This window comes from Stylophora pistillata, chromosome 10, assembly GCF_964205215.1.
Source record: "Stylophora pistillata chromosome 10, jaStyPist1.2, whole genome shotgun sequence".
Classification (NCBI taxonomy): domain Eukaryota; kingdom Metazoa; phylum Cnidaria; class Anthozoa; order Scleractinia; family Pocilloporidae; genus Stylophora; species Stylophora pistillata.
The window spans coordinates 23271519-23342411 of record NC_142528.1 but is presented as its reverse complement, the minus strand read 5'-3'; the positions used below and the strand labels follow the sequence as shown (position 1 = coordinate 23342411).

The 70893-nt window shown below is 39.8% G+C and overlaps 4 protein-coding genes and 1 long non-coding RNA gene across 8 annotated transcripts; 3 read left to right on the top strand and 2 right to left on the bottom strand.

Moving 5' to 3' along the window:
• Positions 1–15104: 15104 nt before the first annotated feature.
• Positions 15105–29592, top strand: LOC148722319 (sodium-coupled monocarboxylate transporter 1-like). 2 transcript variants are annotated; one of them, XM_088736357.1, is made up of 15 exons: positions 15416–15973; positions 18786–18851; positions 18929–18980; positions 20071–20138; positions 20271–20425; positions 21006–21146; positions 21328–21457; positions 22177–22265; positions 22392–22504; positions 24168–24238; positions 24687–24773; positions 25714–25973; positions 28051–28154; positions 28354–28496; positions 29107–29592. In XM_088736357.1, exons 1-15 carry the CDS (start codon positions 15632–15634, stop codon positions 29245–29247), a joined length of 1962 nt encoding a protein of 653 aa, XP_088592483.1. In that variant the 5' UTR covers positions 15416–15631; the 3' UTR covers positions 29248–29592. The 2 variants fall into 2 exon arrangements, with proteins under 2 accessions (XP_088592484.1, XP_088592483.1); XM_088736358.1 differs by lacking the exons at positions 28354–28496; positions 29107–29592 and adding an exon at positions 26836–26869 and having other exon boundaries at positions 15105–15973.
• A 1062-nt stretch (positions 29593–30654) lies between these two features.
• On the top strand, positions 30655–40445 carry LOC148722318 (sodium-coupled monocarboxylate transporter 1-like). 2 transcript variants are annotated; one of them, XM_088736360.1, is made up of 15 exons: positions 30655–31067; positions 32346–32411; positions 32748–32799; positions 33196–33263; positions 33389–33543; positions 33960–34100; positions 34991–35120; positions 35578–35666; positions 36862–36971; positions 37998–38068; positions 38517–38603; positions 38999–39204; positions 39408–39508; positions 39631–39782; positions 40076–40445. In XM_088736360.1, the coding sequence occupies exons 1-15, from the start codon at positions 30723–30725 to the stop codon at positions 40118–40120; spliced, it is 1818 nt and encodes a 605-aa protein (XP_088592486.1). In that variant the 5' UTR covers positions 30655–30722; the 3' UTR covers positions 40121–40445. The 2 variants fall into 2 exon arrangements, with proteins under 2 accessions (XP_088592486.1, XP_088592487.1); XM_088736361.1 differs by lacking the exon at positions 33960–34100.
• Positions 40177–56799, bottom strand: LOC111330294 (ankyrin repeat and BTB/POZ domain-containing protein 2). 2 transcript variants are annotated; one of them, XM_088736355.1, is made up of 20 exons: positions 56456–56799; positions 54637–55202; positions 52374–52529; positions 51949–52213; positions 51450–51602; positions 50722–50887; positions 50142–50231; positions 49234–49335; positions 48705–48798; positions 47385–47600; positions 46957–47018; positions 45930–45993; positions 45075–45253; positions 44613–44721; positions 43507–43616; positions 43076–43162; positions 42466–42531; positions 42270–42383; positions 41563–41679; positions 40177–41060 (listed from the first exon to the last, which is right to left on the bottom strand). In XM_088736355.1, the coding sequence occupies exons 2-20, from the start codon at positions 55115–55117 to the stop codon at positions 40971–40973; spliced, it is 2721 nt and encodes a 906-aa protein (XP_088592481.1). In that variant the 5' UTR covers positions 55118–55202; positions 56456–56799; the 3' UTR covers positions 40177–40970. The 2 variants fall into 2 exon arrangements, with proteins under 2 accessions (XP_088592481.1, XP_088592480.1); XM_088736354.1 differs by lacking the exon at positions 56456–56799 and having other exon boundaries at positions 54637–55307.
• Positions 56800–57580: 781 nt separating this feature from the next.
• LOC111330248 (sodium-coupled monocarboxylate transporter 1) lies at positions 57581–69102 on the top strand. Its single transcript, XM_022935075.2, has 15 exons — positions 57581–58199; positions 59285–59350; positions 60023–60074; positions 60736–60803; positions 61349–61503; positions 62267–62407; positions 64350–64479; positions 64799–64887; positions 65158–65270; positions 65644–65714; positions 65912–65998; positions 66391–66626; positions 66915–67015; positions 68082–68233; positions 68819–69102. The coding sequence occupies exons 1-15, from the start codon at positions 57852–57854 to the stop codon at positions 68930–68932; spliced, it is 1923 nt and encodes a 640-aa protein (XP_022790810.1). The 5' UTR covers positions 57581–57851; the 3' UTR covers positions 68933–69102.
• On the bottom strand, positions 61940–63664 carry LOC148722317 (uncharacterized). Its single transcript, XR_015992567.1, has 2 exons — positions 63537–63664; positions 61940–62462 (listed from the first exon to the last, which is right to left on the bottom strand). It is a non-coding gene; the product is annotated as an uncharacterized LOC148722317 (long non-coding RNA).
• Positions 69103–70893: the final 1791 nt, after the last annotated feature.

Below are 70893 nucleotides of genomic sequence, written 5' to 3'. Positions count from 1 at the left end.
GAAAGCGGAAGTCATATGTCACAAAACTGCGAGGCTAACCTTGGTCCCGGTGTATAAGATTACGTCTGCAAAACACAGAACTTTTGAAAAGGGAATTTCTATCAGATAAGATTACTCTGCAGATTCGCATGCTTAAATCAGGAAAATATCTTAAGCATTTCACAGTGGACAGGATTTAAACAATGTACCGTGAACAACATTTCAATGGAGTGGAGAAGTAATGTATTTAAACCGGAAATCACGGACCAGACAGGAAGGACATTCCTGTAAATGCATTTCGTAGAAATGTGTAGCCTAGTCTAACCCCTGAGTAACATCCGGCTTGAAGGACAGAAAAAAAAAAAAAAAAAAAAAAGAACTTTCAAGAAAGTTGAAACACGTTCATTTATATTTCAGAAACAGTTTAACTATTATACGTTATACTTTTTTCTTAGGAGCTAACTTATTCTTACTAGTAAATAACAATGAGGTTATTTTGTTATTTTTTATTTTTTGAAATTTTTATTCATCCTAAGCTTTTTTTCGTACAAACTATATCCACACTCTTTTCACCAGTGCAACAAAAGAATAACAAAACATTGAACCTTCAATAGCGAAATGTTCATTCACTGGTACACTGAAATGTCACAAAAATGCAAAACTAATCTTGGTCTCAGTATATCACGTTACGTCTGACGTCTGTAGAAGACAAAACTTTTGAAGCGAGAATTACCTCAAAAAACTACTTTTAAAGATTCATATCTATAGCTTCTCACAGTGTATGATGGGATTTGTCATTGTGAGGTTGTGAGGAGATAGAATTATATATTATTTGTTATGTACTGGAACATAAGTGAAATACACATGTACCCGGCGGCATCTAGACAATACAAACCGTTAACAAAAAACACCTTAAGCGCAGAAGTTTGTGATTAGCTATTTAATTTATGCACTTTTCACGTTCGCTTTACTCATTCTATATTTGGAAAGTCGAATATAAACGTACAAATGTCACTCCATTTCAGACATACACGGATGTAAAGTATTTACTAAAATCTTCGTTTATTAAGATTCGAAATGGCAGCAAGTTATTTCTTTCATGTAAAAGTAGCGTTTGCGTGGAAAAGTTCTCAGCATAGCATTAAAAAACGTTTAAGGTATTTTAAGGTAGCACGATTAACAAGGGCCCCCTGCCCGCAAATATTTAGACTTCAATGTTGATATCGTTTGAGCAGGGCAAAGGTGCTATGAAGTAAACAAACCTTTGGGTGTTACAGCAAAAGCGGCAAGCAACACGTGAACGAATTACGGATATTAAACTATTCCTCCCTCACGTTCTGTGTCGTGAGTCCAAAATATCTCTGCAACTAGCACTTCCTTGAAAGAGAGTGAAACATTTCAAGGGAGAACTTGCGAATGTTTTTGCTTAAAATATCATTCAGCAATACCTTAAAATGTAATCTCAGCAACGGTGCCAAGCAAAATGATGTTTTGGTGGGCAAAGCTGACCATGTCATGAAAAGTTTGTGCACAAAGTGTGCGGTGAAGTAATTGTATACCATGATTTCCTCCAATGCTGAACTCGTACGCATTACGTGATCTTTCAGCTACTGCAGTTCTATTTAACCGAGAGCCTCAAAGGATCTAAGCATATGAAAAGTTCAACTCTTGGTGAAAAGAACTGAACAGCCCGATCATAATTCACATTCAATAGCCTGAGAAGCCTGCTGATCCAAGGAAACAGCACAGCTGAATACAAAGTTTTCTCCGCCACTTTTGTCAGTAACAATCGTGAACCAGCCTTTCACTAAATCCGAAACTATTATGGTTAAATTAATTCAGGTATGTATGAAATGTGTCAGAAGTATGTGATGCACCCAATTTTTGAAGGACTTATATATAAAGAGTTCATGATTTAATTATCTTGTCATTGTGTTTCGAAGCTAAGACATCGATAGAAGAAATTTTAAATTTATCCCGAAAGACTCCTACATTCTCAATCCCAAACTTATTACTTCTTTTAAGCAATCCCAGCTGAGTACGACAAAAATAAAGATAGTGATTTATTGTGCTTAAGACCAAATCAGAACTATTTAAAATACAATTATTGTTATGTTCTTATCAAAAGCCTGGGGCGATAGAGCTTGAGCTCCAGGAAAAGGCCTGGTAGCGATTAGAAAAAGAAATTTGGAAAACCCTAGAAAATAGGAACACTGAAATTGAAATTTATGGCTACATTGCCGTTACACTTACTTCAAAAGAGACTAAGTCGAGGGGATTATTCGACAATATTCACCGAACCTGAGGCGAATAATTGTTTTAGTATAATTTCAGAGCTGAACAACAGAGAAATTTCTAAAATCATAACATTTTAGTAACATTTATTAACATTTTATTTTAACATTTTATATAAACCGCGTGGAGTGGTTTATATAGCGTCATATAAGGAACCGCTCGACCAATCAGATTGCTGGAAACTCTTTGCTCAGCACTGAAATTATACTAAATATATATATATATATATGTCTTTTTACTTAACTTCTGCAATAAAATACCACCATTCTGCTCGCAAACAAATCAACATTACTGGTTTTGTTTTTTTGTTTTAACCAGAACCCTGATAATTTGTAGGTACCGGTAGGTTAGTTTCGATAATCCCTTCATCAAACCCTTTTTGGAAGGAATCTGTCCATACCTTTATTATAGCGCTAAGTACCTCTATACAAATAAACTAAAAGATTATTTTTTGTACGTACCAGTGGTGGAAAAAAAGTCAAACATCGAGGGTCAGCCTGTCACGCTAAAAAGAGGGCTACATGGAGATGTACTTCGTCAAAACAATAAAGATACATATCATAGAAAATTCAAGAATAATTCACGTGTCCTCTCATACTTATCGTTTTTATATAAATTATTTATAGATGTTATTCGCCACTTTTATTATCAATCATTTGGGATTGACGTTTGTTCTTGGAAGATCTCTCCTTGCCGAGAACTCTAAAAAGACAGGACCACTGCGTGACCAGAACACGCGCAGGACTTCAAGCAACCATGAAAGGATGTCACGCGATGTAGTAGCTACCATATTAGACCAGGGAAAGCTCCCAAGGCATCTGCAAAGATTTAAAAGAAACGATCATCCGTGCGTCCAATCCAAGAGGGTAGCCACTTATGGTAAAAGAAGATACGCAGTCGCTACGTGTTATGCCAGTATTAACACTGGGTGTTTCGCTGCTGCACTGAAATATTCCACCCCTTTGTGTATGGAGATAAGAACGTACCTCGGCGATGTCGGGAAGGCAATTACGACTGGATGTACCTGTAAGATTTAGACTGAAATATTCTCAGTAGTAAATTTCTGTCCTCGAATTAGCATGGAACCATGATGTCAAAAAAATTGTACATAGCAGGAAAGTGGTTTCCCTTTTTTAACTAGCCTCGGTCGAAATATCCATAGACAAGCGATCGACGGTCGCCAGAATGAGATCGATAGTTAGCCGATTGTCGACTCACAGTCGGCTAGTGCTCGAACCTGACTCTCGGCCGATAGTCTACACCTGAACTAGGAGATTGATCTGAAATGTTGGTTGATTGTGAGTCCACCATCGGCCGACTAATGCTCGACTGTCACCTGACTACGTTCTGTGTATTGTGTTAGTGAAGTTCGTACGATATTTAATGTAAGCAATGTGAACACAGCTGAACACAGTTTGCACCGGCTTACACAAAGATGAAAGTTTATTTAATTACTTAGTGTTAGTAGAACAGTGAGCAAATTGTACAAAACATGAAAGATATATTACGGAAGTATAATCGCGAGATTGCAAAATTAATTCTGAGGAATAATAGTTACAACACCAACATAATCTTTGAATTTAAAATTTATGCGCCGGTTTAGGTCACTGTACATATGAATTGAGTAAGTAGTGAGAATGGTAGGTAGGTAAGTAGGTAACTTTATTTCAACACGGGTTTTTGAGGCTGATTAGGCCCCTAGCAATACATGCTAATATGCCGAGCAAAGTATAAAAAAAAATAATAAAAAAAATACAGGACATTACATAATCAATTAATAACTAACATTCTAAAAATCTTAAGATTATTAAATTACAAATATAACTGTCTTAGAGCATTTTTAAATTCCTTGAGGGTTGCCATTGAACGTAATTCATCCGGTAAAGAGTTCCACACTTTGGCACCAATAAAAGTTGTAGATTTGAAGCCGAAGTTTGTAGTTTTCTTATGTGGGACAACAAGCTTGTTGGTGCCTCTCAAGCACTTCACATTATTACGTACAACGAACAAGTCACTTGTATCCAGGTAACATATCGTTTACAGCTTTAAAAATTAATGTGGCAATGTGTCTTTGTATCGATGTTTCCAATGATTGTAACTAAGATGTTGTAAATATCGTTCACAGTTTGTATACTTGTACAAAGAGGGATCTTAAAGTTAAAATTTTTAAAGTGTAAGTAAATGAATTAGCTAATTGTTAGAGAGTAAAATTAAACAATTGATGACGCTAAGGCTGTCTTTTACCTTTAATCTCTTGGGAGTCCCATAAAGTTTCAAAATACAATTAGCTTCGTGATGCATGCTAGTGAGTGAATCGTTTCATGCCTTCTAACTTATTTTTCACAATTAATTTGGGAACATGTTGCCTCAATTTTGGACTTAGATCCGTAATTTTTCCCAAAAACCTTACTCCGGTTATCCAATGCGAAGCAATCCAGATAGTTGCTCCTTTGCCTTTGGCCACATGGGCATGAAGGGGAATTGCATCAAGCGATCATAAGTGGGATTCATTATATCTTAAGAGAAATTCTATTAATTTTACAACTTTTCACTTCATCAGGGTCTCAATGGGGTATTGGCTTGTACGGCTAACGGGTAAAATTTCGGCTATTAACGGCTAACAGTGATTATTAAAAACTGGATCATTGGATAATGCAATTCAAGACTTTTTATTGGCTTAGCCATTATGGTATATGAGCCAATATACCATAATCTACAAATATGGTGAGCGTGCTCGTCGGGTTAAAATTAAAAAGGAGCTAAAAAATTTAAGATTTGGTAAGATTTGTCTGATATCTTGGGGGCGTTTTAAATAAAACAATTATTCCACTCGCGCTTGTTGGTTATGAGATGATTATAGCCAGCGAGGCGCGTAGCGCCTCGTTGGCTATCCATCATCTCATATCCAACGCGCGCTCGTGGAATAATTGTTAAATATCTTTACATTGTTGTTACCAGAAATTTTTTTTCAAGATTAACTTTTTGTTTACGACCAACAATTTTTATACCTAACGGCTAATTTTTTTGGCCATTTCACAGCTGTCAGATAGACCAATCTTTCATAAAAAAAGCTACAACACGTCCAGAATGACGCGGCGCGCCTCGTCACACTTACAAAAAAGCATGATCACATTACGCCTGTTCTTTTCAATCTTCATTGGCTTCCCGTCAATCAACGTATTATTTTTAATATTTTACTTATAACCTACAAGGCACTTAACAACTTGGCACCGTCGTACATTTGTGATTTGCTTACATCTTACACCCCATCGCGTCCACTACGCTCATCATCCAAGCACCTTCTGGTTTCTCCTTCCTATAACCTGAAAACATATGGCGCAAGATCCTTCTCTGTAGCAACACCATCATTATGGAAGGCTCTGCCAAGTGAAATTAGAAATTCTCAGTCTGTGTCTGTTTTTAAAAGTAGATTAAAAACTTTTCTTTTTAGAAAAGCCTTTTATAATTAATATTAGCTGTCTTAAGTGTTAATGTTAAAGTTTTCTGTAGGCGCCTTTGAACAGTAGGATACTGGCGCGGTCTAAATCTTTTATTATTATTTTTATTATTATTATTATTATTATTATTATTATTATTATTATTATTATTATAGGTGGACTCACGGGGGAAGTCCTGGGTAGGAAACTGATATTCTTTATCTTGTTCTAGCAGCACTGTGTGTACCTGTGTGTGTCTGTGTGTTTGTGTGTGTGTGTGTGTGTGTGTGTGTGTGTGTGTGTGTGTGTTATCGGGCAGACGGTTTATGAGAATTTTTTTAAATATATACGGAAATTCAAAGCAAGGGGATACCCAAAAGTCTGTAACACCTGTTTTCAGCGAGAGAGTATACCTTCATAAGTCATTAAGAGATACCCTAATAGGAGCTAAACTTTCAGGACAGAAGATTTAAAAGCGCTATCGAATGGCAGGAGTCCCTCAGGCCTATCAACACCTTTTAACGGCCGAGTGCCTTTTGCTTTCCGGTTTACCGGTGTGTCGCCGCACGAAAGGTAGAGTTAGGCGCCATTTATATGGTCTTGGGAACCCTAACCCGAAATAACCATCCCCCGAGTTATCCTTCTTATCCTGGGAGAGCTGACTTTTCAATTATTTCTTTAAAAAATTAGCAGACCGTTTACGTGAGGTTGTGAACTTGTCTCGAGCTCCATAAAAACGCGAAAAAGAACGAAGTTAATCAGTCCGGCCATTTTGAACGAACAAGCTTGGTAAATACAGAAGGATATCATATATAGCAAAAAGATTTCGCTTTACTACGAATCAAAAATAATTTGTGACGTTTTTTGTGACTCCATCGCCGACATTCTTGCGTGGAACCTAAGCGGGCAATCCCGAAAAGGCAAGATGGGCCCATCCTGAATACCAGTATTCATATTGGAACCATGCCGGTCAGTTAAAGTAATGAAGTCAAGATGCACGTCATGTAATTGCTTGCCATGTTTGTTCATTGTCGCACATTTCATCCAGGGAGCTGCATTGTGCTTTTTCTCCTAACATCTGTTGCACCAATAAGGCAAATTTTGTCAGCCAAAAACCATTGAAACTAAACTACTGGACATAACCTAAGAATGTACGTGTTCCCTCAACGGATTAATTATTAACGGACAATAGGCAAACTTTGATTGACAATTAGGAACAATTTACACTTTGAATGGTTTTAGTTTCATGTCTAGTCATAGCACGTTCAGGAAAAATGTGAATCAGCCGTTTACCAGATACAGGAGTTTAAGTTCGCCGAGTTCGGTAATTCAAGCCGCAGTTTCAGTTCAGTAGTTCATAGTTTATGGAAATCCGCCACAGAAGTAGGTTTGGTTTGAGTTTTCTACGGTAATTCTTTATTTATTTGTTAGGGATCTCAAAGTAGGTGAATACCACAAATAACTGTTGTGAAATTTGTTGATTTCAGATCGAATAGTTATATCAATAAACCGTTGATTATCCGATATATGATCGTTTCCGTAAACTTTTAAAGTTGTCGACTCGTCAGTGGTCCAGTACGATTTAAAAGATTTTCATCGCCGTCCTATGCAAAACAAAAACGGTAACTCGCCTATGATATCGCTGAGTCCGAGAAGGGGATTCCGGATTTTCGACGGCTAATTGGTCACGTTTCTTAATTCGACCTTCCTATGTTATACTAAAGGAGAGATCTAGCACTGTTTGAAACAGCTTAATGAAAATTAACTTTCCTTATAGCTTAAATCGCGCAGAAATCTCACATTACGTTTAAAAAGAAGCCCAAAACATTCTTAAAGAACGCGGCGCGCCGTACAAAAATTGAACTCGGCGATACGACCTTTTTCCCTGTATGGTTTTCGCACAGCGCTCTCTCCCTTAAAAAGTCACATGGGCCACCCCATGCTTAACAATGTACGTGATTACCGATTCTTCCGCATTTAAATAATGTACAATAACATTTCAATAAAGAACGGGACCGGAAATGGAGCGGGCAGGAAGGAAATTCCCGTGGATACGTTTCGCAGAAACTTATAGCCTCGTTTAACCCCGAGGTAACTTCCAGTTCTAAGTACAGAGAGACAAAACTTTCTCAAAAGATGAAACACGTTCATTTCTGAGTCAGGAAATAATGTGATTATTATTCACAGATCTACCCTTGCACGTCTGTCTTAGAATTGACTTCTATCTTTCCTGTAACGGGATCATTTCACTATATTTGTTATTTAATTTTGTTTTCATCCTTTTTTCGGGTGGATAAGGGAATTTAAAATCTCCATTCCTCTCTAGCTTTTCTTTGACCAACCCAACTTCAAAGGAAGAGAAAATGAATACACAACCCTCAATAGTGTAATATCCATTCGCTGGTAAAGTGAAAGCGGAAGTCATATGTCACAAAACTGCAAAGCTAACCTTGGTCCCGGTGTATAAGATTACGTCTGCAAAGCACAGAACTTTTGAAGCGGGAATTTCTCCGAGATAAAATTACTCTACAGATGCATGTTTAAATCAGGCAAATATCCTAAGCTTTTTACCGTGGACAGGAGGATGTGTGAGGTTGAGAAGAAAATATGAAATTTTACTTAGACTTAAAGGCTGATATCAATTCACCGAAAGCAAGGGTTTTCTTACGGTCCCTCCCCACCCTTGGAATTCCCCTAGTCCTCCCCGCTAAAAAATCCAAGTAGTCCACCCCTTCCCTGGTTGAGAATATACGTGATCTCCAATTCTTCTGTGTTTGTCAATTGAGCCACGATTTAACCAATATACAGTAACATTTCAACGGAGTAGGGCAGCAGAATATTTCATCCGGAAATGGAACATGCAGGAAGGACATTCCTGTAAATACGTTTCGTAGAAACTTGCATCCTAAAGCTCTAACCCCTGGGTAACTCCTAGCTCTAAGGACAGGAAAAAAAAAAAAAAAAAAGAAAGAATATTAAAAAAAGATGAAACACGTTTATCTATGATTCAGGAAACAATTTAAATATTATGTATATAGATCAACTGTTGCATCTCTTTCCTAGAATCTAATTTGATTTTCCTTGTAAATTGTAATGAGGTTGTTTCACTATTTGTTATTTTGTTTGGTTGTTTTTACTATAAAGGAAATTGGAAAGTTTTATTCCTCTCAAGCTTTTCTGTACAAACTAGATCCACACTCCTTTGACTGGTGCAACGAGGGAATAATAAAACATGAAACCTTCAATAGTAAAATTATCATTCAGTGGTAAAGTGAAAGCAGAGGTCAAATGTCACAAAACTGTGAAACTAATCTTCGTCCAGCTGCAGGTATATTACATTACGTCTGCAGAAGAAAAAACTTTTGAACAGAGAATTACCTACGACAAAAACTACTTTTAAAGACCTGTATCAAAGCTTCTCACAGTAAATAATGGGATACGTCATTGTGAGGTTGTTGTAATATTATAGGAAGAAGCAGGACGAGACAAATATAAATGTCAACTGAACCACGCGACAGGTCTTTTTTTAATCAAGATGGCGGATCTCTCTCCATGTGCTAGTCACGTGACATAGTACACATAATACACAGGGATACCATACTACAGTTGTAAGGAGATAGATTTATTTGTTATTTACTGGAACATACGTGAAATGCACAAATGTACCGGCATCTTGACAATACAAACCGTTACAATAACAAATCAAACGCGGAAGCATGATATTAGCTGTTTTATCTATGCACTTTTCACGTTCGCTTAGCTCTTGGAAAGTCGATTGTAAACATTCGAATGTCACTTCCTTTCAGACATACACAGGAGCAAGGTTTTCACTAGAATTTACGCTTCTCAAGATACGAAAGTTATTTCTTTCATGTAAAAGCAGCGTTTGCGTGGAGAAGTTCTCACCATAGCATGAAAAAACGTAGAAGGTATCTTAAGACAGCACGATCAACAAGCTCCCCTGCCCGCAAATATTTAGGGGGCAAAGGTGTTATGAATTAAACAAGCCTTAGGGTGTTACAGCAAAAACGGCAAGCAACACGTGAATGAATCAAGGAATTTAAACTATTCCTCCCTCAGTTCGGTGCCATGAGTCCAAAATATCTTTGCAACATTTCCTTGAAAGAGATTGAAACATTTGATGGTAGAATGAACTCGCGAATGTCAGCAGTCTGCTTAACATGCTAATCAGAAATACCTTAAAATGTAAACTCAGCAACAGTGCCGAGCAAAATAATGTTTTGGTGCATGTGCAAAAGCTGAGTATGTAATGAAACGTTTGTACACAAAGTGTGCAGTGAAGTCATTGTTTATTATATTATGATTTCCTCTAATGCTGAACTCGTAGGCATTACGTCATCTTTGAGCTACTGCTTGCAGTTCTATTTAACCGATCGAGGGCCTCAGAAGATCTAAACATATGAAAAGCCGGCAACTCCTGGTGAAAAGAACTGAACGGTTTGTCAGCCGACCATAATTTAGATTCAATACTGAGAGAAGCCTTCTGATCCAAGAACACTGGAATACCAGGATCACTGGAACACTGGAACACTGGAACACTGGAACACTGGAACACTGGAACACTGGAACACTGGAACACTGGAACACTAGAACACTGGAATACTAGAACACTGGAACACTGGAACACTGGAACACTGGAACACTGGAACACTGGAACACTACTGGAACACTGGAACACTGGAACACTGGAACACTGGAACACTAGAACACTGGAACATCATGGAACACCGGAACACCGGAACACCAGAACACCCCGGAACACAACGGAACACCGGAACACCCCCGGAACAACGAAGTTGACGGTGTAAAAAAATAAAATGTGGATGTAATTTGTTTACCTACGTAACACGAAAGAGCTTAGAAGCTAGAAGCAGATGCTAAATATATAGTTTCTTAATGTTTCCGATCTTATTTCTTTGTGGTATAAATAAATGTTGTTGTTGTTCCGGTGTTCCGGGGTGTTCCGGTGTTCCTGGTTTTAGTACATGCCGCCGAATACAGAGTCGGCAACAACAGTGAGCCTGCCTTTGACTAAATCCGAAACTATTATTGTTGAATTAATTCAGGTATGTTATGTACAGAATGTATAGAAAGTTTGCCGTGCGGTTAATTTTTGACGGACCTAAAGAGCTCATGATTTAATTATCTTGTTATATTTGCGTTTCGAAGACCTCCCGCAGCAGAAGAAATGTTTGACTTTATTCCAAATCTACAACTCTTTCACTCTCATTGTTAAAATGATTACTTCCTTCTAAAAAAAAGTCAGCTGACTTCAACAAAAATAAAGATAATGATTTATTGTGTTTAAGACCAAATCGGAACTATTTGAAGTTCAGGAGTAGCATTATGTTCAAGTCAAAACCCTCGAGCGACAGAGCTTGAGCTCAAGGAAGAGGCTTGCGTGGTAACGATTAAAAAGAGAAATAAGAGAACCCCCCAGAAAACCGGGAAATTAAAATTGAAATTTACGAAAGGTTGTTATGACTACCGTCATAATTACTTCAAAAAAATACTCTAGGAAGATACAAACGAGATGGAGTACTCAGGTCTGTAAGTATGAGTGGATGTGCTACCGCCCGAATCCCGAAAGTAGTCAAAGTAGGCCCTCGAGCTCGTTAACAATAATTTGTACTTTAAAGGATACCCCTCCAGTAAATTGCTTTATAGTCCGTTATGAAAGTTCGGACAATTTCAAAGCCAGTTTTTCGCTAAAAAAAAAATCTATATAAATATCACCATTCTACTCGTACACAAATCAACAACTTTACTCTTTGTGTTTTTAACCAGAACCGCTGATAATTCGTGGATAGGTTAGTTCCGCGCCGATCATGATTACGGAATCCCACAATCAAAGCCTTTTTGAATGGAATGTACCCATATTCAGTCATTTTGGCACCAAATACCCCTTTAAAATAAACCAAAACTTTATATTTTTGTAACAGTGTAGAAAAAAAAAAGTCCTACATCGAGGGGCTACATGTATTTGTGCTTCATCAGAACAATACGAATACACATCACACAAAATTTAGGATAATTCTTGTGTCCTCACAGACTTATTGTTCTTATGTAAATTATTTTTAGGTATTATTCGCCATTTTTATTGTCAATCATTTGAGATTGACTTTTGTTCTTGGAAGATATCTCCTTGCCGAGAACTCTGACAAGACCGGGCCACTTCGTGACCAGAAAGACACGCACCAGACTACGAACAACCATGCAAGGATGTCACGCGATGTAGTCCCTACCATATTAAGCCAGGGAAAGCTCTCAATGCGTCCGCAAAGGTTTAAAGAAACGATCACCTGTGTGTTAAATCCAAGAAAGTACGGCTACTTATGGAGGAAGAAGATACGCAGTCGTTTTGTGTTATGAGTATTAACACTGGCTGTTTTGCTACTGCAATGAAATATACCACCCCATTGTGTATCTGGTTAGAAACGTATCTCAGCGATGTCGGTAGGCCGTGACATTACGCTTGGTTGCGCCTGTAGGCCTTAGAATGAAAGACTCACAATAGTGATTTCCTGTCCTCCAATTAGCATGGAACCATGTCATCAACAGCAAATGTACATAGCGAAAAAAATTGGATCATTTGTGTTTTAACTAGCCTTCGTCGAAATACCTGTAGACAAGCGATCAACAGTCGCCAGAACTGATGAGATCGATGGTGAACCGGTTGCCTGACAGTCTGCATGACAGTCTGCCTGACAGTGTGCCTGACAGTCTGCCTGACAGCCTGCCTGACAGTCTGCCTGACAGTCTGCCTGACAGTCTGCATGACAGTCTACCTGACTGTCTGCCTGACAGTCTGCCTGACAGTCTGCCTGACAGTCTGCCTGACAGTCTGCCTGACAGTCTGCCTGACTGTCTGCCTGACAGTCTGCCTGACAGCCTCCCTGACAGTCTGCCTGACAGTCTGCCTGACAGTCTGCCTGACAGTCTGCCTGACAGTCTGCCTGACAGTCTGCCTGACTGTCTGCCTGACAGTCTGCCTGACAGTCTGCCTGACAGCCTGCCTGACAGTCTGCCTGACAGTCTGCCTGACAGTCTGCCTGACAGTCTGCCTGACAGTCTGCCTGACAGTCTGCCTGACAGTCTGCCTGACAGTCTGCCTGACAGTCTGCCTGACAGCCTGCCAATGGTCGAACGACACTCGACCGATAGTCAGTCTACACCTCAACCAAGAGATTGACTTAAGATGCTGGTTGGTTGGGAGTCGACCATCGGCCGACTATCGCTCGACTATGGTTGGCCAAATGTTGCAAACTTCAACAACTTGCATATTTTTATTCAACAACTAATATTTATGCTCAACAAAATATATTTTTATTCGACAGTTTACAGTTATATTCAACATTTTATATTTATGTTCAACGACACGCATTTTCTTTTCATATTTAACCAAAATTAGTTTCATTCAACAACAATATTTATTCAACTTCAACAGCTATATTTATTTTACTCAACAAAATTAATTGTTCAACTTCAGTCCAAACGTTTTACTCAACAAAAACAATTATTCAACTTCTACCATGCATAGTTATTTAATGACATACCTTCTATTATGACTAAGTGTTCGAAAGTTCCCGGACATTCAAAATATCGTCATTCAACAAAATCCCCGTCCAGTCCCCAGTTAGATACGCTGTATTGCGGACCCAGTGCCCCGACCATTAACGCGCATGAATAGAGATGACGTCGGAAGACGGATCAGGGCGTGATGTTAGGGAAGAACTGACACAGATTGTGAGAGAGTGTGTTCGAAATGAGATCGCTCTTCAACGATCGGGAAGTAATACCTCGTTGTTAATGAGAACGCGCGACCTTATAGCAAGTTCAGCAAGATCTGCGAGCCGAGAGATGACAAATTCTATCGCCCCGGGCATCGTTCCATCTTTTCCTGCCACAGCCACCCCGGTTCCTTCTTCTTCGTCTTTTTTTTACAAGGAAAAAAAGAGGCCCGCAGTTGCAACAAATCATCCATGGCGCCTCAAAGGTAAACAGGAGAAACAAATGAACCATAATCTTCGTATTGGAAGGAATGGGTTTCATGTTTGGGGGTAGTTCGGGGGTAGGGACGGGGAATTTTGTTGAATGACGATATTTTGAATACAATGAATATCGGAAGTTCATATATTTTGAACTGCGGTTGTAGATACGTATGATGCACGATCCTCGCAGTAGAGAGCGCTATTTATGCAATAGCGAAAATCAGACCTAAAAAATATCAGATATTTTGAATGTCTGGGAACTTACGTAACTTAGTCATAATAGAAGGTATGTCATTAAATAACTATGCATGGTAGAAGTTGAATAATTGTTTTTGTTGAGTAAAAAGTTTGGACTGAAGTTGAACAATTAATTTTGTTAGGAAAATAAATATAGCTATTGAAGTTGAATAAATATTGTTGTTGAATGAAAATAATTTTGGTTGAATATGAAAAGAAAATGCGTGTCGTTGAACATAAATATAAAATGTTGAATATAACTGTAAACTGTTGAATAAAAATATATTTTGTTGAGCATAAATATTAGTTGTTGAATAAAAATATGCAAGTTGTTGAAGTTTGCAACATTTGGCTAACCATGCTCGACTGCTCTCGACTGTCTCGTGACTACGTTCTGTATTTTGGGTTAGTGATGTAAAGTAAGCAATATGAATACCGCTGAACATAGTTTGCACCGGCTTACAATTACACAAAGATGAAAGTTTCAATAGTGAAAAGTCATACAAATATCGAAGATGTTGTACGGAAGTATAATTGCGAGATTGTAAATTAAACCTGAGGAGTTATAATTACAACACCAACGTTATCTATGAATTCAAACTGTAAGCGCTTTCAAGTCACTGTACAGATGAACTGAGTACGTAAGTAGTAAGCATGGCGTATTTGTATCAACGTTTCCAAATAACTGTAACTAAGATGTTGTAAGTATTGTGACATCGTGTACAGTTTGCATACTTGTGTAAATAGGAAAGTTAAAGCTAAACTGTTGTAAAAGTGTAAGTAAAGCAGTAAATTAATGATACAAAAATTAAAAATGCATGTTTGAGAAAGTGTAGGCAAATTTTTAGACTGAGTAAAATTAAACAATTCATGACGTCAATGCTGTCTTTTATATCTAATCGTTGTGCGTCCCAAAAAGTTCCAAATATAATAAGCTTCGTGGACTCAAAGTCCTGGGCAGGAAATTGATAGTCTTCCTCTTGGGCCAGCAGCAGTATATGTATCTGTGTGTGCGTGTGTGTGCGTGCGTGCGTGCGAGTGTGTGGCTCGACTGGAACATGATCTTTAATCGGGCAGACGGTTTATAGAGAAATTAATGTGCTAATAATCTGGCACGGTTTGCGCATTTGAACGAGGATTTTAAAAATGGGGATACCCAGAAGACTGACTGTCACACCGTTAAATTTTTTTAATTCCTTATATGTTTATTTCCAATCCTCCAAGAACTTTTGCGCGGGAAGGCCGTGGAACGGCCTAACTTACGGATACAGAAAAGGGGGAGGGAGGAGTGGTGATTGAGAAGAAGCAGTCCCTGGTTCAATTTTTTAACTCCTCCCCGCTGGCTTATTCTTTTTGCGCTTACCAATGCTGTAAATAGTAGGTGACCTGACCCAGGCCTGGAACTTGACCTAAGCAAATATGACAGCATTGTTGAAAGTGTGACATATTAGAAGGCGGTGCAAAATCTCTGCAACATATCAGGGTCACTTTGTACGTTTGTGGAGGATATAGGCATTTGAGATAAATACATCGCAAATTGTAGGGCAAAAAAAAGAGAGCAACTGATTGCAGCTGCATGAATCGGACTTCGTGTATCTCTTAGAAATCTAAAGCTAAACCAGACAGTTCCACGTTTGTATAAGTAGAAGCTCAATTCAAACATCAGCAACAATGGCGGACGAACGGTTTGGCGTTGTTGACTACGTAGTTTTCTCTGTCATGATGCTGATCTCCGCCTTGATCGGGATTTGGTATGGCTGTGGCCCAGGCGGAAAGCAGAAAACAACGGCTGAGTACCTTTTAGGGGACCGCCAAATGAAGAACTGGCCGGTGGCGATATCTCTCCTTGTGTCCTACCTGTCGGCGATCACCCTGCTCGGGGTACCTTCCGAGATTTACACGTACGGAGCACAGTACTATGTCCTGATCATCTCTTACTTCATCATCTGCTTCACAGTGGCAGTCATTTTTGTGCCCATGTTTAGGAGGGTGAACATCACTTGTGCAAATGAGGTTGGTGTAAATTATAACCTGTTAAAAATACAATTACGCTTGTTTATAATTAGATTTTTCCAACCGATTTGGTAACTGAGCATCGGTGCAAATTTTTGAGTGTGCGTTTGTAATTTTTTTTTCAAATCAGTATTATAAGCGAATAATAGGACGGCGATTTACCACGATATGTTGTCTTTAGAGCGATTTTACATGCGCGTAGTTTTTGGCCCGGCGTTATTTGCACTGACCATAGACTTAATGTACTTTTGCTGCAGCCGAAGAAATTATAAACAGTTAACAAGCGCGTAATAAGCGCGTAGCTTTAGCAAAACATTGCAAAAAATGTAATTCCTTTATTATTTTGTAATTTTTGATATAAGTGGATGTTCTGAAGATTGAAAAATCTATCAACCCGTTGAAAAGCAAACTACAAATTTTTTTCTTTGTCAATGTTTATTCTCCGGTGGCACCAATCATCGCGTTGACAGCTGAGTGTAAAAATTCCTCTCTCGCCGATACATTGCCTGGGAACGTTTATCTTAGGAAAGAGAAAAGTAATATTTAAGGACAGGTTTTATTCAAATTAATAGATATTTATGAAGTTCTTCTTTTAAATCGGGACTACTTTTCGATCTAGGGAAGGTGAACAATTGTCTTAACTTGTGCTGCGATTGTTCCGATATCGTTGTAGAAGTGCACAATAGGTATGGTGTGATCTTAAAATATTTTGGGAAAGAAAAAGGTCAAAGGTCATAGAAAATGTTGTGGTTGTTACACTAAAAGATTGTTTGGGAACAAAATTTTTCGCTAAATAACTTGCGTTAAATACACTACAGTTGAGAAATTTTATCCAAGGTTGTCACGTAACCTTTGTTGCTGGTACAAATTATTACTTTCTACGTTTAAGTGATACCTCTTCTCTTTCACATTGTTGAAGAAAGGCGAGGAACATTTCTTCTTCTTTCTTTTTTATTTTTATGGTCATCTACATCCACTATTTAGAAACAGACATGATATTACGCCGTGGTAATATTTACGCGATGGCGAAGCGAGTCCTTTCGAATTTCAAATTTACCGCCGCAAACGAAGACGGTTTCCGCTGGAGAACGGAAATACAAACATCGCCAAATTGTTCCATTGTGATGAAAACGTAAAAACTTTTTAAGGAATCCGCCCGCTGTTCACTGCTTTGGATCGGCTGCAGCTCAAGCTGATTTGACTATAGAGTTCTGTATGGTGCGGTTGATTGACAAATGATCCAGAGGTACCTAAAGCACCTCTCCTTTTATTGCGCGCCCTCGTGTTTAACTCCCAGAGATGACTGACATGTAACTTCTCCCTGTTACATCCATACATTTTCCCTCAAAATAGGTGACGAGAATACTCAAACCTATCAGGTAGAAGTAGTTTCTTTGATCTGACACCAAATTCTCCTAACAAGTTTACAAGGAAATGAGTGGCTGCTAGAGGAGAGAAATAAAAATCAGATCTTGGAGGTTCATCCCTTGACACGCTGAGGCGGCCATTACCAAGTCAGTTCCATCGCACTAACTGTAAATAAACGTCAGCTCCTTTCCTAACCCAAAGAGTGACTAGCATCTAATTTCTTATAAGAATATCACTGCTGCACCAAATATAAGGGTCATGAAAACAATGGAAATGATCGCCAAATAAAGAATCTCCTACTTTTCGAGCGCCTCACTCATAGAGTTCCCGCGGCGCATTGACGTCACTCCAAATGCTCCCCGCGCGCGGCGCGCTAAAATCGATTTTAACTCACGCAACGGACCTCGCCGAAAAGGAGAAACTGCTCGTAATCTAAGCGTCTCTTGACTGTTAAAAAAAAAACAACAACAACAATTCCCTGTCAGTACCATGTAAACAAATAACATTATTTGGGAATATATTCACTGATGTTAAGATGTAGAGGGTATTAGCACCTCAGTCGATAGTACCGTTGGTGCTGAACACCATCGACTTACCAACGACAACATTGACTGGGACTCTGCGCAATGCCTAACCTACAGCACTGACTATTTTCAACGACTGACTCTGGAAAGCTGGTTTACTAACTTAGAACAGACTCCCCTAAACAGATGTCAACAACTACCCGCTCCATACAAACAACTCATTCACGACATAAACATCACAAACGACCGAAAAAGAACGACCTAACTTTACCAACAGATCGAAACAGACCAATCACGACCGACTTACGTCACTTGAGTCTTACACCAATAACATCACGGCAAAACCAACCGATCATTTCACACGAACTGGAATAAGAACATTCTACTGACAACAATCATTCACTTGACTCTGATGATGACTTCCGCACAGGTTGTCGAAACGTCAGTCACTACCACCGACAACAGTCCTTCTCAAGACTACACTCACCCGGACGATCAGACTACACCTTCACACGTTACCCCCGGGTTCAAACCATTTACTGCATTAGCATCTTTATCGTATTAAATATGGCCAGTTAACCCAGAAAGTCTGACCAGCATCTTTCGAATTTTATTCGCTGCTACGTCGACAATCTCAACCAGTGCGGGGCTTAGAACTCTAATCCTTTCACTCCCAAGATCTCGTTAGTAATTCTCTTTACTCTCTGTCGCACAATTATTTTGATCCGTTAGTTTGGCGAAGTTAGAAATCCCATAATTATTGACTCTTGTCTTGTCTTGTCTCGCCCCACTCCGCCCCACTCCTCCCTCTTCTCTCTCTGTTTAAGCCAAAAGATCTCCAAGTGAATCCAAGAATCTCCAAAATATAAATTGTGTTCAAAGCAAAGACTGATTACTGACTTGTTTTGACCCCTTAACAGTATCTTGAACTACGATTCAGTGTTGGAGTGCGGATGGTAGGATGCGTGTTCTTCATTTTAGAATACGTAAGTAATTGTTTCCAGTTTCAGCGAAGTAGTTGTGGCATCTGGCTGAAATGTTTTTCATATGTTGTTTTTTGCAGACCCTTTATTTATTTGTTGTCCTGTATGCACCTTCACTCGCCTTAGAGGCCGGTAAGTAGCGACGCGTTTACTGAATTAGCGTTTTTACAATGAACTATAAATTTCGATTTTCGTCCTCAAACTCACCAGTTGTAATTTTAATGATACGAAAAGATGAATTTTTTATTTGTTCTTAGTATTGGAGAACAGACGCATAGATCAGTGGCGGATCTAGGATAGGGGCCCGGGGTGCCTCCTTGCTCCCCCCTCCCCCGCCCCCCATTTTACTTAAAAAAAAAAAACAGTCGCAGGAGGAAGAGAAGCCGGCAGGTGTACACACACAAAATGCGCTCTTCCCCCCTCCCCTCCCCCCCTCCCCTCCCCTCAGCTCAAGGTCTGGAACCCGCCACTGCAGATTACGTCACCACTAACGGCAATTTGCATTTACATCATATGAAACCAATACGTTCCATGCTGTCGTATGAAGATGTCAAAATGTGGCAGCGCCTTGTGCGCCACTTTTGTGTTCTTACCTCATTTTGACGTCATCGGTGATTTTTTTACTGAACAGAAGCATAGCAACATGGGATTTATTTGTTAACCTTTGACCCCTACGAGTGACTAGCATCTAGTTTCTCCTTACAATATCAAACCTGAATCAAACTTTAAGGTCATGCGAATAAATAAAATTATCACCAACTAAAGAAGCCCTTGATTGTGAAGCAGATTCTCCTTGTCAGCGCCTTAAGAACCCACTTCACGAGATTACTGTAATGTGGTGTGGCCTGTTTACTGGGAATTGGGGGGAGGGGGCATCTGTTATATTCGCCTTTATTTGATTGTAAACTGCTTAGCAGTCTGGTAAAGTCCCCCGTACAGTGTTGTAAAGCGCCATGAATTTAAGATATGAGCGCTATATAAATAAAAGTTATTATTATTATTATTATTATTATTATTATTATTATTATTATTAAGAAATGTATAGAGAACAGTATGGAGAATATGCATGCTGATATTTGGGCGCAAACGTTAATAGTGCATGTTGTACAAGAAAGCTTACTACAACTAGGTAAATCATTCTGCCCCCGAAATAAAATATTTAAAATTTTGTTTTCGTATTTTCAATCAATTTTCTTATTCATTGTGTATTCTTTGTAATCAGTGGCTGGAATTCCACTGACGGCCTCCATACTGACCACCGGGGTGGTTTGTACATTTTACACCAGTCTGGTGAGTAAATGATAAGAATTTCAGGATAGATTAACAATATACCCGAAATTCAGCTGGTTTGCTTGTGAATTAAACGCCATATTTAACAAAGCTGCTAAGAATTATTTCATTCTTTCTTTATTCATCCAAAAGGGTGGATTGAAAGCCGTGGTGTGGACGGATGTATTTCAGTCAGCGGTTATGGTAGGAGGGCTTATTACGGTTGCGGTGATTGGCAGTATCGAGGTCGGTGGATTGTCCAAAGTTTGGGAGATAAACGAGAAGTTTAACAGGACCACGTTTTTTGAGTAAGAAACTGGCCAATAAAATTGTAAAAAGTCGCATCATTTTAGTTCTGAATCGGTTGGGGCTTTTCGATCGATCGCCACACTTCTGCGGACCTGCGTTTTTCCAGGGGACAAGGATTTTCCACGCTTAGAGCGGTGTTCGAGGGAGTGGCGTGTTGCCTGAGGGAGTGGCGTGTTGCCTGAGGGAGTGGCGTGTTGCCTGAGTATCATTTGAGAACACCTCTTCATTAAGTGTTATATTCATTACTAAAAACCAACATTACCAGGAACCAATAAGAAATCAAAGTGAGTAACCAATAAACGGCCTAGGCATTATAGCATTTCATGCCTACAATTCTTTTTATAAGTATTGGCTAACTTTTTCCTTGTTAATAATATCATGGTATCAAATCTAGTTTATCTCCTACACTGGTGATGTTTTTTTGTATTTCTCTTCACTTCTCTTCTTGGAAATATCTGCACATTGAAAAGAGAAATTCCAACTTAAAATTCTTGGGGGAGAGAGGTTAAAGCTACGATCGATACTCATACTTTTTGTGTTTTTTTTTTTTTCTTTTAATGTGGTCATCACTGTTTTTAGTTTCAATCCAGACCCAAAGATACGAAATACATTTTGGACTTTAACCATTGGTGGCGCTTTCACTGCTATGCCTGTATGGACAGTCAGCCAAACTGCTGTTCAGCGGTTTCTTGCCATAAGAACCTTAAAAGACGCTAAAAGGTAACCAAGCTATCTTTTACCCAAGTTATTGTTGCTTTTACCGGTTATGATACTGAAACAAGACATAAGGGGATCCTCACAGCAACAGTCCTCGGACTATTTTTTAGAAGTGTCCAAACTCTGGTGACCTGTGACTTCCTTCTCAGCCAAACTTCAGACTTGCTGATTTATCGTGTTTCAGGGCCGTGTGGATGAACGTCCCTGGGCTCATTGTGATTGTCACTCTGTGTTGCTTGGATGGACTCGTCATCTTCGCTGTGTACTCAGGATGTGACCTCATAAAAGACAAGAAAATTAGCAGCAATGACCAGGTAAAAACCTTAAGTTTTTTCTCATTTTGAAATTATTTGAAAATGCGAACGTTTCACCTCTGTACCCAAGGGAGTTTTGTCCTTTAGTCGATACGGTGCGGTCTGATGACCATTGAGTTTAAAGTCTTGTTACAATCTAAAAAGAACTGATAGGCAGACTAAATGACAGACAGGTAGACGGGTAAACAGGCCGCGGAGACCGAGAGACAGACAGACAGATCGACAGACAGACAGACAGACAGACCGACAGACAGACAGACAGACAGAAGGCAAGGTACATAGACAGGAAGGCTGGAGGAGACTGTCCTGTCTGTAAATGGAACGGGTCAATTCTGCCAACTGAATATCTCGTTCTAGCCGATCTGGCCCTGTCCTTGCATAGGGGCCAATCTATTGAATTAGTGTCCATCATTCCCGACTTCTGGTGTCGAAAACGCGTGAGAGGGAATAAATCACACGTCCATAAGGAATTTCCCTTTACTTTCTTTAACCTGCGAGACCTGCTCTCATCAAGAGCGTAAAAAAGACACGTGTGAGAGAAAAGAAACGCTTAAGCCCGCGCGACTGACTTCTCGATCGTGCATGCAGGTCTAAATTACTCGCCCCCATTAAATCGAGCGCCTATTACACACACTCAGGTTGCTTCGTCAAATACACCAACAGCAACCATAATTTCTCTGCCTTAATTTCCGTCACTTTTTTCTTTTCTTTCATCACAGACACTGCCCTACTTTGTGATCAACAAACTGCACAACTTGAAGGGATTGCCGGGAATGTTTACTGCTTGTCTCTATGCGGGAGCTTTAAGGTGAGAAGTGGACGATAATGGAAACCATGTTGTACGTTAAAAAGCGCACGGAAATTCCTTTCGTATAAAGGATTTAAAGGATGAAGATCGAAGTATATATCCATAATTTTCTTTCGTGCTCTTTAGCACGGGATCTTCTGCGCTGAACGCCATGTCATTAGTAATTTTAGAAGATATCATCAAGAAAAGAGTGAAGGACTTAACTGACTCGGATGCTGCCAAACTTTGTAAGATTATCGGTAAGTAACCATCGCCCTTTTACTCCCAAGATCTAAATATGAATTCTCCACCCTGTCTGTCACACGTTTCTAAGGATTCTAGCTCTAAGAATTTGATTTTAAACCCATCATTATCCTCTATTTGATATATCTCTTTCTCGTCACTTATGGGCCATTCACATCAGAAAAACGTATTTAGTTAAACCTGGTTTAAATCAATAAAAATCAGACGCAGAGAACTGAACTTGAAAGCTGAATTTTCCATCAGGCTTGTATTTTTTTAATGTGCTAAATTTGAAGTCGACAAAGATTGGTTTAAGTAGCTTCTATGAAAAAAAAGTTTAAACGGTGTTTCACAAAACAGCTTTTAAACATGTTTAAGCTTTGGTGTGAATGGAGTATTAGACTCTATTTAAGACTATATCGACATTGTAAAGAGAATTTAATCTTTGGTCACTTGTGGGAGTTAAGGAGTAAACCGCGATCCTTCTTGCCAAATTTGAAACTTCAATTTAAACCACCGCGCATTACTTTGACCTGCGCAGGAAAGCATGATCAGCCCTAAACACCGTGGAAGTTTTTATTTACAAAGTAATCACAAGCGGCCGATAAGAGCAAAGGGAATTACATTGTATCATCAGTTGCCATAGTGGTTCCTGGTGAAGAACTTTAAGGGCGGCGGGAAAACGTGAGAGACTAAATTGCGATTGGTTTTTCATTATTACATTCGATTGGTTATTGAGAGGGACGCGTGAGTCTTTTTTCCACCAATCACAGAGCATTGTAAAAAATAAAAGAGAATAATTGCTATCCAGGACTACTTTCGATGGTTAATTTTAAAGTAATCTATGAGGGGTAACGAATTTGAATGATGATCTGAATAGATAAAGATTCGAGAATATCGATCTTTTGACTCAGCAAAATCTCTTATTTTCATGGAAGAGTTTACCTTTCACTGTTTTTTATTTCATCGGTGTTCAACGTAGTCTAATTTCTACCTTTCTATAATAAAGAAATGGATAGATATTCTAGTCTTCTTGGATAAGGACGAATAAACCGTAGGCCCCGTCTCCTGCAGGGTTAGGGGTAGGAGACGTTAATTTCCCACGCACGAGAACATTGTGTCGTGAACGTCTTCCCCTGGGTTGGAATTGGTGGGAATTGGCCCCGAAAAGCCCCCATGGGGAGTGGTCAACTAACCTGTATGTATGTATGTATGTATGTATGTATGTATGTATGTATGTTTATAACATAACCAAAATAAAGCGCGCGCTCTGATTGGTCAATTTAGCGTCCCCCATTTGCCCATGGGTGTACGCTGCTGACGTGAGCAAATGCAAAGACTATTTTTCCGCGCGCGCTTGTGTTTTCTGGTCACGTAAGATTTGTTGAATAAAAGGGAACTCTTTAGCTACAATGTATCAATGTTATGTTATAAAACAAATGGTAAACACCACAGCGTACACTATTGAGTTATGGATGCACTTGGGAGGTTTGCTAAGCACTCAAGAAGCTAGAGTCGCTCTCGGCTATCGCCTCGAGCGACTCTTACGCTTCTTTCGTGCTTAGCAACCTCCCGCGTGCATCCATAACTCAATAGTGTACGCTGTGGTGTTTACCATTTGTTAAATGTATGTATGTATGTATTTACGTATGTAATCCTTTATTTTATATATCTTTCTAGCGGTTGTGTTTGGTGTTATTGTTATCGCTGGAGCATTCATAGTCAAATACGTGGGTACTATGGTTCTACAGGTGAGTGCAGGATCTTCTCTGCACGGCATACTCAATTTATGCTGAGGTGGGGTATTAGGGAGGGACTGTCAATCTACTGTATTCAGGGGGAGGGGAGACGTAGCTCGGGAAGGTCCTGGAATGCTGTGAACCCCACTCTGTGAGTGGAATGTTTTAAACTTTAAACACAAAATGTCTTTAAGACATGTTTGCGACAACGCACAAATTCGAAGAATCTACCGGGCACAAATCTTTTCTTGGGATAAATACTCCATTTTTGGTCCTTCTCGCTACTTGAAATAGAGCCCGAATTTTAAATTCTGGTTAGATAGTTGGACTGTAAGCTATTGAAATGAGTTACTTTTCCAGTAATTTGTAGCAATGGGTCAGTGAAAATATGAACGAGAATGGATGCGCACAACAGAAATGAGTGACCTGTAGTGCGTTTTGTATTTAAACAATTCATCAGCTCGCCTACAGCATCTTTGGAATCTGCGGTGGTCCACTGCTTGGTATCTTTCTGCTGGGAATGTTTGTGCGCCGAGCAAATTCAAAGGTGAGAACACACACACACACGCACGCGCACACGCACGACAAAGCAGTGAGCTTCACATCAAGAAGCTGATGAGATAGGACGGAGCCACAGGGATATAGTTAGTAAGTCTGGTCATATGCTTGGTTCATATGTGGCAGGTGTCCGGTGCTTACACCCTAACATCAGCATACATATTCTCCATACTGTTCTCTATACATTTCCTTAGGTGCCGACAAAGAGAACTTGTTTAACAACCGAGAGCTTTTACCAATTGGTGATCATTTCCTTTATTCTCCTGACCTTAATGTTTGATTCAGGAGGTGATATTGTAAGGAGAAATTAGATGCTAGTCTAGGGGTTAAAAGATTATTATTAAAAACTGGATCATTGGATAATGCAATTCAAGACTTGTTATTGGCTTAGCCATTATGATATATGAGCCAATATACCATAATCTACAAATATGGTAAGCGTACGCGTCAGTTTAAAATCAAAGGGGAACTAAAAATCCGGTTTCTTCTCACAAAATAATAATTTCTTGAGGGCGTTTTTAATAAAACAATTATTCCACTCGCGCTTGTGTGTAGCCAATCAGCGAGTGGTGTAGCCAATCAGATTGCGGCATTTATGAAAGAAAGCTTGTTGATTTAGACTGATTATTTCCAGGATCAATAACAACGTGATAAGAGTTAGAACATATATTATTTTACACCGTTGCGCCACGTTTTGTCCACTCGAAAATTTCAAGGTTTCCATTGTATCCTCATTCTTTTAAATTCACTCTCATTTTCCTAGTGTTTATATATCTACCCTAGCAAAATGATTATTATCATTATTATTATTATTGTTTTTATTGTTATTTTTATCTTATTATTTTTTTTATATTTCGATAGGTAAAGTTTTTGTAATAGACACATCAACGCCTGCACAGCATACTAACTCTTCGAATATTTTTCCACAGGGAGCCTACGCTGGTGTTTTCTCTGGGTGTGCATTAACTGCCTGGGTTTTCTTGGGGTCAGTTTTCTATCCTCCGAACAAATATCCCGGCACAACTTCAGTGCAGGAATGCCAGTTTTATAAAGACGCTGTGTTCTACACCAGCTTGGATTACAACGCTACTAGGCGACTCAACGTAACTGCGGAAATACTGAACAATTCGCGGGCAATTTTGGACCAATATGGCGACGGATATATTCAAAACCCTCATAAACCCCATGGGTAAGTTGTACTGTACACGAGATATCGTTCTCTCCTTTGGGAGTTATTTCTATCCAGGGTGCACCTCTCGTTATGATTTAATTTCATCAAGTGAGTTGATAATGTAATTTGACTACCGTAAAGAGTTCCTAAAGATGACGTTTCCAGGGGTCCGTTTCTCGATAGTCCCGGTAACTTAACTGAAGCCATGTTTTAAAATCAAAATTTAAAGGATAGAAAAGCAGGTTCTGGCACCCAAATCAGTCCATTTTGTTTCTTTAGCTGTAAGTTTTATTGTATTATTTTCAAAACTTCTGAAATCCCCATCATGAATGAAACAGAACAGCTTTGCGGGCCCATTAAGTGACCGGGACTTTTTGCGAAAAGGGCCCCTGGATTAGCCATTCGATCGTTAGAGCGAATTTGCTAACGAAGGGCTGACACTCGAAAAGTCTCTTAACAGTGGCCGATTTACATTACCAACTCAGTTGTTAAAACCAAACAATCTTGTGATATCCCCACAACTGACGTAGCACCATCCTCGGAGACCCAGGGGCTGTGGTTCGAAATTAGGGCATGAAGAGCCCCTGGGGACATTGTCTTAAAAGACTAGTTCCAAACGATCGCAGTCGTTCTGCCATCTGATTGGCGCCAGAATATCTTTGTGTTTTTCTGCCCAATCAGATTGAAGTGTACTTTTAGAGTCCTTTGGTGTATTTTAACACGGACATAGACTAATAGCTCAGTTGCTCGCTGTTTGTTTGGACCGTGTGACGGAGATTTGCTTGAGGTGAAAAGTTTCAGTCTCAGCACGCAATGTAGGAGAAATCGATCAGATTGTCCGCGAAAATCTTACCGAAAATTATACTGAATACTTTTGCAGGTATCACTAGAGAACGGGTTTCAAAGTTTGCGAGGTTTGTATACAACACGATGGTTGCAGTCATTGATATGTCGCTTTAAACGTTAAATCTTTCTAGATTTTTTTCATTATTTGCTGTGACTGAAACTTTGCCAATCCCGTGAAGTTATTCCGTCGCACGGGCCCCGCAGGTATGTCGAGCAACTGGTACTGTGTGTGCGTGCCAAAATCTAATCTCATCTTCGCTTGAAAAAAAAGAAAAGCTAAGCGTGGAAACTTTTGCTTATTTAGACGTGGGTAGATGACCCTGTGCTATTAAGCTGACATTTGCAATAAAGCACTTCTGATGCCCGATATATTCCGCAAACCCGCCCTTTTCATCCAATATTTCTTGGTCTTTGGTTTTGTTTTTCCCATTGAAAGCAGTATCGGATCGATTCCCAATGATCAAAGGTATTTAACTTGGTCTTCAACAATCGACAGAAGAGGTGAAATGACAATGACCAAGGGACTAGAAGAGAATCCGTGGCCTTCCTAGCTCAAGAATTTCAACACTCTAGACAGCAGTTGAAAGATTAAACCATTTCCAAACCCCTTCGGTAACTGCCCGAAAATATCTCTCCTTCCCACGATGTTCTCGTTAATAAGTTTTTGTTCAGATTTTAATTAGCTAACCGGAAACACAGCTAAGCTTTCTCTAAGCGCTTGCTGGAGGTCGTCCACGAACTTAAGCCGTATTGTGAACGACTCTACTACAAAGCGAAGATTAGATTTTGGCGCGCACAGAAGCAGAAAGCTACGTAGGCGAAAGCGCCAGTTGCTCGACATACCTGCGTGGCCCGTGCGACGAAATAACTTCACGGGATTGGCAAAGTTTCAGTCACAGTAAATTATGCAAAAATCTAGAAAGATTTAAGCTTAAGTCTCGTTTAACATTTCATAAACTTAGACTGCAGTCTATGTCCGTGTTAAAACACACGAAAGGACTTTAAAGTACACTTCACTCTGATTGGGCAGAAAAACACAAAGATTTTCTGGCACCAATCAGATGGCAGAACGACTGCGACCGTTTGGAACTAGTCTTGTAAGACAATGTCCCCAGGGGCACTTCATGCCCTAACTTGAAATCGACCCACAGCCCCTGGGTCTCCGAGGATGGCGTAGCACCAGTTTCTTTGGAAATTTACCCCCTTTACACCTCACACTGATTGTTTGAATTTTCTTTTCTTTCATCAGTATTGGCATTGCGGATGATTTCTACCACATTTCTTACTTGTGGTTTAGTGGGCTTTCTGTACTAACGTCATTTGTCGTGGGTGTGCTCGTAAGCCTCGCTTTTGGTAAGTATCAATAAAAAACCAAACTAACGCTGTAGTTTAAGCATTCTCGTGAGTGCTACAATCAACCTCGTTTCCAGAGTCTCTCATCTTCCCGCTCCAATCTCGCTCCAGGCCAGAGACCCTGGGAACGAAGTTGTGGCACAGTATTGTGATGACAGAGGTCACATTCAACGATAAGTTTGCTCACCTCACTTTACAGAAACTAAAGAGGACCGCGATAGAGAGATCGACCCCAAGCTGATGTTTCCACTGAAGGAATGGCTCTACGGGTTCTTACCGGATCACTCGTTTAGCTGGGGCCTGGACGAAGATGAGGGTGTGGTGAAAGATTACGCTCACAGGGTACTTTTTAAATAATCGCCTGTAGGGAGAAATTAGATGCTAGTCACTCGTAAAGATTAAAGGGGTAACGTGACTTCCATAACATAGAGTAATAGGACTTGTCCGTCATTTATTGTTTTCTATTTTGTTACGGTACCATCCGTTACGCTACGGCACAATGCGGTACGAAATATTACGTTGGTTTATGTGTAGCAAAGGAAGGTGAAGTTTCGAGGTGTCCATGGAAGACAAATGACCCTTATTGCTTTGATTAGATTCAATTTTAGCGCAATTGGCTGTATTGTCAAAATCTGATTAGCCAATCTGTCGTTATCGACGCTGCTCACGTCGACGTGTCATGCAACGTGTCATGCACTGACAGAGTTATTTCATTTGACGTCGATATTGTGGTAAAAAAAAATCAATAGTGGTTTAGCGTGGTCTGTACTCTTATCGACAACGATAGTCTTCATCGCAGTGGTCAAAATTTTTTGTGGACTCACTCGGCTGCATCTCGTGAGTCCACAACACTTTGACCACTTTAATGGCGAATACCGTTGTCGATAAGAATATAGATCACGCTAAACCAATGTTGATTTGTTAACAGCTTGTATGACTTTTCAATCTTCAGGAGATCGTCCTGGGTGAGACAGACGATCGACCATTGGAAGAAAGCGCAAAAGACGGAAACGGCGGAATGTACAAAAAACGTTACCGTGGACACAGCATTCTGGATGATGAAGTAACTGAAGAGAACGAAACACAGTTCTAAGTAGCATGGAATATAATTGCTTTCGACTTGAATAGGAAATATTTTGTGCCGACGTATTAGACAATTTTTCTGAAGCTCTCTGATCGTTTTGGAAACCTTAACAAATCCGTGATCTGGGTTATGACTGTGACTGGAATGAGGTCTTTGCATGTATCAGGTTTACTTGGAGTTAAGTATAGTTCGTGCTTACTTCACCAAAAATGGCCCGATATTAAGTGATTCAATGCTGTTGTATATTAGAGATAAACGAAATTATTTGTGAAGAATTGTCTTAGAATTTTTCACCCACTATTTGATGTTTACATTTGTTAGGAAGATGAAATAAAGTGCAATAGTGGTACCATTCCAGTTGTCTTCGATCGATAACGTTATTATGCACTAAGGTACCGAAACGTGAAAAAGTTTTGCCCATTTTACTCGATCTACAAAAAAAGATTCCCGTAGGAAAACAAAAAGCAAAAGAAAAAAGAAAAAACAGGATCGCGCCCAACAAAGGCTGCCGAAGGTTATCACCATAAAATGAATAGGGAGTCGGTAGAGGTTAGCTCGTTATAGGGGTAGGTTTTCTGTTTTATTAGGTTATCACTTGGCTAGTCCTTTTGGGTTGTCAGAAAGTCAAAGAAGTCTTCATGGATTTATTAACAATTCAGTGAGAGATCTGAAAGAGTTAGAGTGCGCTGTAACTCAAAAAGTAGTAAACATTTGGCCTGACACCGTATTTTACAATGTTTTTTTCTACCCCCCGCTCTCTTAATCTCTTCTTGATCGTTGTGTTCTACAGTTCCGAGGTTCTTGTTTGCCAGGTTCCCAATCACAGCGGATAAAAAAGCAATCAGAGAAAACTTACTCCTTAGGAATGTGGGAAACATAATTTGCATGTTAGCATTGCAGTCTTTCTGAAACAGAAAAATTGTCACATCATGAAACATCATTACAAAGACGAGTCAGCCATTTGCCTTTGATACCTCTTGAAAGTTAGGTATGCTGCGGGCGGATTTAAAGCCTCAAGCAATTAAACTTTTCCGCATTAGCAGAGAAAAAAAGGAAACATTAAACACTTCGGCTCTAATCGGGAAGAATTAACTGTGTTTAAACAAACTCATTAGTCAGTCAAATTACAGCGGGCGGGTTTCTTAGGAATTGTGTTACTCTTCGTAACAGCGTCACGTGCTCCCTCCGCAACGTTGCAGTTATTGTGAAACTTCCCAACAAATTATCAAATAGCTGTGACTGTAGCTGGCAGACACACAATGATATCAATAGAACAACGTTTTTAACTGTGTCTTTCTATTGTTAAATTCAAGAGATCGGCAAGTTGGTTAGGGTTAGGTTCAACAATAGGTAATTAAAACGAGCTATCTGTCTGACACTGACGGGGTTGATCTGATTACCATAATACAATTTGCGCAAGATAACTTCCTTAGACTTGGCTGTAATAAGGGCAGTCCTCCAAAATCGGCAATATCGACGCAGTTATGGCCGAAGATCGCTTCAGTGTAGTCGACTACGTCGTATTCTCCATCATGTTGCTTGTCTCGGCGCTAATCGGGATTTGGTATGGCTGCGGACCGGGTGGAGACAAACAAAAGACAACGGCCGAATATCTTTTGGGCGACCGCCAAATGAAGAAGTGGCCCGTCGCCATATCGCTTCTAGTGTCGTTCCTCTCGGCGATCACTCTCCTTGGATTGCCGGCAGAGATCTACACATATGGAACACAGTTCTACTTGATCCTCATAAGCTACGTGTTGATTTCTATATCTGTAAGCGCCGTCTACATTCCAATGTTTAGACGAGTCAAGATCACTTCGGTGAACGAGGTAAGCCGGCGCGAGCAAGTCAGAAAGAAATTACGACCGTTATTTAACACCTGTTGGGGCCAATTAATAATAATCGAGTCAACTTATCCCTGATTTTATCGTCAATGTTTGATCATTGATAATTTTTGCATCATTAAAAACTTTTCAAGGCCGAGTTCAGTTCGATTTCTATTCCTAAACATTAGCCAGCCTAACTGGTTGTTTTGTGTATGCGTTGAGGCGTTACAAGCGATGCCGCAAGAGTTCTGCTTGTTCCATATCGTTTACGCGGTTCCTGCCTTCGTTTTCTACGAGCGAAAAAGAGCCAGCTGCATAATTTGGGTTGAAAGATGTTCATGAATAATGTCTTTGAATAGCAGGTATGTTTTCATTTCAACGCCCATAGCAGTTTGTGGTTAAAGTTTAACCCATCTTTAAGGTTATTAACGCAGCTATTGAATCATCTGTCACCTTAAGCTTGTTCTTTAGCCTGCGAGCAAGCCGTCATTATTAGCGCTGTATGACAAGCTTATCTCCACCCCATGCGTGGCAAGATTTGAGACTAGTCGGGCATAGCTTTTCGCGATCGCGGGGTCTGACCCTCAGTCTCATTTCATATGCGTTATTGACCAAGCGTGAGATCAAGATGGCTGGATAGTGACCGAGTTCTTTATGGACCGGGACGAAGTCGAGCTCCACAAAAACGCAAACGCAAAAAAAGAACGAGGCTAACTTCCAGTCATCTTGACCGAACAAGCTTGGTCAATAAAGGATCTATTATACAGAAAAAAGATTTCGCTTCGATAAGAATCAAGAACGACCTCAGTGTTTATTTTGAGAGCCGGGAAAGAAATCCACGCCGGTGTTTGTGGTGCAATAAACCCAAGAGACTGAAGAGAGTCGTTTATTTTATTTATTTATTCATTTTATTTATTAATTTTTTTGTTTTGACTGTCTTCTCCCGCTTTTTGTGACTTCGTCGCCGGCATTGTCCAGAAGTTACGAAAGTTGTAAGTCCGCTCCACACACCCTTTTTCTTGTGCGGGATCAAAGCAGGCAATCCTGATCTTGCCCGCGCGGGTAGCCAATCAGAACACAGGATCGCTTCATCTTGCCCGCGGGCGCTGCCAGCTAGATAATAAAGGGACCTTTTGCAGACCTCTAACGTGCTCGCGTTGCTTAAATCCTCATACATTCCCAAAGACCTGCTCTCAGGCTACTTATTTTTTAACTCGTTCATTAATTCACTTATTCAATTATTTATTCATTATTTTTTACTGATTTTTCTACTTTCCGTAGTACCTTGAAAAGCGCTTTTCTTTTGGTGTAAGAATGCTTGGCTGTGCATTCTTCTTAATATCGGTGGTGAGTACATTTTCAATGAAATTGTCGTTCCTTTTCTTTCTTCGTAATGAGAGGTAACCTTGGAGTTGTTTGGCAACTTGTTCGAAAAACAACAACTCTTACGGGTAAAACACATTACTCGAACTACCCATTCCCCCCACCCTTCCCGTCAAGCAACGGTCCCGTTCCTTATTCAAGCAATTGTCATTAAGTTTTCTTCATCACAAACAAACGGTCAGAGAGGTGAACCAATTCTGTATGCCCTATTTTACTTTCATTCGATAGAGTTCCTCTTCGGAAGAGCTCTTCTAACGTACAGTGTGATACCATTATCAACTTTTCCTCGATCTCTCACAGACTCTGTATCTGTTCGTGGCGTTGTTTGCTCCTTCGCTGGCATTGGAAGCGGGTAAGTGAATAAACATCGATATTACCCCATACATGATCCATTCAGTGTTGGGGGTAGGGAATTCCTGTGTTCTGGTTACTTAGATAATTGTTGTGTTAGTCGAGATGGAGTGTACGTGACCTAGGTAATGGGACTTGAACTCTGAGAATGCCCCTGAGGGAAGGTATTGACATCCATTACAATTTCAACCACAACACTAAGTTTAAGAATCATCAGACGTAACAGCGGCGAGGGCCATTTCACCAAACACGCACTAAATCCCTTTCAAAGACATCCAATGGTCTCTCTTAAGGCTTTTACGCATGAGTCTGCTTGAATTGCCATTTAAAATCTTAGTCCACCTAATTTGATTGACGTTCCTTTCAGGAGAAAGACATTATCTTTTCTTAATTCCAGTTGCAGGTATTCCACTTTCGGTTTCTATCGTCGCCACTGGGGTTGTGTGTACGTTTTACACTTCTCTGGTGAGAAATATTTCGATATTCCGTAACTCCCTTCATCTTTTTTTTAAACGAGTCCTTCATACAGCATTGATTACAATCAAGGTTGAATGCATCCGATACTAAGGTATGTGTTCATGTATTTCTAGGGCGGTCTTAAGGCAGTGGTTTGGACAGACGTATTTCAATCGGTTATCATGCTAGCAGGTCTTCTCATAGTTGCTGTCCGAGGAAGTTTAGAAGTAGGCGGACTTAGCAAAGTCTGGGAGATCAACAAAAAACACGGACGAATCAACTTCTTTGAGTATGTATTACATGCAAATATTAGTAGGTTTTATCGATCTATCGTGAAAAATTATTCCCACATTCTTATAGCCTTGCCATACCAGTCACATATATATAACACAGGCCGACCCATTATGAGACATTCCGAGTGGTCCCGACAGATGTCGAAATTATGATCGTGATTTTCCGATTGGTACATCGGATGCACTACCGTCGCTGGAACAAGGGGCACTTGCGGAAGTTATGCCGTCGAAATAGGTTTATGTGACGAATCTGTAGGATGCAAGGGAAAAGTTCTTGCATAACACTGAGTTGATGCAGAAAGAGAATGAAAAATGTTTGGAAACCTCTTCAATTTAACACAAGAAAACGAATTGGTGGGTGGGTACTACTTTTAAGCTTACACTTGGTTCTGTTGATGTAATCTTTCCTTAGTTTCAACCCAGACCCTCGGGTTCGTAACACGTTCTGGACACTTGCCATGGGCGGTACTATCGCTATCCTCCCAGTCTGGTCAACCACCCAATACTTCGTACAGCGGTACCTCGCAATAAGGACCCTCAAGGAGGCCAAAAGGTCCGTTTGGATGGTTATAATATTTTTTTTTTTGCGCCCATGTGACTGACTGCGACGACCTTGCAGAGCTAATTTACACGCATGAAGAATATGATGAAGTGAAGATCTTCCGAAATGACACGAAGCTATCCACAAACCAAATCGAATAATTTGAGGCCCACATTATCCTGAATTCGTGCTTTTATCTCGCTATAAGCTGGAGAAAAAATTTTCTCTTGATTTAAGGGTGATCCTGATCGCGTTCCACTTCAAGATAGACTTTACCCGACATGAGCTGTTAAACCTTGTATGGCTCCTCCATTAAATTTATTTTAATCTCTTAAAAAGTGGCCATAGAATTTTGCAGATTGGGCCCACCGAGCTTGTTTACGATGGAATCACGATTCACATCCTCGCATTGCCGCTGGCCTGTGGAAGCCGTCGATTTGCTGCAGGCGCGCGCTTCTCGCGCGTATGAATTATGCGCAGTAAGGTTGCACAATAGACCACTTTCATAAATGGCTGTCGTATTAATATTCTTTTGTTTAAATTTAAATTACCCCTTCTGGCCTCGTTCTCCAGTACAAAATTCAAAAGAATGCATTATCTCAAGCAAGGCCAGAAGGGCTGATTTAAATTTGAACAAAAGAATATTAATCCGGCAGCCATTTATGAAAGTGGTCTATGCAATAGAAACGAATTACTTAAAAAAAAATCTAATTCAAGATATTCAGGGCGCGTAAGAGTGCACAGCGACAAGTAAAGGAAGGAAAAAAAATGAAAAATAACCCTTTATCTATTCCTAACCCCAAGGAACAGTACAAAATTATATGTAGTCATTCACCACGGGTATTAAGTTTCGCAGGAATTTTTTGTTATTTATTGCACTTGTACTTGTGTATGTTTTACAGAGCATTATGGTTGAATGTCCCAGGGCTGATTATTGTGGTAACTATTTGTACATTGGACGGAATGGTGATATTTGCAACATACGCTGATTGCGATTTGAAAGAAACCAAGAAGATCTCGAGAGGAGATCAGGTGAGGATCAGATCCAGGGACAGGATACGGGGTTCTACCTCGATTCAGTGTCTTTTTATCGTAATGTATAAACAAGTCAGGATTTTTTATTATATGAATTAATACTTTTCTTCAATTGGGGGAGTCGTATGTCTGGGATCCCACTAACTTTGTACTTGGGAGACTCGAAGACCAGACCCAACCACGGTGGATATCGAATCTAAGGTTGACTCCACCCCACCCCTCCTCCTCCCCCCCCCCCCTCCATTGGTTTCCCTATGATGTTTTTTTCTGCATGTTGCAAGGCGTAACTCCTCTCCTGTTGAAAATACTTTAAGACAATTTTGCGTAAATAGTTAGACAGTTTCTCCGTTATTGCTGGGCTATTTGTATTCCGTAATACAGCAATGGCACTTCTTGAACCGAGCGTTTTCAGTTTAGTAGATTATTTTAAGTATTATCTCAAAATACTTTTCAGGTTCTTCCGTATTTCGTCGTTAACAAACTTGGACATCTAAAGGGCCTGCCAGGAATGTTCACTGCCTGTCTTTACGGCGCTGCTCTCAGGTAGCCAACTTGACATATTATTCTGTATCTTCATCAGATGTAACAGCTATTGGAACATCATTTATTGTCATATACCTTTCACTCAACAAAACGTGCACTGTGATTGTTTGACTCTTGGTCACGCGCCCCTGATCAAATTCAAATGTATCCCGACCGGGATACAATTGCGCTATCGTTGCCCGCGCGCCGAATGTATATAACAACATATTTTTGCCATATGATTGTTTAAGAGAAGTCAAAATATATAACAATTAATCAATCAATCAATTTATTTAACGTGGTCAGAACGCTTAGCTAAAAGCTAGTTTACAGGTACGCCACGAAATAAAAAGAGAAAAGGAAATTATAAAGCCTTGTGAAGGTATATAAATTTAAATAAATTAAGAATTAAGAACTAGCTAATGTTAAAACATAAGAATTTAACAATGTAGTCACCGAGTTGAATATATAAAATGTAATCATTAAAAACAGGAAATATAATTAAGGATAGATCCTCACGCGCTAGAGTCCCGTGAGATCTGATGTTTTTAAGTAAAAGTAGTAAATATTTGTATCTTTCGAGACTCGTCCGGTAAAGCGTTCCATAGTTTGATGTAGCATATCCGATGATCTTAACCCGAAAGTTGTTGATTTTACTTTTGGGAGGTCAAGTATTGTGGTGCCCCTAAGGTTATAACTGGAGCACCTAACTGTTATAAGATCACGTAAGCTTTTTGGTCCTGCATCACTGGTTAATATATTAAAGACAGTGGACAATATTTTCGCTAATCGCTGTTCACGAAGACTTGAGAGACCGATACGCTTACAAAGTTCCTCATAAGGCGAGGACTTTTCTCTAAAAACAAAACGGAGCGCACGTTTGTTCACCAACTCTAACTTCGTCCGAAGCACTTTCTCCGGGATATATCAGGACTCTCGAAAAAACAAAACTAACAAGTTTCACGAGGGACCATACATTAAGGGTATATAATCCTCCGAGAGACGCCTTTCTCTTCAAGATCACTCGCTTAATACCCCTAATAAAACCTTCTTAAGTGTCTGCTTTTGGCATATCATTATGATTTTTCAACTTATCAGGTTCCAGTTTCAACCTGATAAATAAACGGACGAAGAGTACCCTTCGGAAGTACCATTGTTGACTTCCAATTTTTATTTATTAGGTGCTTATTTATTTCTATACTTATTTTCCTACCAGCACAATATCCTCGGCTTTAAATGCTATGTCCCTTGTGACAGTTGAAGATCTCATCAAGCGAAGAATAACATTAACTGACTCTGAGGCCACCAAAATCAGTAAAGTTATGGGTAAGGCACTTTTTTACTCAAGTATTGGTTTCGTGATAAACCTTGAGTTGAATTTTCTTCGCTAACTCCTTTTATTTCCTTGAGACCTTCATACAACTCGCGTGATACTGAAGTGAACTTCAACAACAACACCAACCTACTGCTCCCTCTTATATAGTTCCTTACAATCTTTCTAGAAGATTCTACAGGTTTACAACACGACTATTTGCAGTAACACTACATCATAGAATTTTCCAGAATTTACGGTAAACAACTCAAGTTTCTATAAATAGATATCACGTATTCATGCCGAAACCACTAACTGGAACTTTTCTAAAGGACTAATCAAGAACGTTCTAGAAATCCTAGAATATTCCATAAATGTGCTGAATATCGTGTCTTCTGTCCAAATATGTCTACCCACATTTATCTAAGGCCCTGTTTACAAGCAAGGAGGGTAACCCTTGTGCTAGGGTTACCCTAGCAGGCGGGTCAAAGATAGCCCGGGTTTACAAGCAAAATTTCACAGGTAGGTTTACCCTACCACCCGGGACAACTTACCTATGCTTGGTAACCGCACGCTTTGTTATCAATGTTCAAAGGGTCTGGAAACAAGTAAAAAGTTGTCCCGGGTAGGCGAGTTATCCCCAGTAGAGCGTTTACAAGGCAGCTAGGGTTACTCTGGCGCTAGGGTAACACTAGCGCTCAGCTAAGGTTACCCTGGCGCTAGGGTAACCCTAGCGCTCAGCTAAGGTTACCCTAGTGCTAGGGTAACCCTAGCTGCCTTGTAAACACTTCGATGAAAAAAAGAAGAAATGTGGGAGCGTTAGGGTAACCTTCCTGCCAGGGTAACCCTAGCACTAGGGTTACCCTACCTGCTTATAAACAGGGCCTAACTTAGAAACACATACAAACTTGAATGCTAAGAGTGTCTCAGTTTTTCGAGCAATTCTTCTTGAACTGTTTACTCTTCTCATGAAACCCGGCGGGGCGACCTGCGTGTTGCTTTTGAAGTGTTGTTTATTTTCGCGTATTTTCCTCTCTTAGCGGTCTTCTATGGTGTAATTGTGATGGGTGGAGCTTTTGCAGTGAAATATACTGGTGCAATGGTTCTCCAGGTAAGACAGCTTTTTTCACCTGGTTTACCGGCGACATTTTTCAGGTCAGTACAGACTATCTGAGAATACCACATCCAAGGGGGCTGTGCACTTTAAGTACACCACTCATATCGCCGTCAGCTATGATTGACTGAGTGAGTGTTAGAGAGTAGGCGCGCAAAGCATGCATGAATTTCGAGAAACCGGTTAATGCACTACTTATTTTTTAAAACAGTAATTGAATCAGTTTTTAAATCCAAACAATCTTGACCGAGTCACGCTAGTTTTCGTTCGCTTCAAGCAGCTTTCAACCCCGTGCTTGGAATTATTATCGGCTCCATAAAATATAAACCATGATTGTCTTCTTTGCGTTAGTTTTGTGACACTCAAACGAGAAAGCGTTTAATCTAAGCTAAAAAAAGGACGGAAATTGTGATACTATTTGCTTTTTAATTTTTATATTTTACAGCTTGCTTACAGTATCACTGGTATCGCTGGTGGAGCACTACTTGCAGCTGTCACACTCGGAATGTTTTTTCCAAGGATGAACTCAAAGGTGAGTGCTACCGAGCAGTGGCGACGTGCATAAGGTCCGAAACTCCAATTTCTTGTTCGTAGCCGAAATCCGAATCCGATACCACTTTGGGAAAATTACTAGTTGACTTTGAGAGCTTTCTGTCCTTTCGAAGGAGAAAGCATTTTCAGAGAGAAACGCATATTTAAAGGAAACTATCTTTGGAAGGGAATCTTTTTTTAAAGTTAACTCTTTGTTAGAAGGAACCTTTTTTTTAAGGAACTAGGGAGCTTACGTTCTAGACACATTTTCCACAAAACAATTTTTCCTTGAGGGAAAGCTTTTTTTCCGGTGGGAAACGCACGTGATATTGGCTTAGGTCATAGGTAATGGGACTTAAATACTAATTCTTACAGTGGTTTGGTCCTTGTTTGTAGGGTATCTACCTTGGAGTTCTAACAGGTGTTGCGTTGTCAGCATGGGTGTTCATTGGTTCTGTTTTCTACCCACCTGATACCAACCCAGGCTTACGCTCGGTAGAAGGGTGTTCATTCTACCAAGAAGCTCTGATAAACGACACACAAGGGATTTTATCGAAATACAACAACGGAACCATTAAACACCGTTTCAAACCACACACAAGGTAAGACCAGATCGCAAATGCTTCATTTCTCACTTTACGCTCAGTTATTTCAAACTTGCTGTTTCTGCAAGGTACAAAAAAAATTTTAAAATTGTGATAGAAAGCTTTGTGTTCAAGTACATTACTTTCGACGTGGTTTGTTCAACTGAAACTGTACTAATAACTTATAGCAATGCGCTTCTTTTATCTTTTTTCATTTCCAGCACCCCGCTGGCTGATTTGTACAGCTTATCTTATTTTTGGATTTCTGGTGTGTCATTTGGTACAGCATTCATTGTTGGATTGATCGCGAGTTTTGCCCTTGGTAATTACAATTGAATTATTTTGCCTTAAGATAACGTTCATAGATCGGTAGCCAATATGCAACTGTGGTGGCTAACCTATATCACTTTGCGTTTCACTCAGAGTTCTCCTTGTTTCACTTAGAAACTGAAGCTGACAGGCGTAAGCAAGTGGATTCCAAGTTGCTATTCCCAACAAAAGCTTGGTTAAGCGGCTTTCTGCCTGGTAACAAATTCACATGGGAAGAAGAAGAAGAAATGGCGTATCTAAGCCATGAAAAAGAGGTCCAAAAGAAGGTAAAGTTGTATTTCCTTCTCCAAAGAAGTGCATGTCTTTAGTCATTGCTATTTAAATTTCAAAAACTGCATTTCAGAGGTCCAAACCAGTAACAGTTCCAATTCTTTTTTGAATAAATACTTAAGTCAAAAGCTTTAGACCCTGATTACAGATCTTTGCCAACGGCCTCAGCTAAGGAAGTCAAAGACACCAGTGACCAAAATCGTATCGGAGTGTAAAATTAATCCTCTGATTTACGATTTAGTTAACATTTCTTCTGTTGTGACCTTGTCTCTAACTTTGTTTGTTTCAGAACCAAGAGAACGATCTCGTGAAAAATGAGGATACTAAATTGTAGTTAGACGTGATCATATGATAGTTGCGTCAAAAGATGATCCAGTCAAGCCAGTAATATCCATATAGTTCTCGCGATATTGTATTTAGCCCATCGCAGCTGAAAAAGTGGACATTCAATGGCCATTTCGAGCAGTGGCAACATTAATAAAAAACCAGTAACGGAAGTTAAGTTAAAGAAACATATCGATACCTTGAAATTATTAACCCTTTTTATGCTGAAAATATCAACAAAAGCCACCAAATCGGCAGAAAACAACCTTACGTAGTTTTTCCAGTTTCTTTTGGAAAAAATTTAAATAAAGCATGATGTATTTCTCAGGCTCGTATTAATCGAGTTGAATTGTCAGTGTACATATGGGCATGCCCATCCTTTCTTCTTAAGTAATGTACCACTGGGTAGTTTGAGATTCCTTTCATGAAATTACTTCTTCATTGAACCTTTTCAACCCCCCTCCCCCTCCTACCGCCTCCAATCCGTATCCACCCATTAACATTCTCCCTCCCAGACATTTAAAGGACAAATGAAGTTCGGTAGTGTGCGTAGAACGTTGCAATAAAAGTTCTTTTTATGACAGAGTACTTCTTCATCGAAGCTTTTCAACCGCATCCTCCTGCCCCTCCAATCCGTATCCATCCATTAACGGTCTCCTTCCCAGACATTTAGAGCACAAACGAAGTTCGGTAGTGTGCACAGGACGTTGCAATAGAAGTTCTCTATCATAGGAATGTCTCTAAAAGATGGGCGGTGGTTCCTCTGTGGTCTCTTTTAATGGCACGTCTTCAAAAGACGGGTGTTGGTCAGTCTGTGGGTGTGGGTATCCTATCGCAATCAGTTCACCTTCGAAAGCAACTCAAAACTTGACGGGTGACATCCCGGGTGGTTTGGCTGTACTGTTACCTTTGATTCGTTCAATCAAGCAAGACTTCAAGGCTTGTAAAAGCTAATAAAAAAAAAGGCCAGATTAACGACACGCCAAAAGAGGACCCACAGACTAGTATCGAAGTGATATTGAGAAGGTTACATTGGCGGCGTGGCCGAGTGGCTAGGGTGCTGGACATGTAATCCGGTGTCCCGGTTCAAGTCCTCCACCCTGCCACTTACTGGATTTGTTCTCGGTTGCCCCTGGTTCAACTCCTCGGCTGCGCTCTGCAAATAGCTCATTGATCTGCCTCCTGCCAGTAGGGATTTTTAAGCATTTAGTTAGTTTACATTGTGGCTGAAAAGCCCGCAAGGGGAGCTTCAATTTACGTAGTTATTATTATTTTTTTTTTGTTACAGAACCAGAACCATGATCTTTAAAAGGAAAAGTCTACACGCTCATTTCTCCTAATATTAAAAATATTATTAATAACCTGTAATTTCAAAAAGGATACACATAATAACACACAGTAACCAAGCTACTAACCAGTCCCCAGCTCTACTTCACTTCACATCACAGTTACCTCTTTGCTATTGTTGTTGAACAAAGTTTCCCTAAAATTCTTCACCTCCATCATGGCTGCAAGGTTTTTCAGGATGAACCCTTCGCAATATCTTAACAGCTCTTTTGCCTCACACAACTGAAAATTTAAGCAAGAATTCCAATGAATCCATCAGAATTATATCATTACTAGGGCGTTGGCTATCTATGGTAATCCCTGAGAGTTCTGAACTAAATATTCCAGCTCGCGAACCTTCTTTCAGGAAGGCAATAATTCTGTTGGAAAGCTATTTTGAGTCCCTCCTGTTACCTCTCAGTCTTAATTTTGCCTTTGAACACTTTTCGACTACGCGTCGCAAAACTAAAACCAAGGTCATCACAATGGGCAATCAACACAAAGAAATATGATTGGCTAATAAGAAATCAAAGAATAAAAATAAACAAAGGCAAACTGCATAAAGTGGGGAAAAAACCGGGTGACAAAGTCGCGTTGGATTTTAGTTTGCGTCTGTTTGGCTGAGAGGGTAGTGCGATTTCTCTGGAGACTCAACCAAAAATTGCCCTGCGTTTCAAGTGTCTAATACCACGCTATACAGATGGGGTGGGTTGGTAACTGAATTTGAGAAATGGGGCGCCCTTTGGATTATGGTTGACGCAATTGCAAGCAGAAATAAATGGAAAGACGAAAAATCAAACTCTAAAGAAGACATAGATTTACGTTATACTTACTCTTGCGAAAACGTTTGTGTCGACAACGTTTTCACAGTCAAGGTGTTTAGCGGCAAAATGCTCACAGTGACGTTTTAATGAGTCCAACATGAAGTAGTGAGAAGCCTGTAACAACTATGGGCGAAGCAAAGAGAAAATAACATGTTAAGAAATATCCAAACCAAAAAAAAAAATGCGAGAAAAAAAGATTACATACCTCCAGAATTTTATTTTGATGTATAGGATCGTCCACCGCTCCGCTGTATAAAAACTGAATCACGAGCTTAAGAAAGAAAACGTTACCATTGTCACCACTGAAGTAAAATACATAAACATAAATAGGTTTTAAGCTGCTTCCTCTATGTGGTAGGCAAAATTATTAACTTTCCCCCCAGCCAGAAAAACAAAATTTAAACAATGACATCAAAACTAAAACATCCAAAAAATATTTCGTCAAGTTTATCCTTCAAAGATCACCGCTCGCTTTGGCTGGTAGGGAAGGGATGGTGAGTTAGAGTCCTACTGCAGCACGGAAAAGAATGAAGATCCTTAAGACTCGAACCCAGGACTCTTAGTCCATACTCAAGCACACTGATCCGGGCCCGGTTCTTCTGAGAGTGGATAATGGTATCAACTGGATGAGTCTATATCTATCGCATAAGTGTTACCAAAGCGCACTGCGCTATCCACTAGATAGACACTCGTCCAGTGTACACGGATAGCGTTTTCCATCCTTCAAACGATAGCGACAGAAAATGTGTGATCGACTCTCGTTTAAAACAAGACTCGTTCATAAATGAAAATGTTAATTCAATCATGACCCTCACCATAAATGTTTCATATTTTATGTCAGTTACTTCAATACAAGGGCTCCTCCCATCGTTCGGCTCCATAGTCTTGTTCGATAGCATCGCCTTCAAAGTGGAAGACATTTCGGTCAGAGAGACAAAAGACACGTAAATAACGATCTATGTTAACCCTACGACTCCCAAGATCGGATTCATACTTCTACCTCCCATAGCTGCTTTTAATTTCCTAATAAATTAGTTAGAAGCAGTTTGTGAACAGGCTCTCTCGACGCCAAAAGAAGGAGTTAACAGGAAAGCGAGAGGAATCAGAGCAAAAAGGGGTAGCGGTAGGAGAATTTTACGTTTTATCAAGAAATTACCCTCTATAGGTGGTTAGTTTGACTAGTCCTGTCAGCTCTCTGTTGGATAATACACTAAAACTGTGACAAGAGAACACTCGTATAACAGACCTTAAACTTCTTAGAGGCGGTAGCCAGAATGATTTTATGAGCGTAAAACGGTCGTCCTTCAACAATAAACGTGACGTCAGACATCTCAGGGCTGTTAATGTAATCTGGACCTTGATGAGAAGTGTAAAACATATCAGTGAAACAAACCTGAAGCAATTTAAAACTAATTAAACAGTCTAGCCTTCCACGAGTATCCTGTGACTTAGTGGTAGGTAGGTTAAGTCTGTTTATGAGCCAAGTGGCCCATCAGGCCGGCCCTTAACTTCGGTTTCAGTAACATAAAGCGACTAGGAGCATTTCTACTCCCGGTGGGATGCAAGTCCATCGCAAGGTTACCCACCCCCCCGGCATTAAATTCGCCGATACCAAGGCTCGAACCACTCGATCCAGAGTCAAGCGCACTTACCACGAGGCCACCGCGCCTTCCATATAGCTTGGTATCGGAAGGTCGTTGGTTCGACTCCTTCTGGGAGCAATCGGAATTCTTTTTGCCGAATATGCCTTTATTATTATTCACTGCGGGATAACATCTCTTTTCACTGATTAAACTTCTAACACAACTAAACAAATTTTAATGCTGAGGTGCTTGTGAAGCAAGTCTTAAAAGAGAGATAACAACAATCCGGGATTACATTTGGTTTATCTCCATAAGCACTATGATTGGTTCAGATATCTCGTACCACCTAATTAACCTATCAGATTCAAAAGTAAAGTCAATAGCAACTTTTCATTCGCTTTTTCCCGCGCCTAACGCCGTCTGCGCGCGTTAGTTTGAGTTCTCACTGGTTCATTTCGTCTCGCCCTCTGTTCTGATCGGACACTGTAGTTACCCTTCGTTTCGTTTATAGGAGACTCAATCTAAAACGCACTGGAAGCACGCCCTCATAATTAGGGCTACAAGACACCCACGGGTAGATTTGAGACGAGTGAGAGAGAGTTTGCCAGGGGTCTGGCGCTAGTAGGGCTAGAATCCTTGCTGACTCACGCCCTCATAATTTCCCGCGGCTGAAAAAACACTGGTGCCAAAGCGCTAATAATATTAATGACGGCCTGCTCGGAAGGCAAAAACGCACTCTAAAGGCCATGTAAACGAATGTGATTCTCACCGATTCTGATGGACGTCTGTGTTATGGGAAGTATCTTGATTTCCTTTAGAGGCTGACGGCCAAAACAACACGACAGCACTGAGGCAAGTTCCTTCGACAGAGTAAGGTCCTAAAATCAAAACGGTGCCACCGATTTAAGCTGGGTGATAAGCTTGTCATTGTAGACGAAACCACAGTAAACAGAACCAGAATATGAGGACTATCTATATTAGATACGATGAATTTATGAATATATTGGTAGAGCGCTGCGCTAGTATCGCAGAGGTCAGTGGTTCGAGTCCCGTACAGGCCTGATTTTTCTCTTCAGGTCTGATTAGCGCTATTGCATAAATAGCGCTCTCTACTGCGAGGAACGTGCATCATACGTATCTATGTATATTCTTCAAGAAGCATGAAAATATATCGATTGTTTTGCCACCAGGTAATGAGGTCTCTCGATCACTGATTCACTGTTTATGTTACCTCGCATTCCTTGAAGATATTGAACAGGATGCCAAGTCCGTCCTCACAGAAGTTACTAGCGTACTCACTAGTCGGCATTGACTGAAAGTCACGCAACAGACATTTGAGGAACGCCTTCTGTCCTTGTTCGTAAGCGTGACCAACAGTTTGACTCCAACAATGAATGTTCCATGGCACACCTGAGCAGGAAAAATAAATAAAGCAGATGGATTTAGTAAAATACATTTGCTTATAGTTAGAAGTCTTGGTATAACAGGTGTGCACTTGTCAATAGACTGACCAATTTGCAATTCTACACTCTGTGATTGGTCCGTAAACTCGCGGCATCCTTCTAGCCAATCAGATACAAACTAAATCGGTTTAATCAATTATATTCTCGTATTATAGATATGAGACCGGGGAGGAGTATGGCGCAGCGGTGTGAGCACTCACCTCCCAACGCTGTGGCCCTAGTTCGATTCCCAGAACTGGAGTCACATACAAATTGAGTTTGATAAGAAATAGCACACAAACAACGGCAGTTACAAACATGACAGTAAAACGCATGTTGGAAAATAAGATTAGTAAACTTTACATGAGTTTGTTGTTGATTCTCGTCTTTACTTGGAGCATTTTTCTCCAGGCCCTCAGGTTTTCCTCCCTCCGAAAACAACAACATTCCAAAATACAACGAACTGGAAACAGCAGACAAGAAAAGACACCTCGTGGAGTTGTCTGCTGCTAAATTTCTATTCCCAACATTTCATTATGTATCGCAACATCTCTTTGGCCTTTGAGAAAATTATTTTATGCTTTTACGACACCCTGACAAAATACACTCCAGAGGTAATGCATGAACACGTAATTCATTCTTACCCAAACTTCTTAACTCCATTGCGATGTCAAGGAATCCATGCTCACAGCTGTGGTACACAGCCTCCTGAAAAGAGCGAAACATGCGCAATTGAACTATTTGATATAGAAAGAAGGGTTTCGCATTTAAGCCCTCTGATTCACGCTTACGTAGCGAAGTGTTACTTAAATGTGAAGGCTATAGATGCACAGATAACTGTTTTATTTCTGGATTGGTTGCCAAAGGTAACATCGGCAACAATCAAAATGCAAAGCAAATGAATGAATTGCGTTTTAAATATGTACTTACACTTGAAGGGCTGAAATATTCGCACCGAAATGTTACTTACAATTCTGTTGGGTAATCCGTACATCTTTATACAGCTCTTCACATGTTCTTTTAGCGGATGTGTTTGGTTGATTGTTAGACAAGTATTTGAATTCGTTGCGTCTATTTAAATATAAGAAGGCTAATTCGTCCCCAGACTCTTTGCGACTGCATTTTGGCGCCAAAACGGAACAGCTACACAAAAAGTTATTTATTTGAGGTATAATTTGAAATTCTTAGTGCAATTTGCGCAAATCACCCTCTAATCACAAAGAGTGACTCTGGCTTCTAATTCCTCCCCACAGCCTCTCATCTACCAATCAAACATAGAGGTCATGAGAATAAACTGAAAGTGATCATACACCCAACAAGCTTCTGACTATCACACAAAATCATTCTCCTTGTCAGAACCAAAGGAAATACAACAAGAACTGTCAGTGTGTGGATGAAATGAGTCTTCGTGTTAAGAGGGTTTGTAAGGATTAGTGAGTTCAAATTATGACATCTACCTGGAATCCTGTGGCACCATCTTCCTTAGCGCCCACCACCTTTCTTGTTTCACACTCGACATAAAGTTTTGATTTTCACCAGCAAAAGGAAAGACTACTTATTTATATCATAAGTTTCCTCATTAATTTTATCAGTTGTATTTCCTTAAATTATATTCCTTATACAAATTGGTAAAAGCCAGCTTTTGTGTCAACATTTCACGAAGACACATACCTCAAGAGCCTTGCTTCTTTTCTTTGTTAATTTCATTTCGTTTCCTTCATCTAGGAGGGAACCTGAGTCGATGCAAAAAAGAAAAATAAATAGATCGATAAACGGAGTTCAGAACATCATAGTAACACAGTTTAAAAGACAAACTGATTTGTTTTCCTCGCTCTTTTCCCAGGAACCTTGCCAGTTTAGCTCGAAATCGAAGTACTAGTTTCGCCTCTTTCATGTTGCGTCCACTGGAGATGTATCATCTTTTTTAGCACTCGACTTTTTTTACGAAATAAATGCCAGGTTTATACTGGCTTCGCCTCTTTTACTGATATTGCGTCCACCGGAAAATGTACTATTTTCAGCGCTCGGCCATTTTTTAACGAAACGAATGCCAAGTGCTTCTTCCTTAAAGCTTAAAATAAAATCGTTTATATACTAACCCTCGGAAAGAATTTCTGTAAGTGACAACATTTCGTTTTCCTGTCGTGGACCAGGCTCCTCCAGTAGTTTCCGCAGGATGTTTTTGTGCCCATGCGCAGCCGCAGCAGCAAATGCGTTTCCAAACCCCCGCGATCCTGGGCTGAAAGAACACGTGTTAACGCTGACATAGGGATCTGCAGTTTTCCTCAGGAGCATGGAGACGATTTCGTAATTACCTGGGGCGGAGTCAAGCCACTTTTAGACTCAAGTGATTTGAGAAAATAGAAGCAATACTTTAAACAAAAACACGAACAAAGGAACAGACTGACCTTCCCCAAAATTGCGCCTGAAATTGGTCTTATTCGTATAGGTACTGAAAGTTTCAACCTGGTCAATATCCTCACAACTTATAACTATGCATATATCAGCGTCTAATATTCTTCCAGTTGAAAATTTCATTTTCCTGCCTAAGGATCAAGTGGCTACATCAAACTTTGTGCGATTACCAAAGGAAGAGAGCTTATCACTATATTTAACGAAATGAATTTCATTTGACCTGCTGATGAAAATAAACATCAACTTTCAGTCAGTCACATCAGCTAAAAAATTTTCCTTGCAGGCGACTGTATTTTAAACAATTTCAGAAAAGAAGCCTGAAAAAAATTCAAGCCCCGTCGAAACCTGAATAGTACCAAGATTCTTTTCTGCAATTTCTTAAGCTTGCAGTCCACCAACGAAGATCTTTTTCTTTGCTTGCAAGAGCGCTTTATTTCTTTCTGGTTTAGATTTTCTGAGTAGTTTAATTTTCAACCACCATTCTGGTTAAGGGTCTCCTCTAAAACTGACGAATTATTCAAGGCCATAGGTTTCATCAGGAATTAAAGTAACTATTTTCTATGCCTTGGAAAATTAACCCATTGACTCCTAAAAGATAGAGGATGTTCCTTTGCCGCGCGGAGATACGAAATTTCCGTTCGAGTGTCGAACAATATTTCAAGAAGCTAGAGTCGCTCTCGGCTATCGCCTCGAGCGACCCTTACGCTTCTTTCGGGCTTAGCAACCTCCCGCGTGCATCCATAACTCAATAATGTACGCTGTGGTGTTTACCATTTGTTAAAGATAGAGGATATTGCATTGCCGCGAGGAGATACGAAATTTCCGTTCGAGTGTCGAACAATAAAACAACACGAAAATCGGTTAATTTCTCTGAAGTATCGGCAAGATTTCAGTCTGTCACATCAACCAGGCCGCCAATACATCCGCGGATTATCACACAAGAACGATTCTAACCACGCACGAGCTCAAAATATAAGCACGTAACATGACGCCAGATGCGTTACCTGTTGCGGCGGCCAATTGTAATGATGTCTCCACTTGGTGTTCTCTTCCATGACTCATAGCTCCGTTTGGATTTGCTCCAGCGTCTAACAATAGCTAATGATGATCAAGGGATAACGTTTTGTCTTGAATTCAGTGGCGGAGTGAAAGATTGGGTAACAGATTTAAAAGGCGGCCCCAGGGAGACTTAAAGGAGAACATGGTGGCAGTTTGCCCGACTGGCAACCGACAAAAATCATTGGCGCTTTTCGGCTGAGGCCTCGTGTACTATAGGCGCACGAAGAGGACAATCAGACTTGACCAACTGCCAAAACCGAACTGGGAGCGAGAAAATTGAATGTGAGAGGATAAAAAAAAGTGCGAAGCACAAGAGAGAGGGAGTCCGAGCGAAACCTCATCTTTCGCTCTAAGGCTAACACCGCGGAAGGATCTAATACATTTTAGGTCAGTAGCTGGAATGAGAGGAGGTAACCTCCACCCTCACTTGCGCCGTCAGCAATTTTTTTTCCTAACATGACATTTACATCTCACCTGACACACGTTTACGTGACCTTTTATAGCCGCAAAAGACAGAGCAGTCCAGGAGATGAGCTCCAAGTTTACAAGTGGATAGATCTGTTTGTTATTTGGAACCTTGCGGGTGAAAGGGAAAAAAATAATATATTTTAGCTCTGTACATGTTGCGGACATGACCTACATATTGTTAGCCCACCCTCGCGCGCCGTCATTTCACCTCATTACGTTGTCTGCGACCTAAACCCATTAACATCCTTTAAAGTGAATAGTTTCTTTTTACAACATCACCTCTGAAATAGCACATTAAGGTCACGAGTACAGGGGAAATAATCGCCAACAAAAGAAGCTCTTGATTATTAAACAAATTCTCCTTGTCAGCACTTTAAAAAATGTCCTAAAAAGTATGGAGAATACGCATGATGATGCATGGGTGTAAAGGGTTAGTGATCATGCCTATCGACCAAGAGCGCTCGAGAGTTTCCACAGTTATTGTAAAAATATCATTTCAATGACTGCGTCAGATAACAATAAGTAAGTAAGTTAATTTTATTTAAAGAGGGTGTACACATAACAGCTTACGCTGACAAACCAGTGGCCCTCACAACTAAGGATTAGTAAGTAATACATGCAAGTCCAGAATTAAAATTGGAACTAGCCTAACAAAGCAACTATTAAAAACAAATATAAATAAAATATATAGAATAAAACATATATTATAATATAGCCTCAAAAGAATCAATGTCTCTAAAAGAATCACTGAAATAGTTTTTCAAGAATTTTAGTTTCTCGTGAGTTTCAGTGATCCAAGCTCCCAAACCACTTCCTACCATTCACTGTCTATTCTCACTATGAAAAAGCTTCTTGCTTCATTCGCCAACGAAAAGGAACAAACACATCTTGAGCAAATATTCAACAAGTCACACCTGAGTGTCTAGTAACGCGTGGTATTCTATCAGCATCTTCACAAGAACCTCGTTACCGTAAGCGCATGCGTACATCAGCGGCGTCATTCCCTGGTTAGATAAAGAAAAACATAGATACATGTTTCCTTGAATCATTAATGACTTGTTTGTTGTGAAACCAAACTCACAGCACTCACAATCAAGAAAGGCGAGCGAACGGGATGCTATCTTAAAAAAGAAAAACATCAATACTCGAAGTGTAAGCAAAACCTCGAGCGCGTAAAAATGTTAACAATCGGGTCGCAATCGGTTTAGCTTTGCTTTTGATTGGCTGAGCTGGTGTCCCAGGCTTCAACCAATCACGGACCGTACCGTTGATAGCAAAACCGAAAAAAATTTCTGCATGGATTACTTTCGAGATTATCAGTGGTATCGCCCTATTCAAAGACCAGGGATATAATTTGTCAGCCCTCTTTTGCCTTCGCCTCACACAGAATATCAGCACTGCTGAACCTCGCAATTTTAAAGAGTGAAAGCGTGTCATGTACGAACTTACAGCCGAAGAAATAAGAAAGAGTAGTTATTCACCCTTGCCATGTACCTCTAAATTGATAGCGTTGATTTTCTCAGGTCCTAACATAACAAGAGCTTGCGGTATTACGTCGACTCTTCCGCTTAAAAGAAGGCGCAGGCCCAGGTCATGTTGAAAGCTGACGGTTGCGGCCGAGGGGGACAGGGAACTAGAAACAGTCAACAAATCTGTGGGGCTGAACAAACAATAGTAATCAGATAAAGCTTTCTATGAAGCATTTAAATTGGTGCTTAACTGTGTATCGGTGACTAAGTGAACCACGAAAATAAGATGAAAAAGTGAGATAACAAGACATTGTCATGCTTTGCAGTCATTACAAGCCGCGAGGTTGGAATAATAGTGCTGTGCGTGTATCGTTTTTCTCAAATGTAGCCATACAAAAGGAAGGTGACGATTCTTCTGCCATTAATTTATAAAATGCCCACGTTTTAGTCAAGTTACAATTAGCCAATACTTTTCATCCCATTCTCCTAAGTTTTCCTATAAATTCTTGCATCGTAGTGTCAAGACTTAGGAAAAAATCCAGAGCAATCTATTGTTACCTCGATGTTAACTTTCAGTTTCCACCTTTTAAGAGTGACCTTTGGAAATCAATCAGCATTCTTCTTCGCTTGTCGTTACCATTTAATCCTTCCTCGTGATCGCTTTCTTGAAGTTAATATTGTTTCGAAATTGATAAAAGATGTAAATAATAATAATAATAATAATAATACTAATAATAATAATAGGAGGCGTACCACAAGGCTCGTGGCTCACAATCATTAAAAGGCATCAGCAATCTAGCTGCTTGTCTCACGTCATCATCATCGACTATAGCACTACCGCGGTGATCGACATACAGGCCCGCTACTCTCAGCCACTCAACCAGCGGGGGAAGATGGGAGTGTGCACTGCAAAGGGAAGATGATACCGCTTATTGAACAGTCACTAATTCAGTCTTGTTGTCAAGTGGTCAACTAGTCAGTCTGTCGTGCATTCTATTGCCTGACCGTTTGCCTGTCTGACCAACCATTCATACATACATCCGATAGTCAGGGAGTCTGTTGGCATAAATAACCATTACTCAGCTGGGGACTCAACTAATCGGTCAGTAAGTCAGTTAGCAAATACGTCAATAAGTCAAGTTAACATTCCGTCAGATAGTCAATCAACCATTCATTTGTCATTCGATCAGCAAGTCATTCATTGCCTTATATCAGTCATTTATAGTCGGTCAAATTCAGGGGACAGATTTACCGTCTCGTGGCTGCCAGAATATCCGAAATGTCCTCGTCAATTTGATGGGAACACTTCATGAAATAAAACAGAGCGTGCAGTGCATTTGTTGCCCAGTCCACTTGAGACATCAACTTGTTATCTTTGCTTTGGTACGAATCGGTGAAACGCTGTCGGGCCTGTTGTACCAGCTCCGTCAATTCAGCCACAGATGTGACACAGGTGGTCGTCAAACATTTGTCCAATCCCCTTCGCCTTGGAGAACCTGTCTTGGGGCTGCTTGGGGCTGGGATAACAAAACAACACCTATGAAAATCTATCGGTATCAAACCTCTGTAATGCGCGAAAATCTGAAAATTTTCCGAGGGTCTTTTCTTACTGGGTGAACAAAACGGAACTGTTTTGGGTAACTACCGCAAACAAATAGAGTCAAAACAATCAAATACCTTTCTTAGGAGCTGCGTACATCTCGATAGAATCTGTGATACCAAAAGCTGTTCTACCGGAAAGAAGATGATAGTATGGCTGGAACATTCCCCATACATCACCATCAGCATTGATCCACTCTTCGAGCACTTCAGGAGTAACTTGGTCAATACCCTCTGAAACAAAAGCGATCAATTGATAGAGTAAATTACAATCCCTAATCCTGAGTTTCATGACGTACTCTCCCTGAAAAATTTAGCTTATAATAATAGCCTCCATCCTTTACTGAACCCCATAGTTCCTTTTTTATGTATTCTTATGGTCCTCGACTTCGTCTCGGTTCATAAAAAAGCAAAAGGAAAAGGAACGGTGCCAGTAACCAGCCATCTTGACCTATCCGTTTTGGCATTTTTCAACTAACAGGATGCCAAACAAGCATCATGGATTTTCTTCAAGTTACAACAACTGACTCAAATTATCACAACGTAACGTCTCGAAGACGTACACAGCGCCCTTCGAAAACTCACTTTACAAAGGCCGTTAGATAAAAGGATGTCACATTTAGGAAAACTGAAAATAAAAAACTTTCCAAGCCTTAAAATATTTTTTTATACATTTCTTTTATCATACATTTTTTAACACACACAGTACCGACTCTGCAATAAATCGTTCTTGTAAAATACTTTCATCATTTACGAGTAAAGTCACGCATCATTTTGCATTGTCGTGTAAAAGTTATGTAAAATGCCAAATTCATTGTATAGTCTGCATACATAATTTTGTGGCCACATTTCCAATAAATAATCTTACAGTAATAATCTTTGTAGCCAAATTATCAGTCCTACCCCTGTATTCATAAGTCACAACATTCCTATGCTCAAAGAGGGCAATATGCAAGCTCAACTGCTAATCAGATCAACTATTTCCCTAAAAGAAATCTAAATCCACGGAACATGTCTAGGTTATTAAAAAGCTCGTTAGGGGGGTTGACCACAAATATTAAACAAAGAAGCTTTGGAATAAACTGCAGTGATATCTTTTCTGTTTTATACCACAATGCACAAGCGTAAACAAACCAGTACACATAGACAAACCCTTTAGATTTATCAAAGATTCTTCAATTTCATAATTATATATCAATGACGCTTTTTTCCTCATTCGACTTCAACTAAAATTATTCTTTTAAAGACAAAGTATGAAATTTCCTCCCCCGACCACCCCCCCCCCCTTTTTTAGCTAAGGCATAATATATTTTTCCCACCACACAAATCTTTAGCACAGCTATGGTCTATCGAACAACTGCACAACAGTGACAAAGTGGAGTTTGTAACGCATGTGGTTACAAATGTAAAGGTAAAGGTAAAGATCTCTATTTCTCTAAACAACATACGTGTTTAGTTACAATTTTGAGGTTGAAATCAGACAGGCGCCTCTGGCAGCCGTGTTTAGTCCATAGCGATTTCACCTACCCACCCAACCCACCCCAGGGAGGACATCCATCACACAGTAATCTCGTGCATGGGAAATTAACGTCTCCTACCCCAACCCTGCAGGAGACGGGACCTCCATTTATTCGTCCCTATCAGAGGAGACTAGAATATCTAACATTTCTTGATGTTAAAGAAAGGAAGCATATTCTTCTCAATTAATTTTAAGACCCTGAGTGTTGGTCCGGCCGGTATTGAACTCTCGACCTCCCGCACAGCAGTCCGGCGCTCTCCCAATTGAGCTAACCAGGCGGCTGATAGTTTATGCTGTCCACGCGAGAACACGACTGGTAAAAAGAGAAATAATCTCGTGTGAGTGACAAAATCGAGCTTTTTACCTTTTAGCAAACACAGCACCTTAAATTGTCTTTCTCATTTCTTACTCCTCCGGTCCCCTTCAACACTTCTCTAATACTGCTGTAAAGCACTACAGTATCAGGTATAGAACACACTGTGAGCCAGACAAATTATCTCCACGAGATGGAGAATATGAACCGCTTATCGAAATAGTTTTCACGTCTTTGCCGATGCAAAATGCTAGTTTGCAGGTTCTGACCGACATTGCAGTTACTGGTTTACAAACTCGTGCACTTTGGGGTAGTTCGCGAGAATCAATATTCATTTTGTTCACCGTACGTGTGGGACAGATGCCGTGAAGGCATAAAAGTTACATTTAGTAACACAAACGGTCAGGGTGGACGTGTTCAAAGTTTACCATCAAAAGCAGCATGAGTAAACATAATTATCATGTCTACTGTGCATTTAGCATGATTAATAAGCAGATAACAAAGATTACCCAGATTGTTGACAGCTCTATAGACAAGCTCCTCAGCGATGTATTCTAAAGTAGCGCTCAGGTAAATTGCTGCCGCGTCATAGATACAAGCGGCCACTTTCATGTTGACCAGCCAGCGAAACATTTTACCCACTGGAAGAATCAATCCGCAGCGGGCTCTCTTACATCTGCGAAATCTATCACTGGACATAGAGTACAGAGAAAATGCTTTGGATGCAAGGGTCATACACGTCCTAGCCATGGACAGCGAAAGAACCAAGCGAATACTCGTTTGGATCTCGTGCTTGGAACATTTCGAATACCGCACGGAAATCCGTTTCGCTTCCCGTACAATTCGCAGTAGAGGTCGCTGTAACAGAAACGACACGCGTTCCACGGCCTGTGGAGAAATGGCGCGAAAATGTTCCCGAGTTCTACCGAGGCGAAGAACTTTTGAAATGTCTTGTAGTGTCCATGGAAATTCGTTCACTTGAGGCAGCATAGGCAGCCACACATCCCAATCGTTTTCTACCCGAGCCACCAGTCCACCATTGCTAGGTGACTTGCTATTTTCTGCCGTTCCTGGGCTGAGAAAATGAGAATTCGCCGGTAAATACCGCTGCTCCATGGCAACTGAGGTTGGAATCTTTCTTAATTCAACGTTGTTATCCCTTCACGTTTGCATGTGAGCACCACATCCAAATGATTGAGACTAGAAAGGACTCTAACTAACTTAACTGTAAACAGGTAAATGTCTCGACGAATCAAAATAGGTGAAGTTTGATTGACACCATAGGCCATTGCAGAAACGTGAGAGGACTGGGACGAGTTTCTTATATTGATTAAGGATTACGTTGAATATCTAAACATTTCAACTGAAATGTTACTGAATGAAAAGCTACCCAGCCAAGTTTGAGAGTTTTCAGCGGAAAAGTGTCCAAATTGGAGCCTTGCAAAAGTTGCAAAAATTCCATACAAACCCTTAAAAGTGTTTGCCCTGTATACCCAATCCATCCATACAAACTCTCTATTTTAGGTGATATTTGAAAAGCTGTCATTTTCCTCCTCTAAATACTTCTATTCTTGCTTAAGACTCTCAAATTTAGTTGATCTTTCATTTGAATATCTTAGTTTTTCAAACAAACGGAAAACAACCACACTCTTTCCCAGTCCTCTCACGTTTTTACAATGGCCTATTCTGTGATACCATTGGTAAATCGTATTGTTGTGCGAGTAAACAAAGTAACAACCGCAAAAGAAACATTTAAGTCGCATTTAAGCTTACTTGCCTTGGAAAATGCATTTCGATCATACATATAATGACACCGGCTCCGGAAAATTTTTCGGAGAGAGACCTTTCCAAAAGAAAGCTTTGAGTTATTTTCCATTAACATTACCATGGGAAACATTTCAGGGGGAGAAAGGTGTTAGAAATGATTGGACTGATTTTCTGATAAAAGGGGAGGGGGAAACTGTGGTGCTACGTCGGTGGGGGACTCGTGAGTATAACAAAAGAACTTTGATTTTATCAACTGAGTTGATAACGTAAATATTGACCACGTTATCTACGTTGTATCGGTCTTGCCTCTATATTTATATTTCATATTCGTTATTTTGGGCCGATCAGATCATCGCTGATCCAACGTACAAGAGTAGGAGTATCGTCCACGGTTGCCTGCTGAACATTTCACAGTAAAACAGCCTATTCTCCTAGCCTATGACATAGCCTCTCAGTTTGGCCAGCGTGAATTGGCGTTAGTAGTTCACCTGAAACAGCGCGCGCAAGGGTTTGTTCTTCGAGATATCTACATTTGAAATCGACAAAACTCGCTTTTGTTACCTATTTATGGTGCCTCCAAATTCCAATCGAGAAATCTCATATTACGGTATGTTTCACTCGAAGCAATGTGAAACGCATTCCAGCAATATGGCCTCTTCCAAGCTCTCCCGAACGCTTCGTATGGAATGTAGAGCACATCAAGATTAGTGTTTGTGAGTTTAAAGATATAGTGTGATTTTCCACACGTAAACGCGTCATACTTGAACAATCTTTGCATATGTAGGGTTAATTTCTGCACAAAGCAAGGCACCCACCCGATTGAACCTCAACCAGCAATCCAAACTGACGCACATGAGCGAAGTCAGTCTCGCTCATGACTGCTTCTTTCCGTAGCTAGCAACCACCCACAAGTTTAAAATGCAAGTTGACGCGTCAATCTCGAGTAGTTTTTACGAAACTTCCCTTAGCACGTTCTATTTTATTTGTTCGGAAAGTATGTGTCGCACTCGAATGCTTTCCAATGAAAATAAAAGCAATGTCTTTGCAACCACAAATAATTGAAATTTCTATTTCTATTTCAAGTGCTACTTGATTGTATTTTGTTCGCAGTCACGTCTAAGCACTATAAGTTTAGGAAACGTGCTCCTAAAAATATCGCAAGGTGGAAACCACGCAGTTAGTTATAGCCAGAAGTCAATCATCTTCGTAAATTTTGAACAAATGGTGCTTTTAAAACGGCCATTCGATCGTTGTTGGATCCAAGACAGCTACAACATTGAATTAAGGTGCCAATGGATCACACAGATAATCAATTTGCCAAGACTGTCCAATTTGAAATTTTTTTCTTTTTTGGAGGACATATAGCTGGCGGAGTTAGCATGCCGCGACTCTCCCTCCCCTGTCGTGCGGTCAAATGATGAAAACAAGTACACATCATACCCGAGCAATTTTAGGTCAGCGCGTTAAAGCATGAAAATGCATATGTTTCAAAATCTCATTCGATAATGAAAATAGAAATTCATAATTAAAAACAATTGTTGTCTAGACAAATACAAGTGATCACATGTTCAGCTATAGCTCTTGATCGAAGTTCACGTGAAATCGCGTGATTTGACATGTTAGCAAGCTCAAAAATCAATTGATATCTAATCTTTTTGGAAACAACCAATGATTAGATCAAGATTACATACTTAAACGCCCATGAATACGGTAGTAGTTTCCGGTCGCCGGCCGGGATTCAGTCGCGTATCGATTCTTGGGCAACAGTATCTCATGCAAATTCAACGCACTGAAGCGAAGTGATTTTCATTGTCTTTGCGACCTATATTAGCATATTGATCCCGTTTAAGTCCATTCGATTACGGTTGACTGTTAGTTCCTCTGCACAATAGCTCGGTTCTGTACTGTAATTGCCGCAAGCTTACACTGCTAGCCATTTGCAGCTGGAATCGGAGCCATGGCTGTAGGAAACGATACGTTTAGTGTCGTCGATTATGTTGTCTTCTCCATCATGTTGCTCATCTCGGCGCTGATCGGAATTTGGTATGGCTGTGGACCGGGTGGAAAACAAAAAACAACAGCTGAATATCTTCTGGCGAACCGTAAAATGGGTGCTTTGCCGGTGGCAATTTCTCTTCTGGTTTCATACCTCTCAGCTATCACTTTGCTAGGAGTTCCATCGGAGATCTACACCTATGGAGCTCAGTATTATGTGCTGATTCTATCCTACCCCATCATCTGCGGCACGATGGCCATTATATTTGTACCCATGTTCAGACGAGTGAAGATAACGTGCGCTAATGAGGTAAGACTCCTTTTTTTTAACACCGTTCTTATTGCATTACTCCAGGACGACTTTTATTCCGTATTCAAAAGAGGCTTTGTGTCCAAAAATTGCACCTATTTTCCGCCCCTTCGTAATGATTAACAAGCTCTTTATATTAAGCTTAAAGCATGCGATGCTCTTTTGTTTATTCTGACGACCGGCCGGCTGCCGGGGGGAGCTCGAAACCGGAGGTCAACAACAACAGGGGCAGATTGAATATTATGTGTTCTGTATGAAACAAAAAGCGGCGGCGAACAGCTGGCGGGAGCCGATACCTCCTGATTTCGTCACGCATGATAGACTTGGTTTCATTTTGTCTCGCTTTAGATCTGAAAAGCATCAAAGGAAAGGCACTTGTCCGTAATGACACGTACAAGAATTTACGAAAGTTACAAACCTCAGCGGCATGTCTTATCGATCTGCTCGAGGCATGCCACAAGATATTACTTAATAGGTAAAAAAAAAAAAAAAAAAAAATACAAAACAAAACAACAAAACGTGTTTGGAAGCAGGTCATCAAATTAATTCGACATAAACCCCAAGATGATAAATCAAACACAACGAATATATAAAATTCAGATATATGAATTTCATATATTCGTTGTGTTTTAAACAACAAAACTAAACGAAAAAGCGATGATTTACCTAGAAAGAACTGGTAAGGCTACTTACGGATGGAAAATATGAGTAACTCTAACTAGGACAAAGGTTTAATCGCGCCTGACCTGAAAAGACTTGAAGGGGTAAATTGTAAGACCTGAGCACTCCTAAACGGCAACTCATGAAATTCATACCCCCCCCCCCCCTCCTCCTACCGAACTTCTTCGTGTCTGACCAAAACTTCTCGAAAGCCGATTCTGTTTACAGTTGAAGGAAATATTTGTTCTTTCAGGGCGCATATCCTCTAAGTGTTTATCATTTATCGTTTTCTTCTTATCCACCGAGCTTGAAAGGAGGACCTGTGCATCCAAGAGAAAACGAAATGTTTTCTGTTGTCCGCTTCACCCTCGGTTAAAAAAAAAGGTGGCTTTCGGTCTTTTCTAACAATCAACTTTTTTTTTCAGTATTTGGAACGGCGTTTCTCCGTTGGAGTTCGAATGGTCGGTTGCTTTTTTTTTATTCTGGAATACGTAAGTAACAATATATTACTTCCTCGTGAATAACTGTCGATATTGATTGCGAGCGAAATATCGTACACTTTTCTGAGCTAAAAGTAAATATTTTGGATTAATTTCTGTTTGGAACAATGTTAAACGCTATGCTAGGAAAATATAGAAACATACTTATATCTGAAAAGACTGATAAAAGTGCAAAGTAAAAAATATTTTATCCCCAGTTCATTTTGTTATTCGAAAGCTGCTTGAATAAACACATCTGAAGGTTGACAGCATGATTTAGTATTTAAATATTTTTGCTCACTGATAGATAAAATAACAGAGAGGGTGGCAATGAGAGAGGGGGGTGGGTGGCCCTGATCCTGTTTCGCGCACGAATTTTTGAAAAATTCACGTCATTTAAACAGTATTTCACGCACACGAATTAAGAAGAGCAAACCTCAAATCACAACTTAAAACAAATCACAATTCAACTTTTGTTAATTTCACGCGTAACGTACAGTGTATGAATTTCGGTCTTAATCACGAGTGACATATAAACTCTTTGCCATCCTCGTAGTCTATCATAGAGAATGTGACCTTGGAAAATATACATATATTCTTTCATTAAAAGGCTGGTATAGGGTTTTCTTAAATTATATTAATACCAGAATTTTATTCGACTCTGCCAACTGTTTTATTTTGCAGACCCTGTATTTGTTTGTTGTTCTGTATGCACCTTCCCTGGCTTTGGAGGCTGGTAAGATATAATACAAGTGTAAACTCACAGAGCTGAATAACAAGTAACGTCCCATAACAATATCAGTGCATCATCCAGCAAAACAGGTGATGAGAAAACATACATGCATCAGTGACTGGGTGTGACCTGGATAATTATTACACTAAATTCTTATTACTATATACAGCTGTTACTTCAGAGAATCACGAGTGACATGTAGACCTTGGCATGGCTTAAGCCTCCAAATGAATAATTTTTTTTATTAAAAACTGGATCATTGTATAATGCAATTCAAGACTTTTTATTGGCTTAGCCATTATGGTATATCAGCCAATATACCATAATCTACAAATATGGTAAGCGTACCCGTCAGCTTAGAATCAAGAGGGAGCTAAAAAAATCCAGTTTCTTCATACAAAATAATAATTTCTTGGAGGCGTTTTTAATAAAACAATTATTCCACTCACGCTTGTTGGATATGAGATGATTATAGCCAACTCAGCGCTATGTGCCTCGTTGGCTATCTATCATCTCATATCCAATGCGCACTCGTGGAATAATTGTTAATTAGACCACTGCTGAGCAGAACCTTTCACCGCGTAGGATGCCACATGTGCTATTTTTTGTTTTAATTTTTCATCACTAATGACTTGTGAAATGTAAATTTACTTTTTGTTTTCAGTTGCTGGAATTCCACTCTCTGCATCCATTCTCACAACTGGAATTGTGTGCACATTCTATACTAGCCTAGTGAGTAACATGGAGTCAGGTCATCTGAAGATGATTTGCATTAAGTTCATCAAAACCTTTAATTGAGTCATGATCAACATTTATAAACAGCCCTTCAGCCTTTTTTCTCATGACCTTAATGTGTGATTCAGGGAAATATTGTAAGGAGAAATAAAGGTTCCAAGAGTACACTCCCCTCACCTATAAAAACACATGACAACAGCTGTCAATAGCTTGTACATTTCTGTAATCAAATTCAGTTGCATGAGTGCTTCACATTTCCATTGTGCATCCCAATGATATGTGTGCATGCACTGAAGCAAAGCAGATGGAATTTCTGTTTATAAATCTATTAATTGCTGCAATTAAAAATGTCTTCAAACAGTGGGTTCATGCAGCAGCTTTGTGTTCATCAAAACATGAAGAACTTTAAGATTTTTGAATGCATTCAAAAGGCCTTAATTTCTCCCTCTTAACTTCGCATTTTCTTCGTATCTCCATAAATGCACCCTCACACTCAAACTAATTAAACAGTATTGCTGAGTTTTTAAATATTCTGATTTCAGGGAGGCCTCAAGGCTGTGATTTGGACAGATGTTTTTCAGTCCATGATCATGGTCGCAGGTCTAATCACTGTGGTGATAGTGGGAAGCAATGAAGTTGGAGGCTTTGATCAAGTATGGAAAATCAACAAAGATTTTGATCGCCTTAACTTCTTTGAGTAAGTGAGATAATCTTATCTATTACATTGCTAGCAACGCCTGTGGGCAAGATGAAGCAAATCCCGTTTTCTGACTGGGCCCTGCATCTAGCCTGCTCAGCTACCCATTTAATGCTCTCTCATTTTGCCCTTCACTCTCACACAAGAAAGTAGTCTTACAAAGTTCGAAATTTTTGGCAATGGAGTTGCAAAAAGTGGCAGATGTGCCGCATCACAGTTGGCTTTCTTTCCCAGCATGTCAGAAATAAACGTACCATTCTTGATTCTTGTTAAAGAAAAATCTCATTTCTATATAACAAATCCTTAATTGACCAATCTTCTTCAGTCAGAATTGCAGGATAACATCCTTCCACTGTTTTTTTTTCTTTTCTTGGAATTTTATGGGCCTTCACTTTGTCTTGGCTCATAAAAATGAAAAAAGAGAACTTGGTCAATATCCAGCCATCTATTTATAATCATTTAATAATATAAGTTATAATTGTGGTCAATGCACACCATAGTAACATTAACAACAGTCATCACCTTGACTGTGAAAAAATAAATATTGTATATCTCCTTAATTTTCACCATTATTTTTATCCAATAACCATTGTCAATATTTGACCATTATACCAAATTTTAAGCAATATCTCTGGTCCTCTAGAATTTTGAAACTTTTACCGTGTTGTGTCAAGAGGAGAGCCATACAAATACAAAAATATTACATGTTAAAAAAAGAATTGCACCCGATGTTTATTTGATTTCATGTGGTTATATCCATTAGCTTCAACCCAGATCCCAAGGTTCGTAACACTTTTTGGACACTGACTATTGGTGGTGCATTTACTGCCATGCCAGTTTGGACAGTCAGTCAGACAGCTGTACAGCGCTTTCTGGCCATCAAGTCATTCAAGCTTGCCAAAAGGTACAACATGTTTGATTAAGTCTCAGTACAAAGATTTGGAGTACTTTTCACCAGACTGTCACATAAAACAAAAACAAAAACAAACCAAAATATAAAGAAACATCTCAGCAACAGCAGAAATTCAAAGCAAAAATTATCAGACTGCCTGAAAAGCAAGATATAAGTGGGAGACTAACAAGTCTTAATCCTTTTTATCCCAGATCACATTAGCAATTCCCCTTTCTGTCTGCCATACAATTCTTATAATGTTAAATTAGAGAATTTAGTATTGGACCAACTAATTATCTCCAAATAGATATTTTTCTTTAATCTCATCACTTGTCTCCTTGATATTGTATTGATATTGCAAGATTTTGATGTTGGATCAAGTAATAATCCCCTCATTGATATTTTTCTTTATTCTCGTCCCTTGTCTGCTTGATATTGTATTCAGTGATATTGCAAGGAGAAATTCTGTCTTGGTCACTCCTGGAAGTTTAAGGGTTAAATGGTTTTTGCTTGTTTTGTATTTGATTGGTTAAGAGGTGGTGAAAGTCTTTATGAGTTAAGAAATACACAATGTAGCAGAGGAAAAAACAATTGACTGCAAATTTCTTTTAATATTCACTTGAAAATTGCTCCAATGAAATTAGAATGATGACAGGAATTACTCAAACATGTCTGCTGCATGCAAACGCTGTCTCCTACATCAAATTTGAAACCTTTTCATCTGTTTTTTAAAGTGGCTAAGGCAAATGTTAACTTGTGGGAGATAAAAAAAATAGGAACAAGACAGCCAAATTTAATATCATGGATGTAGAACACTTTTAAAAGCATCAAGATCTGAAATACACGTAGTTCTTGCTGTTTTTGACAGCACTTTCTAATACAAATATTGGGTTCCATAATTATAATATTATTTTGGTAGGGAAAACGACTTTAATTTGCTTGCCGATGGCATTGAACTGCGAAAAAGACTTAAAAAAAAAAAAAAAAACAGAAAAACTCCTAACAGTATAGCACGCCAGCATCTTCACAAGCACTCTAGCTCTCCGTCGATAATAATTGGAAAAGTCTTGCCAGGTCTGGCTACTAAAATTTTGTTTCCTGGTATCCGAAGAACATGAGCTATATTCTCTCTACAGCCTACCTTTCGCTTTTAAGCTTAGCTTTTTAAGAGAGGTCCCCATCTCGCTCTATTTGGGTTCTTTAAACGAACTCTAACGCTCAAATTTTCTGATTGTTCCTCCTCCATTTTCCATTTCCACGAACGACACGTGACAGCTAAAACGTGACGACACGTAATTGTCATTTGACATGCGTGACCTCAATTATACTTTTCAAGGAAAACAAAGAAATTGGAAGAACTAAAAATAATGAAAAACGCTTTCTAATTCGCAACAGATTCTCTCACAATTTTCATGTCATCATGCTTTGATGTTTACTGAGTAACAAGTACATCAACGGGCTGAAATGTCTGAAATGTCTTTCTATAGGTGTAACAAAAATTATGAGTGATACTGAACTTGTTTATTTAGAGCAATGTTCAATGCAGTGTCGAAAGTAAACCGAGCTTTCATTAGTTTTGCTTTCCTTTGCCCTGTGATTGGTCCAGAAAACTCGCTCCACTTTCTCAACCAATCAGATGCAGATCTAACATCAACCGCGACTTGGTCGCCTGCATTTTCCCGCGCTTCGGGCAGTTTGCTTGTGTCTGCTTTGAGTTCTCATTAGCTGCTCAGGGTATTTCCCTTTCTTCTGATCGGCCGTGGTAATCGTCTGTTCTTTGGTTTTGGTTTTACAAAGCTCAATCGAAAAGCGCTCCTCTTCCATTCATCCATCCATCCATTCTCTTCACTGACGACATGTTTATTCATTCGTTTATCTATTTATTTATCTTCATTATTCATTTTCAAATTGGTTTGTTTCCATTGTATTTGAAAATCTGTTTCTCTTCCTGTAGAGCGGTGTGGCTGAATGTTCCTGGATTGATCTTGATTGTGACTCTGTGTTTCTTTGACGGACTCGTTATTTTTGCGAATTACGCTTTCTGTGATTTACGAGTAGAAAAGAAAATCACAAGCAATGACCAGGTAAACTTCTCGTAAAAAAACCTTTAACATCGCTACCTACGAGTGAACATTTTCGAATCTGGTGATGAATAATTCTTAGATTAATTAATTAATTATCAACAAAGTAAAGAAGTGATCCTCGCCGATGAGCAGCAACGAAGAAATCGAAGTAAAAAAGCTTGACAAAAAAAAAAAAAAAAAAAAAGAAAGAAAATCAGGCATTCGAATCTGCACCTCCAAGATACTAGTTGGGATCACTTCTTCACTTGTATTTTCTCCATGGGTCAACAGATAATTCATTTCATGAACTGTGATTAATTTGTCTTTAACTTCCCTCTAGACTCTTCCGTATTTTGTGATAAACAAGCTTGGACACTTGAAAGGTCTGCCGGGAATGTTTACAGCCGTCCTTTACGCTGGAGCTCTCAGGTATTGCTAAGATGAAATATGAACTAATGCACGATTGAGAGTAAGGGGCATTTTGCAGTACTGCGCAATGCAGCGATTCAAACTTCCCAGCTTTATCTAGAGTTGCTCTTCTTCCGCTAGTGACGTGCGCCTCACTCCGAAAGCTCGCGTAGACTTATTTTCACTGATTTCGTTTGACGTGCGTGGTAAGTTGAAAAGATGTGGCTCTTGCAGTTTAGCTTAACGGTGGTTGCTTTGATTTACCTTGAGTGTGATACGTTTGATCGACAGCACTGCTTCCTCGGCTCTGAACGCCATGGCCCTGGTCAGCTTGGAAGATGTAGTCAAAAAGAAAGTCCCGGATATTACTGACTCTGATGCGGCCAAGCTGTGCAAGATCATTGGTTAGCTATTTACGGTGTTGTTCTCTACACAGTTACGGAATATGTTTAATCTACGTTTATATCATAAGCTGACTTATATATAAGCTTTTTCATTGGTTCTTACTTTTGATCTGTTGGAGGACAGAAACATGAATGACGTCACCATTACCAACATTTCGCCTTTTTTTTTTATGTATAGCAAATGTATTCCATGTTGTCGTGCTTCTCTACTGAAGTAGATCAAAATGGTGTGTGAATGGTGTGTGTCACTTTTTTGCATCTGGGATCTATTAATGAACAGACACATGGCAACACGGAATCTATTTGTTAATTGGAAGTGCGATGAGTGATTCCGTTTCATAGAAATTGGACTCAAAGCTTCCCTTTTTTGCAGCTCTGACATTTGGTGTGATCGTTATTGGAGGCGCTTTCGTCGTGAAGTATGTGGGAACCATGGTTTTGCAGGTATGTTTTGGTATTGCGGAGTCTTAAATCGCCGACTTTTTGTTTAATAACCGGTATCGTGCAGGGCTCTTTCCTTGACAACTGAGATCCTGAACCAGGTCATCTGTTTACTGACTCGCTGTAGATCGAGAGTCTCTTGTAAATCTCTTCATGTAAACTTGAATTTGTGTTTATATATCCATGCTATTTCAATCTAGTTGGCTTACAGCATCTTCGGAATCTGTGGTGGTCCATTGCTGGGAATATTTCTCCTTGGGATGTTTGTTCCACGCGCAAACTCAAAGGTAATGCTAACACTATACCTCTCAGGACGTAAACATGATTGGGAAACAATACCAGCAAGCTTGCCTTGCTTAATAGAGCAATCTTCAGTTGAGTGTTGTAAATCCCATCTTCCACCCACTGCACAGAACTGCGCACTACAAGAAATTAGGGAAAAAAGTACGGCAAAGCATCCCGCTCAACGGATGAAAATCACTAGCTTTGCCAAAATTGCGCGCCGCGTTAAGTTCACCGCTAAGAAAAATTAAGCGGCGTATGAAAATTGTACAAGAGGGAATATGACACAGTATTTCAAAGAATTAGCGTTTAGAAATGAAGCGCTTTGCCATAATTAACTGAGTATCGTGTCAGCAACTCAGGTAAACGATGTGAACGATTTCAATATTAATTGCAGGGTGCCTATTTTGGTGTTTTCACCGGTGCTGCGCTGACCACGTGGGTCTTCCTTGGATCCGTATTGCTTCCCCCCAATAAGTACCCAGGTCTCCGATCTGTTCGAGGATGTGAGTTTTACAGTAACGCATCACTTGCCAACAGGACATATCCTGATGGCTCCTACAACAATGAATCAGCCCGGATTTTGGACGAGTATGGAGACGGACTAATCAGAAACGAATTCAAAGGCCACAGGTATGCATTCCTTTAGCTACAAAAGTAAAAAAGAAAAGCTGATATACCTTTGGGTTGACTTCTTATTTTGCGCTACACCTTCCCTCCCCTCCCCCCCCCCCCCGCCTATCCCTCAAGGGATGATCACTTGATGGGAGAAATGCCCCAACAATCGTGCTAATCAATCTTGAAATCTTGCCCTGGAAGCTCTTTTAATCAAATGTGGTTTATAATACCTGATTTATTTTCAATTTATAATCTTCTCTGTAGATTAAGGACTAACGATTTGTGTGTGTTTGTTTACTTTAGCGCAGCCATCGCTGATTTCTACAGCATGTCCTATCTGTGGTTCAGTGCCTTGTCTGTTCTCACTTCCTTTAGCATTGGTTGCATAATGAGCTTCATTCTTGGTGAGTTCATTTTCAGGTGGCTGGAGCCCACTGACATCATGCACTTTCCATTACAATATAGGCCCCGAAGAAGGTTGACTCTAGAAGTTTTAAAGCATTTGCCAATAAAGCCTTCGCTTTGCCATGGTGCCAGAACGCAAAAAAGATTGGTTTTAATTACTAGCGCATTTTTTAATTGAGGGTAGAAAGTAGCCAATCAGATGCAAAATTAACACCACGTGCGACTTGTTCACTAACGTTTTCCCGCGCTTCAGGCACGCGCAGTTAACTTATTTCTGGGCATCTGCTTTCTGCGCTTGGTGCTAGATCCTTGTATGCCGCTGCACCATGTTTATGGAATAGTTTTCCAGGAAAATTGCTTGCTATCCCATCATTGACAATTATTAAACGCAATGGTAAGACCTACCTTTTTAGTCAGGTTTTTCTTTTTATTATTTTATCTGATTTGTTTTGTTTTACTGTAAGTCTCATTTACCTCTTACATGGTATACTTAGATTCTTTAGAATAATTTTATGGTTGAATCATAGTAAAGCGCTACTGATCATTTCTATGTAAATAGTGCTATAGAAATACTCGAATTACTATTGGTATGGACTTGGAGCTTTCGTTGGCTTCCTGTAATTCTTCCCTTTCTTCTCTTTGGTCAATGTGAGTACTTTGGGTTTGATTTTACGACACTCAGAGTCTAAGTGGAAGGAGCAGGGTTGGCGTAGTGGTGAGAGCGCTCGCCTTCCACCAATGTGTCTCGGGTTCGATTCCCGGACCCTGCGTCATAGGTGGATTGAGTTTGTTGGTTCTCTACTCTGCTCCAAGAGGTTTTTCTCCGGGTACTCCGGTTTTCCCCTCTCCTCAAAAACCATCATCATTTGAGTTTATTTAATTTAGAGTTTATTTGGATTTACACACGACCCCACAAGCTGTTCAGCTTTAAACATTATTGTGTCTAAATAAAGGTGTTATTATTATTATTATTATTATTATTATTATTATTATTAGTTTCGTAGAGTGGTATGTAAAACTAAAAGATATCTATCAGTCTAATAACGATTCTGTATTGAATTTAAGAAACAAAGGAGGACAGGGAGAGAGAGATTGACCCTAAGCTGCTGTTCCCGTTGAAGGAATGGCTGTGGTCCTTCCTTCCCGGCCATTCTTTCAAATGGGACTTCGAGGATGAGGAGGAGGAGGAAGATGAAGTAGTGCCTATTCATGACGATGTAAGACACTTTAATGTTTCTATTCCCAGTTTACAAAATTTGGAATCAAATTAAGTGAGTGAACTCTCCTTTAACAAAGTCACCCAAATTAAAAATCTCTAGATCAATCGATATTCAGGAGAAGCAACTATACTCATTATAGCTTCACGCTTCAGAAACTCGGATAAGCGGCTACCTTGGGAGTATCTTCTGTTCAACCTCGTTCCCAGGGCCTTTTCCCCAACTAAGGAAAAAGGCCCTGAGAACGAGGTTGTCTTCTGTTGGGAGAAAATGACACGACAAAGTGATATGCAAAAATGATACGCAAAGCTCGACAAGGATCTACCGAGAAGGAGGGGGGAACAAAGTTTGTTTAACCCCCCTCTCGTCAATAAAGTTACACTTCATAACAATACAACAACATGAGGGGCCCAAAATACCAGACAGTAAAGTGCTAGTAGGACCCCACGCCCCTCTTTCCTCATTACATCCCCCCCCCCCCACGTGGAACATCCTGTTACGTCACTGCGCAGTCTATAAATTTTCTTCCGCTTTTCAGAAATTTTACACCATAATGAGATTGATACAGTCTTTGTAACTTTGCAGGAGATCAAGATCAACTGGGATGAGACTCCACCGGTAGATTCGAAAGGCAAACAGGAAAAACACGAAATGGGAAACTTGTACACCAATAATCTGATAGAGAATGGAAAAATGTAATGACACTAGACGCATTTCCATTTCCATTGCTGTCTCCAACTCCTTTGTTTATAAGTGATTTGAAGTTTAGTTTAAGCGTTTTTTTTTTTTTTCTTTGCGCGAGCTAGCTGTTGCTATTTAGCTTTGTAAAATAATTACCATTTTCAGCAATAAAAGATGGCGTTTATGTCGACAGTAATCTGGGATAATTTTGTAAACGGGAGCAGAAAAAGTTAAAAAAAATTATAGAATTCTTTGCTTAGCTTCTGTCTCGCCTCATAAGCTATTTTTGGAAGTACACGGCTGTTCTTCAACCTAGAGCTTGAGCTGTTTTATTTAGACGAAAATATTTTAACTTGCTAAATCCATCGAAAAAGTAATGAATTCAGCGAGCATTGCAGATTAGTGTTAGATGCCGGCTTACTGTCATCCGAGAGGTGGCCTGTTAAAACAGATCACATTTTTTTGTATCAAAAATGAAATGGTGAAGTCCAAAGTTCTTCTATCATTTCTTAGATAAATAAGGAATTAAATATAAATTAACAATTTCGATGCATTAAATAATTACAGAACGAGTCGATGCGTGTAATAGGCAGCGGCAACATCGGTCAGACATAAATTTTTATGTTTACTCATTTTCAACGATTTTTTCCTGAGGAGAATTGACTTTGATGGTCTTCTTGAGCAACAACTGAATAAACAGTTTGAAATCTGTCACTTTCATTATAATTCTAGCTCATTATCAGAAACCTCATACTCTATTAGGTGGAGCCGATCCAAAGTTCACAAATACCGATGAAGGGTTTTGCTCCATGTTATCAGCAGTTGCGTTTTAATTTTACGTTCACACCTCGGAGACCGATCATTCACCTAGTGTTTCGTTTTTAACATTTCAATTGTGCTTATCGATAAGCGTTGATTACTACTATCAATCGCTCTCACTTGCCTCCAGAAATAATGCAAGGAAGAAATAATTTAGATCAGAACAGGCCTGAGAGTGAATAACGCGGCTAGTTCGCCATAAGCTGACTGAAATGAATGGTCCAAGATATGGGTGATGTGAGTGGTTTTCAAGGTCGTTAAAATTCTCCGCTTCTAGGAGGGAAGCATTAAATAGTTTACGAAGGCATACTTTTAAAAAGAGTTTAGAACAAATGGAAGGAAACAGAGCAATGAAGACTGTTCAGGACTACGAATGGCGAACGAAAAACTTAGACCACATTGCTCAATGTACAAAACGTGACGCAGATCCCATAATGACGATTTGTTTATTTCCAGCTATTAAAAAAGCGCTCTTGAAGTGAGGGATTATAATACCACAGCTTAAAAAAACAAACCAACATCGTTAGTACTTCAAAAATTAATATTTGTCGGTCACGTTCAAAATCAATGGCTCTTTGTCGCGCATAGTTTCGCAACCGAGTTGGTAAGAATCGAAGTATCTAGTACAAGTAAGACGATTGAAGTATAATCTTGGATGATCGCCACAGCTCTCAATGTAACGAAAAATGTACTTATGAGGGCTTATCGTTCTAATAGTCAGTAGCTGGAAAGCTTATAAGATATAAGAACTGAATCAGAGCAGATTTCTACAAATTAAAAGATATGATCATATGGAACAAAGTTCAGAGCTGATCGGCGCGATTATTTATGTCCAAACCACTTTACCAGGGAGCTATATTTTTCAATTTTTCGCCGGCAATGTAGACCGCAGAAATTTAAATTTCAAAACAAAGGAAATCAGGAGTGAATGAGTTCGTGACGTTTTTATTTTCACTATATAATTTACTTCCGGTCGTCAAACTTTTTCTGCTGTTAACGCCCGAATCGGCATGACTACAGAAATGTAAAAGTTTATTAAAATCATATCTGATACGATGAATATATGAAGTTCATATATTCATCGTGCATCATACGAAAATCATATCTCTTTGAGGTATGGATGGGTTATATATATTACGATCGAGTTTTGACTGGCTTTC

Bases quoted from the DNA above. Each gene is read 5' to 3' on its own strand.
- LOC148722318 (XM_088736360.1), top strand. From the start codon at position 30,723: ATGGCCGAAGATCGCTTCAGTGTAGTCGACTACGTCGTATTCTCCATC. The intron at 39,509-39,630 runs GTAATTACAATT...TGTTTCACTTAG, and splicing joins GATCGCGAGTTTTGCCCTTG to AAACTGAAGCTGACAGGCGT. The intron at 39,783-40,075 runs GTAAAGTTGTAT...TGTTTGTTTCAG, and splicing joins AAAAAGAGGTCCAAAAGAAG to AACCAAGAGAACGATCTCGT.
- LOC111330294 (XM_088736354.1), bottom strand. From the start codon at position 55,243: ATGGAGCAGCGGTATTTACCGGCGAATTCTCATTTTCTCAGCCCAGGA. The intron at 47,019-47,384 runs GTTAGTATATAA...GCATCGACTCAG, and splicing joins TACAGAAATTCTTTCCGAGG to GTTCCCTCCTAGATGAAGGA. The intron at 45,994-46,956 runs GTATGTGTCTTC...CGCTCTTTTCAG, and splicing joins AAAGAAGCAAGGCTCTTGAG to GAGGCTGTGTACCACAGCTG.
- LOC111330248 (XM_022935075.2), top strand. From the start codon at position 57,852: ATGGCTGTAGGAAACGATACGTTTAGTGTCGTCGATTATGTTGTCTTC. The intron at 61,504-62,266 runs GTAAGTGAGATA...TATATCCATTAG, and splicing joins GATCGCCTTAACTTCTTTGA to CTTCAACCCAGATCCCAAGG. The intron at 62,408-64,349 runs GTACAACATGTT...CTCTTCCTGTAG, and splicing joins TCATTCAAGCTTGCCAAAAG to AGCGGTGTGGCTGAATGTTC.
- LOC148722319 (XM_088736357.1), top strand. From the start codon at position 15,632: ATGGCGGACGAACGGTTTGGCGTTGTTGACTACGTAGTTTTCTCTGTC. The intron at 21,147-21,327 runs GTAACCAAGCTA...ATCGTGTTTCAG, and splicing joins ACCTTAAAAGACGCTAAAAG to GGCCGTGTGGATGAACGTCC. The intron at 22,266-22,391 runs GTGAGAAGTGGA...CGTGCTCTTTAG, and splicing joins CTCTATGCGGGAGCTTTAAG to CACGGGATCTTCTGCGCTGA.